At 42.6% G+C, this 72,089-nt stretch overlaps 2 long non-coding RNA genes across 2 annotated transcripts; both read left to right on the plus strand.

Annotated features, from left to right (window-relative positions):
- The first annotated feature begins 16,804 nt into the window (after positions 1-16,804).
- On the plus strand, positions 16,805-20,175 carry LOC121671937. Its single transcript, XR_006018678.1, has 2 exons — positions 16,805-16,976; positions 19,096-20,175. It is a non-coding gene; the product is annotated as an uncharacterized LOC121671937 (long non-coding RNA).
- Positions 20,176-67,709: 47,534 nt separating this feature from the next.
- On the plus strand, positions 67,710-69,029 carry LOC121671789. Its single transcript, XR_006018607.1, has 2 exons — positions 67,710-68,297; positions 68,728-69,029. It is a non-coding gene; the product is annotated as an uncharacterized LOC121671789 (long non-coding RNA).
- The last annotated feature ends 3,060 nt before the right edge of the window (positions 69,030-72,089 follow it).

Below are 72,089 nucleotides of genomic sequence, written 5' to 3' on the forward strand. Positions count from 1 at the left end.
AAAAAACAGTGCTCTAGGGTAGACCTCAGAGCCCCAACTCCTACCAGCCTCTTCCTCCCTTATTCTCAGTAGCAGAAGCTACTGCAAGGTTACTTTGCAATCGAGAAAAGAAGTTTATACAATGCCCCAACTCTGCAGCTTTCAACTGTTCCTCATTTTTTCAGATTAGTGCCTTAATTAAGTCCAAATGTTTTTCATTTTCTCCTTTATGGTCCCTTCTGTGAAACCTGATGCTGGCCATGGACACTGTCCTCTTGTGACCTTTTCTCTTCCTGTTCCTGCTGCTGGCTGGCTTTTAAATTGTGAGCAATTGTAGGAGGGTGATGGTTGCACACTTTTTCATTTCTTCACACACCCAGGGGGCTGCTCACTCTGTTGCTGAAGTCAGAACCAGTCAGGAATCCCCCTTGCTTTTCCCCTTCTCTGTGAGGCAGAAGTGACTGAGAAGAAAACAGATTTTTAGCTGGTGGATAAAGCAGTTCATACCATCCACTTGAGTCACTCTCAGTATAAACTCTTAATACAGTGCAGCAGTAATTTATCACATTGCATTAAATGTATAAACGAGGTTTCTTAAGTCCAGCCATTGATTTCAAGATGATTATTTTTAGGGAGCTATCTTGCAAGTTCAGCCAGCAATTTCACATGCATTTTTTTAGCAAATCACATGGGTGCCTGTGAGGGCAGGAAGAGAGCTTGAAGTGTACAACACTGCGGAAAGAGTTCAGTAGAGTAGAAAAGCAGAAATTTTAACTGACTCGTTTCAAAGTTTACCTGAACAATGAAGTGCAAATTTTGCCAATACAGTATGTCAACAGAGCTGAACTGAAGATAACAGAGGAAAATTAAATTAGCTAAGAATCTGGCCCAAGTGATTAAGCAAAGAGAAACTAAAGAAAACAAAAAAGGCTTCATCCTTTTCTTGTGGCGTGAGTAGCCCCAGTTACTGGAATTACACTGATGTAAAATTGGTTTATGTAGCAGAAAAATCAAATCATATGTCAATTGGAATTGCATGACTGATGGTAAACATAAAAATTAAGCATGAAAACCATGCTCAGAGACAAAACCATTGCAATGGGAAAAAGACAGTAGTAGTATCTGCAACAGCATTCATCTGTAGGAAATAAGAGACAACTTCTAACACATTTTACCTTAGTACAGAGCTATAGCATGTCTTTCTTCTCAAATAAAACTTTGTATCACTAACCTCATTTCTCTGTATGAAGTGTAATAGGATTTGTAGAAATTATGCAGATGTGTCCACAAAAACTGCAAGTACCAGAAGATGAATGATGTACAGAAACAGTAATTGTTTATTTTTTCCGTGCAAGGTTTGTTCATTGTTTCCCTCAGGGAGACAGATGTGCAGACTGTATGTGCTGAGTGAAATGAGTACCCCTTCCTTTTTGACACCTTTAAAATTATTAGAATTAAATCTATACTTTTCTAAGTGAAATGTTTCAATTTAATCAAACTGTGCTGTCATGACCATACTTACATTAAGAGTTTAAGAGCCCTTCTTTGCCCTCAGCTAATCCCTCACATATGAGGTTTTCATGGTTAAATTGTCTCCTGTGTAAGTAATCAAGTACATATGAACTCTGCTGCTAGGGAAATTGAGCACAAGTCAAAATCTCTAAGAATGAATTGCTAAGAACAGTGGAGTTAAGGAAAGGAGGGGATCTGGCTTCAGTCATCAGGTCCTCCTGATTCTCTCTCTTACCTTGTAACTTACTCCAGTGAAAACCTTAAAGATGAACAATATCTGCTTCTGTATCAAGAAAATGCATTCATTTTGTGTGCTCCTGCTGCCACTCTTTCACTCTTCTAATCATTCTCATAATTATATTTTGGAAAGCGAACACCCATCATCTTATAATAATGCTGGTCCATGGAATGAAATGTAATACCTAAAGGACAACATCACTGTATAAATTTCCAAGTGTCTGGAAATTGTGCCCAGCAGGAAATAAAAGGGCAATAATGGAACTTCCAGTTCAAAAGATATTTTTGTAAGATCACTGGAAAATGTTGCGATCAAAAATCAGGGAATGCAAGTGAAAGAGCTCCAGTTTTTAAGGATAGAGTTATACTAGCCAAACAGGACCGCTATGAACTTTGACACTAAAAATTCAGATAAAGAAGGTGGTAAAGAGGCAAGATTTAGGTCTTTATGTAATGAACATACACATAAAGGGACCACGTGAACAAAATGCAATGTTGATTAATAAATGAAGCATAGGCCCATAAAAATTGAATAAATGCCTAGAAAGATAGTCAAGAGATCATGCAGCCCACTGTATTACCCACTAATAGGAACTATTTCTAGATGACTTCTGACAGTTTCCAGTCTTTCCTAAAAACCTCCATTGATGTAAATTGTGATGTCCCTACTCACAAACAATATAAACTAGCTTTCTACTACTTCACCACTGAAAGTTTTACTTAATGATGAAATTAAAATTTTTGCTATTATCTAATCCTATGGTTTTGAACAAAAAAACCCTCTCTTTTTTTATGGGACTTTTTATCTATTTCAGAATAGTTATCATGTTCCATCATAGCTCCTTTCCCCTCTATTTTCTCACTGTGTTGTTTATGCTGTGCAACTATTTCATTTTACTTCCTTTGACCATATTTTGCAAATAGCTTAACCAGTTTGTTCTCTTTTTACAGTGTCTATAGTTTCTCTCATGGGGAATAATATATGCTTAGAAACTTTTTTTTGATGAATTTACAGCAGTCTTTGATGCCTATGTTCACTTGGCTACCTGCTATTTTTAGTTTTTTGAAGCCTCCACACTTCTAGTCCATCATCTTTTTTTGCTCTTCTTCCTCACCTTTCCAAGAATCCTATACCCTGTGACTCCAAGGTTACTCTTACACATCTAATCTTTCACCTTCACATTCTCACATCATTCTTTACTGCTTAGCTTCAAATCTGGAAAATCCTACACTTTTTAAAACAAGAATTGCCAGTAATTCCAGGAACTCGCTGGACATTGGTGTTCTGTTGCATTCTTTCACCAAGGAATACCTGGGTTGTTAAAATCCCTCATTAATATTATATCCTTTCCTTTGCCTGATTCTGCTTTTTGGACACAAACAGCCTCAAGTCTTCCTTGTTTAATATTTTGCAATCCCTGCAATCAAAGCCTTCATATTCTTTTCCCCTTTTACCTTCTCAGAGATAGTAAATTCCTCCACAGTCTGGATCTCACAGCACACCTGTGTACCCTTCAATGCAGGGCAATGTATCTAATCTTTCCTGTCCTTCTGGGCAAGCTAATGCTTCATTTATTAATATTCTAGTCATGCCACCACCTCAGCACAATTCATGAGTATCTGGTGAAGGCAGTATCCATTAATGAGTTAAAAAATCTTAGTACCTTTAAGAAGATGCATTTGTTGGGAAGCCCAAGGACTTAAAAAATTGAAAAATAATTAGGGGAGGTCTTCTGAGGAAAAAACAAACCCTCAGAAGAACAGGACAGAGCAGGGAGAATGCAGCGTAACAACAGTTCATACCACTCACCTTGAGGCAGGAGCTCAAATGAGACTGGATAAGTGCTCTGAGAGATCTGAGAAACCATGAGTGGCTGTGCTTGTTGGACACCACAGCAGGGAACAATACAAGCATTCACTTATATAGAGAGAACCCAAAAAGAAAAATGAAGTAAGTATGTTAAGAAAGGAATACTTTCCACTACCTACAAGGAGAGAAATCTTTGGAGACATGGCTTGTGCCAAATATTTTCCTATGCTTGGTGCATCAGCAGGATTCTGGCAGGTATCCTTAGGAACACAGAGCACATGTTTGTGCACATTCTGCACGTCCTCTGGGAGACACTGTTCCTGCAGATGGCTGTTTCGGTTGTGTTTGGCACCCACAGTATTTCACAGGAAAACACAGGGAAAAAACAATGGTGGTGGTATTAAAGGGTATTGAAGTATTAGGTGATATTTTTACCTGGGGAAGGCAGTAGAAAAGCATGACCAGAAACTCTGAGTATCCAGGGGTTTACCAAAATACCAACAGTAAATAGTTAAGCAGAAATAACACATCTGGGAGAAAAATTAGGATGTGAGTAGGCCACTATAAAGCCATTTCTAACCCATTTTCTTGAATAGGCAAGAATTCTGAAGATGACATTCCCCAGCTGTCCCTGCCAGGCTGGGAAGTGCTGACTGCTCAAGCTGTCCAGCTCCAAAGCAGCAGGGTGCTCCTGGACTGAGGTGTCCTGTGGCTGTTGCCACAGTGCCTCGTGGCAGGCAGCCCATGGTGGCTCATCAGGACCTGTGGCAGCTTGGTTAGCAGATGGATATTTTTAGGCAGTGGCTTTGGCTGGAGCACAGCTCTGCTCTGGCACATGTGAAGCCAGAGACCGGTAACTGAGATATCATGGGTACAAACAGAAATGGTGCCACTGCACTCATGTAGAAAAGGAGGCTTCTGCCTGAAATCAGGGGTGAAAAGTAACCATGTTCTGTAAAAAGCACAGGCTGTTGGGCTGACCATAAGCCGTTGTCCCTAAGGACCTAGTAAACTTCTTACAAGGATTTGAAACTCAGGTTTGCAGCTACGTTTTTGCTTTTGATTTAAAACCAAATGCAAATCTGGGAAAAATTTACAGCTGCAAATATATTTTCTATACCACAAATAGTTAGAGTGCAAAAACTGGAATTAAATTTCCTCTCGGTCAGCCTGATAAAACAAAACAGTGTAGCCTTGGACAAAATGATTATCAGGAACTCAAGTGCGTATTAGGCAAAGTACCACTACTCATTTTTTACACTCTTCTCTAAATAATCACAACTGATCTTTGTTGGTGGCGAGGTACTTGGCTAGTACCTCTAGTCTGGCAGTTATTTGTTCCTCTGAACTACTGTTGAGAGCAGAAAGTAGTGAAATCCATGAGCAGTGGCCCATGTACAGCTTATTTTCTCACCCTGCTAAGATGAAGTTCTTGTTGTTTGGAAGTATTTTATTTAAAGGCACTGAGCAGTGATTCCAAAGGCACCATAAAAAATGTGCTTAAAAGGATACATGAAAGTCAAGCAAGGGACTGAAAAATCTAAGAGAAGGGCCAGGGATGTTTTATATTGGCCTTAAATAAACAGTGCCATTGTGGGAAGTTAAATATGGTACCATCTGCCAAAAATACTACTCAAGCAAAAGAGCCTATGTTGGTAGCAAAGGAAATATCTCCCCCTCTCTCCTCGCCTGGCATGAAGCAGACGTAGGTTTGTTTATGTTGGCTATATAAACTTCATTGCTCCAAGAGAATTATTCTCAATTCCTGAAATAGACTCATTTAAAGATATTAGAATAAAAAAAGGACGATCTCCTGTAGTAACTCTGTTACACTGCAGCTGAGTTTTCTCCATTATCAGACATTGTGCTTCAGCTGATATGGAGATTTGGAGGGGTGACCGATGCAAAACTAGGGCCCAATCAAGTCCTGTTTTTCAAGAGAGTCTCATACTGGCAGAGACCCCAGGAGGGTATCCAATTTGAGTCCCAGAACGTGGTATAAGCAAAACAAAAAGGTTTACAACCAACCTGAGAATATGAGACCTGGGAAGCACAATTTGTCCACTAACTGAGTAAACACGGTAGCTGCATTTTACAGCTCCAAATTCAAGAGGTCATTCCTGCCTGAAAAAGTACCAGTGTGTGCTTAATATCTATTGAATACCACTGTAATCTGAGCCTCAGTGGTTCCAATAGGCAGGTCACAGAGGAAAAATATCTTCAAAACACACAGAAATTTGCATGCAGAAGGACGACGCTCACGTGTCTAGAGAACCGCAAAGGGCAGAAGAGGTACAAAGACTTTGCCTAATGCAACTGCAGCTGAACAATGACTGGGAATCTGCTTCCTACATAAAGCAAAATTGCACAAACCACAACTTCTCCTCCCTGGGAACGCAGAGAGCAGTGGAGCTCACCTCCTGCCTGCAGCCAAGTTAGCCATTTTCTGCAAGGAGAACATTACATTTAATCCAGCAGGGAGGTCCCCATTCAGGTCTCTTCCAAATGCTGCCATTCAGCTTCATGTTTAATGATCCAAGCTGCCCTCATGCCTTTATGAATATAATATGAAAGAGCTGCGAAAAGAACTGCTTGCCTCTGAGATTCACTGCCATCAGATAAAACTATGATATTTATGTGGTGTATTATACTAAAGAAAATTACTCTACTGGGGCATAGCTCAGTGCTGGCAGAAACCGTGAAAGTGACACTAAATTTTGGGAACTGCTGCGAAAGACTGAAGAAATTTGTTATTTCAGTATCATGATAAGCAATATGTGCATTGAAATTATATTCCATAAAAGACTATATACTAACATTCAATCAATAAGACCTTTTCTTTTGTGAGGTTTTTTCCCCCAGGGATTTTATTCAGGTCACGCCTTGGAAATGAACAATGAGAACATAAAATTTAAACTTTTACATTAAGTTGCTCAAGAGCTAAGAAGACTGAGTGCATGTAGAGAAAAATGCAGAGGATCTTCTGTCCTCCACTTAATCATGCTGGTTACATTCTTCTCTTGTTCTGACTTGGAGATACACAGAAAGCAAACAGTATTTATAGCATAAAAAATTACTTCAGTTGCCATCCTTTATGCTTTCAAATGAAAGATGGGAGAATGCCCCAAGCTGAGGTTTTTATTCTTGTAAATATGTATTTTTATGTTTCAAGTATTTGTCTGGCCAGAAGAGTTTAACAAATTGAATTTGACAGTTAATTTCTAATCACCTCCTTTATCATCCATTGCAGTGCAGTAATAAATCCTACTTCACCTCTCCCTTGGACTCTTTTTATTCTAATCACTGTGTTTCCATGGCTGTTGTTTTCATACCTCAACCTCCTTTTCTAGGCTCTAACATGTGCTTCATGATCCGTTATCAGAGTTCCACTGTCTTGCAAAGCCCACAAACACCTAACATTTAGAAATACTACATTAACAAAGGGAAAGGAGTCTGTAATTGGATTTTTCTCAATGTATTTAGTACATTTAGTGATGTATATCCTTTTACCATGTCATCTTCTGGCTTGATTCACACAAGAAAATGGTTAGCAACTAATAAAATAAGTTGATGAAACATTTTCAGGATCAGTGTGTCCAGCAACAACCCCCTGGGCCAAAAAATGACTTGGGAACAAGGGCAGTGAAGTTGTAATGGGAGGGAATGGAAATTCTACTTTGCATAAGGAGGCCAGAAGAGCTTGACATATTTAGTGTAGCAAAACAAAAGCTGATACAGAATGTCATTGCTTTCTATAAATACACTGGGAGGTTAAACATCAAGGAAGGAAAAGATCTTTTGAAGATAAGCACAGAGTTGGCACAAGAACAAATGGGCATAAACTGCCCATGAATGTATTTTAACTGGAAACTGAAAGACAATATGTAGCCAGTTGAGCAGTCAATGCTGGAGAGAGCAGACTTCCAATGCAAGTATGGGGGCACAAGAGGGGTTGTCAGATGGAGTGCGAACAGCTGAGGAAAGGCATTGTGTGATGTGGCCTGGGGCTAGCAGGGGACTGGGCTCCAAGACACAGGGGGTCCCTTCCAGCCCACTGTTCCTTTGTTTTAATTTTTCTCAAAGGTATTTGGAGATTCTGCATGGTGATGTCTCACAGCTGGTAAAGGATATGGCTCAGAGAAGAAAAAGAAATAAGCAACATGTTTTAGCTCGCCAGATGTATGTTATTACTTTATTCCCAATTCACAGGAAATGAACAATCATTTAGTACTGACAGGTACATACTGGAACTTACTATCTTTCTTTTAAACCTTAAAATAATGTACTACAGAAGTTTAGCATTAACCTTAAAGTAGACTTCACATTTTTGCCAAGGTTACTGTGATATCTTGTGAAACCTATGGGGGAAAACAGAAGAAGAAGGAGGCAGCAGGCAGAAATGATATAAATTGCTGCCAGAATGGATGAAATGTTAGCGAGGTTAAAAAAAAACCCCTATCATCCAAAGCTCTTCTGCTCGCAGAGATACCTCAATGAAAGGTCTCTTGGGAGCTGCAGAAGGTTAGGTAGGTCTGGTTTTCATTGGGGTGTAACCCAAATTACCTTCTTAATAGACAATTAGACAAGACAAAAGTAATGGTAAAAGCAGCAAGTGTCTCACTGAATCAAAGGACTACAGTTTGTTAACTGCATTAAGTGGAGTGGGTTACAGCTATATAAGGGTAGGTCATTTCAGGTCTAAGACAAGGTCAGTGTTATTTACCAGGATGATTCAGTTTGGCTTTTTACATAACTTTTTAGTGTTTGCCTCTAAAGAGGTGAAGGTTAGGTATGATAGCAACTAAAGAAAAACTCAGGCCAATACTTTCTAATATTGCTAGAGTGTTCAGCGTGCCTTTCCTTAAAAACAGATAAGGCTGGGCACTCAAAGACAGGCAAGTATCCAGCTCTATCAGCAGACAGTTTGTCTAAAGGAGAAATCTGAATGGCATCTAAAAGCCAGCAGGCTGCTGCTCAGTGTGTCACCATTCCCACTTGCTCCTTTTCCACTGAGCAAGTCAATGCCAGAAGTGACATTGAAAGTCTTGATTATCCCAGCCACCCCTTGAACTGGCAAGTCAGGAAGATTTATAAATAGCAAATGGTAACAGAATCATTCAGGTTGAAAGGGTCTTCTGGATATCACCTTGCCCAACCGCTCTTCAAAGCATGGTTAAAACTTAAAAGACCATAAAAGGAAGGGTCCGGGAGCACTCAGGGGTTCACACACACTCACCCCTCCACACACACTATGGCCCCACTCTGATCCCCTGGCCAACACGGATACTCACCACTTGCTCCACTGGACAAAGGTACTGCAGGCAGGGTCTCTCTCCCTGGACACGATCCCCCTGGCGCTGAGGGACTACCGTGTCCGTCCCCGGGAGCGCCACCCGACAAAAATGGGTCTGCTTCCACCGGGGTGCTGATGTGCCAATGGATCTCGAAAAACGATCCTTTCCGTGGGGTCTCGGACCCTCAGGGAGGCCCCACATTGGGCGCCAGCTGTCACAGTGACCGCCACAGACCACTGCCCAGGCCAGCTCCTGCGGTGTGCGACAGGAGTGGGGAGCAGCTGGAGGCTCTCGGCTTTAAAGCTGCTCCTCAGGAGCTCAGCTCTGCCCAAGGGAGCTGAACCTCCAGGCACAGTGGCTGTCACCAGTCCCAACGAGGGAGAGGATCAAAAGCAGAAAGGAGGCTTGCCACACGGGATAATCCAAGCTTATCGGCAGCAACCCCCAGGAGACAAGCCTCGAGCAACTCCAGGGAACCTCTTATACAGGGAGGTGTTACAATGGGGATGGCTTAACTGGGGACCAATAGAAATCTCTGAGGGAGGGATACGGATGAGGATAGACATTTCCTTGGGCCAATAGCCTCAAGGGGAGGAAGGAAAGGGATCACATGCCCCAATGGGGCGTCGAGGTTTAGGGGATTTCCAAAGGGGGCGGTATCTAGAGGGGTAGGGTCTCGGGGGATTGATGGGGAGGTTTCAGATGATGGACACTGGACCTTCGGGAACAACAGGAGGGGTTTGGGTGATTGATAGGGAAAGAGCTAGAACAAGGGGAGGAGAACAACCATGTAGGGAGCACCGGGGGAGAGGCTTGGGTGTGGGGGAAACCAACTGGGAATAGGAGTGGGGAAGGTAGGGATGAACCATTGGGGTACAGAAAACTTATATAAAAATACAATAAAGGTATCGCATCACCATAGCTGGGCACTCAAAGACAGGCAAGTATCCAGCTCTATCAGCAGACAGTTTGTCTAAAGGAGAAATCTGAATGGCATCTAAAAGCCAGCAGGCTGCTGCTCAGTGTGTCACCATTCCCACTTGCTCCTTTTCCACTGAGCAAGTCAATGCCAGAAGTGACATTGGAAAGTCTTGATTATCCCAGCTACCCCTTGAACTGGCAAGTCAGGAAGATTTATAAATAGCAAATGGTAACAGAATCATTCAGGTTGAAAGGGTCTTCTGGATATCACCTTGCCCAACCGCTCTTCAAAGCATGGTTAACCTGCCCAGCTGAGGTTTGAGTATCTCTAAGAATAGCTATCACAATCTCTTTGGGCAACCTGGCCATTGTTCAGCTATTCTCACTGGGATTTTTTTCTCCCACATGTCCAACTGGAATTTGCCATTCTTAGATTTGTCTTGCCTGTTATCTTTCTGCTATGCAGCTTCAGAAAGAGTCAGTCCCATCTTCTCTGCAACCATTCCCTAGGTAACTGAAAACAACAGTGAGATTTCTCCTGATCCTTTTCATCCCCAGGCTCAGCAAAGCCAGTTCTCTCAACCTCACTTTATTGTCTCTTGCTTCAGCCCCTTGAGCATCTTGCTGGCCTTCTTCTGTACTCTACCATATATCAGTATTTTTCTTGCACCAGGGGATCCCATGCTGGACACATTATTTCATACAAGGTCTCATGATTGTCAAGGGGAGGAGAATAGTCCCTTCCTCTGACCCATTGGCTTTACCCTTCCTGTTACAGCCCAGTATGCAGAGGCACACTACTGACTTGTTTAACCTGTTGTTCACCAAGACTGCCACCTCCTTTCCTGGAGAGCCAGCGCAAGTCCAGCTGTTCTCCTGTGTTGGGTTAATTCAGCCCAGGTGCAGCTTTTGTGCTTTCCTTTGTTGAACTGCAAGAGTTTTCTCAATGCCCATTTCTCCACCCTGTTGATGTCCTCCTGAATGGCAGCTCTGGCCTCCAGAATAGTGACCCCTCTCCCCAGTTTGATATTATCTGCAAATATGTGAGTGCATTATATATCTATATAGATACAGACATATGTGTATCTATAATGCTGAAAGTGCTTTACAGATTATTGTCCAAGAGACTAAGTAATACATTAAACAGCATCAGCCCCACTGTTAAATACAGTAAACTATTAAACTGGTTACCAGTTACTCTGAACCATTGGTTAATTTTCTTTGAGCCTGAAAATTCAGTCAATTTATCACAGATCTTCAAGTCCAGCCATCTAGTCCATATCTCCCCAGTTTGGCTACAAGGATGTTATGAGAAATAATCTCTGAACAATTGCTTAAATCAAGGGAAATGCCGTCCATTGTATTCCCCTCATGTACAGAGCCAGACATCTGATCACAGAAGGCAACCAGGCTAGCACAATTTGCCCTTAAACAATATCATTTGGGTTTTATTCTGAATTTCATATTAAAATTCTGAAATTACCACCTTTTCCCTCCAACATCCTCCCTCCAACAGTGTAACTTCCATTGTATTACCAACATGATTGGGTTTTATTCTTGAAGCAGGATCAGCTACCTAACACTTTAAAATCTCTGTCACCAAGACTCAGAAGCTGTCCTGAAAATCACCCTGATGTTTGCTCATGAATCTTTTCAAACACCTTTAAAAATAAGGCTAAGCAGGGGCCCCTGCCCTTCCTTCATTCATTCATTTTAGGTGAGCCAGAATTAAAAGATACAGGTAGGAAGGCTAACTTCACTTTTCACTTTCCATTTCTATATTTTTTTCCCTGTGTGCACGTGCATTTGTTTCACTAGAATCTGTGAAGTCTATTTTCCTCTTTTCATGTTGTGCTAGGAAGGATAATACATGGACTAGCACCCTTTTTTTGAGCTTATGCACATCTTCATTTTCTTTTCACTTTTTTTTTTCTAATGGATATTCATGTGGTTTTGGCTAAACTGAAGTCTTGCAAGTAACTGTAAGGCTGAACTACCTGCAGGTAATTTTTAGTACCCTCAGAGGAATGCAGTTAACTTCAACTCATCTCCAGTCTGAGTTGGTGCTTTTTGAAGTAGGTCTTCGTGGGGTGAACAGGAAGACTATGGGGGTTTTATTATAGTTGGCTTCCTTTACTGCATTAGCATTTATATTTTCCCAGTAGAAATCCCCAAATTGAAAATATAGAGGTGTCAGCTAGCACCACTTTATTCAAGGTTGTGTCAACATTTCCTATAAATGTTGTTTTTCTAGGGTTTATAACTAGACCGTAAAAATGTGCTCAATGCAGAAACTTGGCATAGAAGAGTTCAGACTGGGAAAGAACTTTCACAATTAAAAATTAAAAAGTCCACTCAGCTGGTTTTAACTAATATCCATGTAATTAAATGGAAATTAGTTGATTTAAAGATACATTTTTACAGCATAATTCAAAGCAAGCTTTTATTTAAAAGAATAAATTCACCAAGGGATTATTTCATTAATGTTATCTTGTTGCACTCAGTAATTTTGAAAAAGTCAAAATTACTAAGGTATTGCACACTAGGAAATAGTGACTACATCTGCAAGTGCTGGTTTGTGTAAGCCTCTTTGCTACACATAAGGAAATATTTTTAATAGGTGGGGCTAATAGTGCATGATATGATATTTGCACAATATTTCCTATTATAAAATCACATTTTGAGACACTGTCAAGTTTTAACTATTTGGGATGATACTTTATATTCCAGGTGTATGCCTAAGGCGGAATTTTTGGAAAAAATTTTATCAAAACAGTTTAGCAGATTCTGGGAACAAGAATTGAGAAAATATTTTGGTTTGTTCATATTACCAAAAAAATTATAACAAACCTTTTTTTCAAAAAGGCCCAGTTTCTCAGAAGTTTGTAGCAGTGACTCAAAATGCAGGAGTGGAGCAAAGTGGCCTTTTCTGTTGGGAAATGCCTGATGCTGTTTTTATAGAAGTCTCTCATTTAGGTCCAGTTAAAAACTTTTGGAATAAAACCTACTTTGCCCATGCTAAGTAGAGACATTTTAATTTAGGAATTAATATCTCCATGCATCCCATCTTTAAGGCACACATGCAAGTTTCTCAGGGCTGCTGGAGTGGATAAAAGAAGATGTTGTTTGTCCACGGAGAGTGACTGCACATGTTCTATCCCCTCACAGCTCCTGCCTGGCACAAAGCTGGTATGTGCATTATCTTTACCCTGGGCTGAATGTACTCCATCCAAAGTCAAAGCAAGTGGATTTCTCCGACTTTGGATGCTCAAAGTAAAAGTCGGGGATGGGAGGAAACATCCCTGCCAGAACTGATGCAGTGTAAACAAGGAATTCTTTGGAGCAGCTGGAAAGAAGGCAAAAAACTTGACTAAAGGAAAACAACAAACAGATGGTGGAACCAAGAAGTATAAACTGATTAGAAGCGGGAATTCACTGACCAAAGAGGGAGGAAATGACAGTGGTGGAGGTCTGGACTCCTCGGGTAAGAAGACTGAGACTGAGAGCCAGGATCTGGGACTGTGGCAGAGGTTGTGAGAGAACTGGGCAAGAAAAAAAATACTCTTTCTTGAGAGTATTTGAGCCTATATCTCATAGGTCAGGCCAGGCCAAAGTTTTAGACACACATCTGAATTTCAGAGGATGAGTTGTGAACTTTGAGTATGGAGCCAAGCACTGCTCCAGACACTAGGAAGTCCTGGATGGTGACTGGTAAATCCAAGAATTCATCCTCTGGATGTTTTTCTCTTTTTCTAATACTTTAAAGATGCTAAAACTACATTACGATGTACTGACAGTGTCAGTTTTTTGCATATGCAGTTGATGTGACTGAAGTAAAGATCTTCAGTCATCACTGGGGAAGAGCTGCTCCCCACAAATGTGGAGAGGACAGCATGGACTTCTGAGTGGAAACAGCAGAGGAGTGCTCACAGGGTAGCCTCTTATAAAGTTCAAGGCAATGTTATGAATAGTCCTACGGTCCTTGTTCCAGATGCAAACCAAAACTTGGTCTCCTAAATGTCTTTCTTCTGAGCAAATAGCAGAACAATGGCAGAGTGAAAGATCTAAGAGAAACCTTCTTCGGTGTTGAGCTCCCTGAGTTGGAAATACTATACATACCAATTAAATACAGCCAGGCTGTTTGAACTGCTGTGTTTTAGTAAGCAAGCAGTATATCACAGCAACACCTGAGGGTGCTGCTTTGATCACAGCCTGTCAGCATTTCCGCTGCGAACTTTGTTTATTAGAGGTAGGCTGCAAAAGATCTCTCTATGCTGAAATTTCAGTGCAAAGCCTGTCCCAGTCATCAGTTAAGAGAATCAGGAGGATAGAAGCTCACATAATGTCATACTCCTGTGTGGGATTTCTTTTTAAATCTGAGGCTTTTCTCCTGGAAACTAAAGTTTCTATATCATCTTCAAAGTGCATTAATCCTTACTGCATACTGAAGAAGAAAATCAAACATCTGAATTATTAAGTGAGGTGCTTGAATGGCTGAAAAACTTCTCATCAAATTTTCATCCATTCATTTTGTACAGTTTTCAGGACACAAACTAAGCATTCCTCATCCTGTCTTCCTGCTGGACTCTGAGGTGGTTAAACCACATCTAAGTGGAATAAAAGACGGGGTGGGGGAGAGAAGAGAAAGGAAGTGTCACATCCTCTGCTGTGAATAGCTAACACGCTCACAGCTATGCTGAACCGAGTGCTCAAATCCTTCATCTGCCTGCTTTGGAGCAGGCGCCTGGGATCGGGTGTCTCTGCCGTGCACTCTGAGCAGCGGGTCTCACTGCCGGGTCTCTCCCAGGCTCCCCTGCTGAAGCCGCTCTGCTTTGTATGAGCTGATTAAATATTCAGAGGATGGGAATGAAAAGGGCTCTGCAGCTTGGGGTGGGGGTGCTCATCCAGGAGGCCGGCTCTCAGTCCCCGTGCCAATGAATATTTAATCGCTTTGTACGAAGTGGAAGAGTTTCAAAAGGAATCCCTGAAAATCTGTAGCTTGGCAGCTCGGGTATTTAAACGAAAAGAGTCTTGGGTCAGAGCCCCTTTTCAGTATTGTGCGGGAGAAGGGATTTAGCAGTAAAACCCTGAGAAATGCTTTGGCCACTACAGTCTTCAGGACACAGCTTCAGGGTCGTTGTGTGGGAGCTGGCTTAGGCAGTCAGCTCAGAAGAAGGAGCGCTGTCCTTCCCACCCCAATTAGCCATGTGTGCCCTGCTGGGCTCCGAGCACTGCGATTCCTCCCAGGCAGCGTGCAAGGACCTCAAGGCACCCGCACTGCACGAGCTGTGGCGGGGGGGCTGAACTTCGCCATTGCAATACAGATACTTCTGAGTCCCTCGGTGGCTTTTGCGCTGGAGCTGTCGCTCAGCAGAGCGTTTTTCACCTTCCCGAGAAGCATCCAGCGATTTCCTTGGACTGCGGTGAGGTTGTGTGCTTGCTGCCGGTGAGGCACTGCCAGCTGAGAGGACAGCGTCTGAGCAGGCCCTCCGGATGAGGTTGGAGTTGTAGTGTTGGACAGTTTGCACTGCTGTTTTCTTGGTCTGTGGCTGCCCTTCGGAAAAGAGGAGATTTTAGAGAGCCCAGCATCTTTTATTGCTATAATATTAATGAGAGAAAAAGAAAAAAGGGGGGGGAGGGGGGTCTGTTTTATGATCACAGCAACCTTCACTACATATTTTTATAACTGCATAGGAACAAGTAACTATGTTATGATAAACTAGAGTCACTTTCTATCTACAACCGTTTATAACTATAGGTATGTGTAAACTTCAAGTAACATATACATACGAGTGTATACATGCATCTCTGTCAATAAAATTCAGTGCTTGCACAGTCTGGAAGTGATCACGCCTGGCTATCAACAAAGCTGTCCTCCCCAGTGCCCTGCTAAACATTGCCATGGCTTATCGTATCAATTCAGCAATCAAAGGACAAGTTCATTGTGGATGAAACCCCGGCCTGGATTCAGAGAAATATTTACAGATGTGCTTAACTTTCCATGAGTGAAATTCCACCCCTGTTTAGTAACACACTTGATTTCAGCAAGATCCAGCTGCTGCTCCAGGGCTGACATCCCCAGCTGTGCTGGTCCTTCTCTGAAGCAGCCTGGGCACATTGGTATTACCTGCAGATTATTGGTTTTTTATGGGAGCTTGATGAAAAGAGGACTAGTTGTTCTTTATCAGTTTTTGTGCTGTGGGAGAGAGAAGCAGCAAGGGCTGAATAAAGGACACCAGAGGGGCTCCCTCCATCGTGCTGCTGGAGCCCACATTGCCCTGCCCTTCCGGCAGCACCAACCCTTCGGGCTGAGCTCCCCGGGAAACTGAGGCAAGTGCTGGCCAGAGCTGCGGGTGGGCTCCTGGGGTTCCCAGGGGGCTGCACGTGCTGAAGGGCCCGGCTCCTCCCGCAGGGCTGATGCTCCGCTCCAGAAACGTGACCTGGGGGAGCACCCTCATCTGCCTTCATCCCTCCTCTGCCGGGTCACACTCTCAGTGTGAGAAACCGCCCCAGCTTTGGAGTGAAACCGGACCCCGCACGCCCGGTGAAGGTGACCAAATGTCGTGGTTTCACCAGCAGCAGTGGCCCCCGCAGGAGAATCGCCCGGTCGCCAAAACGCCCCACTCTGCCAGTCCCCCCGCGCAGATGGCCAACTTGGAAATCCTACCCCAGCGCCGTCGCGTGGGAGATGCCGATCGGCCAAATCTGCTGCTGTCAGCAAAAGACAAAACCTCTCCCAAGCCGTGCGGCTGGCGATAAAAGGGAGCGGGCACAGGAGCAGCCCCGTGGAGGCCCCTCGGGAACAATGGCAACCCTTTCGGGAGCCGGCGAGGCAGGCTGGACAAAGGCTCACGCTGCCCCCAAACTCCAGCTGCTGCCTGAACACAAAACAGGGGGCTGCAAATTTGGTTTCTTTATTCTAAATCCTCTTAGACGGTGCGAATGCGGAGAGCAGGCGAGCACCCTCACGTGTCACACTCCCTCCCTCGGCCGTCAGTGCACGCAGCCTCAAGTGCCAGACGACAATTTATTGTGGGTTTATTTGACTTTGTAGGAACGGGGCGCTTTCCGTGGTGGAAGCGAGCAGGGAAACGGGCAGCGGGGGGAAATGGAGAGTATTGACCGGAGAATTTGTGTCTGCCCTGCTCTGTTTTGCCTGGAAAAGGCTGAACTTTTCGTGTTCTGAAAAGCCAGATGAACAGCACAAGTCATTAGTCACCCAGGTATTTACAGTGTTTTTCCTATTTCCTTTCTCCCATGGCCTCTGTGGTCAGCAGTATAAAATTCCTAGGCACTCCCACCTAAACACAAGTTTCCTGTTTATGCTCTCAGTGGCTTTTATGTTTAGCTGTTAAAACCCGTTGTCTAAAGTACCATAAAACAATATGAACAGAGACTGCAGGTGAGCAAGCAGGGGGAGAAAAAGCAAAGCCACGAGCAGGCTGCGCGGAGGCTGGTCTGGCCGGGGAAGCGGGGCTGGGGGAACAAAGGAACAAAGCTCCCCGGCAGCCAGGCTGCTGCTGCTGCTGCTGCTGCTGCCCCAGCGCCGCCGGACGCGCCCGCGCTGCCGCCGCTCTGCCGCCGCGACCTCGGCCCGAGGGCTGGGCTGGCTGAGCTTCCTCATCTCGAATCAGCTGAAAACACCTGACATGAAAAACTTAGGTGGGTCAGTGGGTAGTAAAAGTCAATCAAGGTTTGTGTTATTAAATAACGTAGAGTTGTTTAATTCATGACACTTCTTTTGAGTATTTTCATTACAGTAGCATTGTAGTCACGCTGCTCCTGTTTGGTCCAGTAGCATTGCCCATGTAAGTTCCTCCTTTAATGTAAGTAATGTCTGCTTCATCCTGAAACCTAGGAGAAAAGTTGTCGGCAAGAGCAACGCTGAGATTCTCTGGAGCTGCAAGAAGGGAGAAGCTCCAGCTGACCATCAAACCTGGAGCCACTGCAAGTTCTTGCTCTGCCTCAGGCTTTCCTACACCTTGGTCAGACTGCACAAACATTTTTAAGTTATGCTGACATCAAGAACATCCAATTTGAGATGCTTTGCTGTGACCACATGAGAACATAATTTCTGAAGACACAAAATGTGGTAGCAGTCACACTATAGATTTAGATAGCTCTTCCCACAGCCTTTAGGTAACATTATATCCATAGCTATATCTATGTCACAAGGTAATATTATACATTGATCAACTAATTTTTATCACCCCCACAAGTATGCCAGCTGTTCAAAATAACATTATCATTGGCTTTATTAACATTGAAATAAAAATGAATAATTATAAGAATACAAAATAGACCTTAATCCACCATAAAGTTTGTAATTAAAACTAACATGATTTCTGTGAAAAACTTTTATACACAACAGTGTGACTTGAGGGCCTTTGTCAGTATTGTCTTTGATTTTTTTGGTTGATTTGGCTTAGCCAGACACTTACAGCTATTTAAACATAGTTTTGTGTATTTAATTATATCATACATTATGTAATTTTTTACTACAGACACCCTTGACATTTAATGTATTTCATCCAGTAATTAGTAAAGAATAATTAAGCTTTTACTACTATAACTGCTTTTCATGATCCTGTGTCTTCCAGAACGAGATAGAGCAGGAGTAGCGAAGTTTATGTTTCAGATACTAAGATTTATTCTCTTTCAGATTATACATCAGTAATTTTACTGTTTCTTTATACAAAGCAAGGACTGGGATGAAACAACATGTTACAGAATCTCTGTGCTCCCTTATAGAGGTTAGCATGAGTGAATAATAGATCCACCATGTTCAAAATCACAACATACACAGGGAGATGATTTTATACATATAATATATATAAATACTTATTTTTATATATGTGAATGCATATATATATAATATATATATTATAGTGCATATAATATATAGAAATACTTGTGATCTATATATTGCATAGGTTTTTGGTTTTTTGTTTAGTGACACTAAAACAGTTCTAAAATGTGTACAAAGACTTCATATGCAATATATGTGGCATCTCCTCGACAGCTCTGTCTGTACTGGCAACTCTCTCATGAGTGATATGTCACTTCACAAGCTTTTTTAAACACTCTATTTTGAATACAGATGGTCTTATTTCCAAAGTATGATCACAGTGGAGCACTGACCCCTGTTCCTTTGTCCATGTTGAAGCTCTGATTTTTTATTATTTTTAGCCTAAATTTCAGGCCCATCAGCAGCCATCCCATGGGAACAGTGTGCTACCTGGAGCACAGCATGGACTGAACATGTGTTTGTACACAGTGGGCTCCCAGAGCATGTTTTAAGTGTGTGTTTCATCTGAAAGGCATTGGGTTCATCTCTTCCAGATCCACTCCACAAATGAAAAGAAAGCACAGGAAGTGGGGACCACTGGGAGACTGGCCCGGGCCCAAACTAAGACACTGGTGTAGATGCACCAGTGTTCAGGTTTGGATCTTACTGGCATGGTTCCTTCAGATCCTCCATTCAAGTACACAGACTTCAGAAGAGTGTGTTCTCGAATCTCATCTTCTGACAATATGTTTTCCACCCTGTTCAAATGAGCCCGTTCCCTGCAGAAGTTCACATACCCTCCTCCTGGTCCTCAGCTGACATCACTCCCTCCCACTGCAGAGATGGGGGGAAAATATGTTTGAAAGCACCTCTCTGGCCTGGCTGTCAACAGAAAGTTAACTTAGTCTGCAAACCAAGCTAATATGTAGCTATGATGAAAGATTACAGTAAGAGAGACAAGAGGGGAAAAAAAAGAAAAAGAGATGGGAAGTCTTTGAAGAAGTCAACAAAAAGGAAACACTTTCATGTAGTCTTAATTCAGCAAATCACTTCAGTTTCATGCTTAACATCCCAGAGAGGCATCAGCACCTGGAGTGTGTGTAGGCAGAAGGTAGACAGAGAAATGACTCACTGGTGCGGGAACACAAGCCAGAGCATCATCTGTGGGAACTTTGGAAGGGAAAAGAAAGTGTCTCATCTGACAGAAGGTTACAAATCTTCATGCTTGTTGCAATGTGTGCATCCGACCAACAGCAACATTTTAAGAGCAGCCAAGGAAGCATGAAGACAAAAAACTGTTTTAAGGAAAGCAATCTGAAACCTGTATTTGATTCTACAGGCAATAAAGCTTTTACCAGTGCTGAGGCAAAACTAGACCTGGCAGAATGTGATCTTTGCCTTGCTGCTAGCTCTCAGGTGAAAGCAAGCAGAGGTTTCCAGCAGAGCACATTTTGTTTCCTCTACAGCTTAGAGGGCCTCTATGTAGCGAGAAAGGACCTTCTTGTGGCCATATTCCATCCATACCAGTGACAATGCACAAGTGTCCTTCACTCCTCAGGCTCTTAGGAAGCACAGCCTTCCCTTTCTCCTGTCACAGAAGTTCTAGTGCCAATAAAAATATAAAATAGGCATAACAAATTTGTTGTTCCTTTGTCAGGTCACTCAACATCTGTGCTCCTGAAAGCCAGAGAGCTTTTGGCAGCCCTGAGGGAGCCAGGCAATCTCTAAGCTGGAAGTGCAGAGGGTTGAGTTGGGCCAGAGGAGGAAGGACTGACTGGGCTTCCTTCTGGAGTGCCCGGTCAGGAGGTGATGATGGGGACGCAGCTCCTCATGGCGGTGCAGCTGCCTGTCATGGCTCTTGCAGGCAGGGCTGTGTCTGCCAAACTGCAGCTCCAGAGCTGAGAATTGTCTCAGGTGACTTGAGGCTGCCCTGACAGTGTCCCACCCGGGCGATGGTGTCCCTGCTGTGGCCATGCTCCCCTCATGGCCACCTGCATTTCTAGACGCATCTCCTACCAGTTACTGCACTGCAAGGGCTTGTGCTGGTCCAAGCAGGCAGGGGAGAGGCAAAGCAGCATCTATTCTCTTGCCTGTATTCCCTGCCAGTGTAGAGGTCACCCCAAGAGAGGTTTTTGTGGGAGGCAGGAAAAAGGCGAGGGGCAACTCTTAAGGAGCAGCCCGGCTAATGCTGCAGCCAAGACAGCCCTTGCAGCCATGGAGAGGAAGCCATTGCCCCCATGCCCAGGCACCTTTATAAAGAGAGCATTCTCCCACTTCCTCCTGGTGCTGCGTGAAAATCCACAACAACTCAAAATGTTCCTTCTCTCTTCTCTGGCTCATCACAGAGCTGCTCCTCACAGCACCACAGCTGGAAATTCAACTTTAAAAGAAAAATGTTGTTTTCTGTACTCCTGACACTCAAAAATGGAATACTGACATGGGTCTGGACACAAATCTGATCTTCCCTGGAAATGCTTGGGCTGGGCCCATTTTTAACTGCAAAAAGTAAAATTATGAAATGCGTGCTCCCTGCCTCATGTAGACACAGTACTCTATCCTCCCTGAATTTCATACATCTCTTATTAGAGAGGAAACCAGAAATTCCACTGTTTTCTCTGATTATGGCTATTAAATTTGCATTTTGGCTCAATTAATATTGTGGGTGGTCCAGCTCATACCTGAAGCTTGACTTGTTCTACTCCTGAACTACAGCTGGGTGGATCTTCTGTAAAGAGACTTGAAGCCAGGTGGACACAGATACAGATCACAGGCCAAGCTGGATTCAAGCTTGCAGAGAGTCACAAGGCTTTCAGCAGACATGGACCAGTTTCTGCTTCCAGGTGGGAGTCAGACTAAACTCCAGCTTCATCTGTTTTTCTGGAAATCCCAAAACAAAGCACAGCTCAGCAGTTTGAGAGAAGTTTGGCTTCATTCTTACTAATTTAATAGTGAACAAATCCATGCAAAGGAAAACTGCACAAAATAGCTTCAAGAACCCCCGAAGCTAGGACTGCTGAGATTAATTTACTGTCCCAGATTACTTCCCTAGTGTAAGTACGCAGTGATTTCTGCCGGTCGACTCCCTTGAAGTCAGTAGGAGTTTTGTAACATGTTCCATTGCTGCAGTCACTTTCCATTATCCATGGGTGGCTTCTCTGCTGGCAGATAAGCTGCATCCTGGGCCTGAGCCAGCTGAGCCAGCTCTGTGCAGCTCGGCCAGGATGGGGCTCTGAGCTCAGCCCCGGCCCTGCACACCTCTGGGTGACCACAGAGCAGGCGCTGGAGCTGGCTGCTTTGATCTGCTGTGAAGGCAGGGAAACTTTCAAAGGATTGGGAAAGGGGAAGGGTGGTGACAGAAAGCAGTAACAGGGCTTCAAACAAATAGTTAAAGTCCTTTGGAAAACAGTTAATGTGGGATGTGCACATTTAGAATTCACTCTTCACTATTGACTGAGTTTTTCTAAGTGGAAGGAAAAGATCTGTCAGTGCTTCTAAACCCAAAGGAACAGGGAAGGTATTGCAGAGTTGAACCTCCCTGTGGGCACCAGCCAGCCTCATCCTGCCCGGGGGAGAACGCTGCCTGCTCTCGTGCCCACAGGCAGGCACTGCCCCCCTCCTCCCCCCATTGCTGGGTGCTGGCAGGCCAGACTCTACTCCTGCATGGTTGCCTAATTTACGCAAATGTAATGACCTCAGGTCTGAGCTTTCTCTTGCATTTCAGGCAGAACTCCCAGAGTAAAGAATTGATCCAACAGGGATGAACCTTGCTCAAATGAGCCATTTCTACTTAGTCTCTTTCTGATGGAGAGAGGAGAGAGAAAATGAAGTGCAAAACCCATCTATTTACCAAGTCCTTGTTGATTCTAAACAGCTCTAATATGTAGTTCTGCCTTTATGGAGGACACCACATACACTATATATACACATTTATTTACACACAGCCACAGGTTGCATGGCAAGTTATCTGTGGAATAGTGTCTTGGAGCTCTACCAAGTCAAGGAGGAATGTAACTACACAGACTGGAGGGGGAATTCAGAGAAGATGTTTTGTTAGCTAGTACAAAGGAAAGAGTGTTAACATATATTTGTGATGCTGTGTGCAAGGAAGGTTAAAAAACAGCAAGCACAGAAAAGAGAGGCACTCAACCTGTGAAAAATGTATAAAATAGTACATTTAATCATCAGTCTTTATTTTCAAGCAACATAACTTACGGTTTTCATGGAGCTCCCCACTCCTAACCTCAAGTCCCTTTGTTTTCGAGATTTTGTGTGGCAAGCGAGCTGTCTGTGGCAGCACAGCGTGGACGTATCTTGCATGACTGGCACAAACAGCCTTACCCCAGACCCCAACAATAACAGTGTAATATCTTCTTCCCTCTGGAATATTATATCACACAAGATTTCCCAAAGCTGGAAAACTGCTGCAAAAGATATCAATTCCTTTTAGTCAGTTTTGAAAAAAGATGAATGCACAAAGTTCCCTGTGCTAGGATACCTTCTTTCATGCTGTATCCACTGAACATGTAGAAGCTCTCAATTGTTCCCCACTGAATTCAGAGCTGAAATGCCAGATCTGCACAGAGGTCCATTTTAGGGCCTATTCTGGCTTTTTCTGTCTCTCAGTGATGGACAGCTGCTGACACTGGCTTGTCCTTAAACCCAACAGTGTGGTAAGAGAGGAAGTCCAGTCCAGTTAACATTTAGCTCAAACCAGGAGAAAGTGCCCCTAGCCATGATCTGGAGATATCTTTGTATCCTCCACGTGCCACTGAAAGGAGCTCTCTCTCCCAGCACTATGCAGTACCATCAGAGCTGTCACTCTAGAGCTGTGTGGGGCCAGAGGAAAGGTTGGGACATGCCCAACACCAGGTAGGCACGAGCCTTATGAGGCTTTCTTTAGTCAGGACTTCAGGTTTCATTCCACAAGGCTACGAGAAACTCCAACAGAAATTCTGAAATTACCTGTGAGGAGCACATTGCTGTTCAAAAATACCCAAGAGAATATAGAGAAGGTGGCTTGGGGGCCTGGGGCGGTTTCACCAGCAGGGTCTGGTGAAAAGTGCTGTTGAGCTTCATTGTTCTACTACTTTCCATGCAGGGATGTGGGGACACAAAATTAGAAGAAAAGGGGTGAGACAAGTGTCCCTAAATCACAACAGTAAACATCATCCTAACAAAAGTACTCCAAATTCAGTGGTCACACAACAGAATGCTATAAACCCTGAGTAACCTCACTTGGCTGAGAGTGCATGACTGATGTCAGATTTTTTGAACAGAAAGACTTAAATCACCTCAAGCTGCAAATTGCATTAAGGATCAGAGAACAGACAGAATCCCTGTCCTCTCCCTCCGAGCAGATTTCTCCTTGATATATGGCTCCCAAAGTATAAATAGCAAGAAGTTGTCCAAGTAAAAATCAGCTCAAGGTGTGTGGGATGAGAGGTAAAAAAGTCCCAGACACAGATACTGCTGGAGATTTGGCAATGTCTCATATCAAGCAGAGTGAAAATTTCAGACATCAGCAGTTTGGTCTAAACCCACTGTTTTGCATGTGAGTTTTACAAACGCAAGCTTGTACAACAGATGTCACAAAGCGTCCCCAGACATATCTAAAACACAACTCACAGGCAGCTCCTGCCTTCCTAAACGTTTTAGGGATTTAATCCATAATCCAAGAGTTTGATCTCAGGCATGTAAATGTTTGAATTAAATGCTTGAGTTGGATCTGGCTCCTCATCCTGTCTTATTTCTGCTTGGGTTTATTGGGAATACAAACCTTCAGAGTGTGGATGTGTCATCTATGTAGTTTCTGCTGACTTTGGCATGTGAACATATCCTGCTCATAAAGACGACGAGGCTGATCCCCGCTGTGGCCAGCTGGATGTATCTCATAAGGGACTACCTCCTGTTGAAGTAAATTGTTTTTATTCCTCAAACAGAAGCCAGGAGATTTCTACAATTAATGGTCCGCAATATTGGAATGCCTGAAATCTCAAAGAAAACAGGTTGTCAGAGCACTACATGTAGGGCCTGGGGAGTGGTAGCCTGCTGAATTAGCCCGCACTAGTTATGGAGGACCCAGAAATTTGTGCTGCAGGTAGATTCATACAAACTGATATGGATAAAATTTGCCCAAACCCACAAAATGTAAATAAAATAACAAAACAAAACAAAACATCTGCTATTTTGTATGCATGGACCTGCTGCAAGGTGCTGAGTCTGCATAGATGCCTCACAGAATGATGAGCACACTGGTAACTGGAGAAATGTTCTTTTGGGTATGGTAAATGATATCTATATCCAAGCAGTCCTGCACAAACCCTGTGTACTCAGAAACAGAAAATGCCGTTCTGAATACATTTATTAGTTTTATTTCTGCATACACTGTTACTGATTTATCCCAGCCATGTGGTTATTTCACATGCTAACAGGGATCAGGCCACTTCAACCAAGGGCATGTGAAGAAGCGGGAAAATACTGAAGCTCCAGCCTGGTTAGGTACTGTTGATTCTCAAAATACTCATATTCACAGAGGGAACCTGTGTGATCATCTCAGGGGCTGCCCTTGTGCTGTAACCCAGCTGTTGAATACTGCCCCAAAACCCATGTTTTGGAGGTGTGTGGGGCAGGAGCGGCTACACATAAAACCTACACATGAAAGGTACTGAAACTGGAGGAAAGTGTTCTGCCATAGTGTGACTTCTGGGAGTCTGGAAAGGGAGCTAGTGTAGCTACTGTAGCACAGATCTACACCAGAGCTCACTGTGTGCTAAAAGCACTATAGCCACCCATCAAACCAACAGAGTAGTCAACATTTTCACTTGTTCTCCTCTTTTAATTTTTTTTCTGGATACAAAATGTACTTGGCCCCCGAGGGTAATGGCCTGGGGAAGAGGCAGATGATTAAGCCCATGTACATGTCAACCCGCTCATCACTCTGCTGCGTGGCGGCCTCATTACCCATTAGAGGAGCTCAAAGAAAGTCTGAAAGAGTGCAAAGGATACAGATGAAATTTCACCTACCACATATTTAAATAATTATTTCTACAGCAACATGATTCACCTTTCATTCTTCGTAAAATCCCCCATGATGTACTCCTATCCACTATCTGTTCCAAAAGCCATTGCATCCTCTTTTTAATGAGTATCAGATGCATCCTTGTAATTTGGACCAGCTTATTTAAGTTTGGCCTTCTGCAACCAACTCTTAGAAATATGTCCTATATTCATTTGAAAAGAAAATGACATTGAAATCAAAACCACAAAACAAACTGGGGCTGGTGGTCTGGTGCTATGTTTGGAACATGTGCTATCGAACCAAAAGCAGCCAAACAGAACCCCAATGGGTTTTGTTTGGTGTTTAGTGGGAAGGTACTTGCCAGAATTACCTATTTCAATGTGTTGCCATACTTTATATAGTCCCACCACTTCCTAATCTGCTAGATCCCACCTCTTCTTTGTCCTCTTCTTTGCTTTCTTTGGAGGGAAGGGGTCAGTCCTATGGATCCTGGGGTCCTGGAAGCACAGAAACATCTGAAAACAAACAAGCCTTTCCCATCTGCCATTTTGCATCTAAATTCCCCTTCTGCATTGAAGACCCACTGTGAATACAGACATATGTTTTTAAAGAGACACAGTTTTGTCTTGCTGATCGCAATGTAATTAGAAAGCTATTTGGCACATACAGGAACTCCTGTACTAATTTGGCACTATCCCATCCTACTACTGGCAGCATTGGTTTTGCTCCCTGTTGGCGACTCTCCTAGATGTCTTACAGCTTCTGGAAACATCAGCCATGCCTATTCAGGGAATAAGTTTGGCAGGATGCTGACACCTTGTGCAGTACATCCAGCAGCAATGTGGCTGTGTGATGTTGGCTCATTATCAGACTCCATCACTGGATCTTCTCATGGGGTATGGCATTATAGAGACAGGTGCATGGTTTGTATTATGAAAGCCAGCATGGCATTGCCCATTAACTCAGCTTCAATTACGAGGTTTTATTTGAGTTATGCTTCAAAGTGGGGTCCTATGTCAATTCCTTATGAGCTTCTTTTGCTGAAGAACTTAAAGGAGAAAGCACGTGTTTCCTCCTTTGGTCTCACTTGCTTGAAGAGAAAAGGATACATCCAGCTCCCGAGTTACGACATTTCAGGTTTCAGAGGTCTCAGATAGTCTTGTCGATGATCCATGGGAATATGTGTCTCACTAATCTAATGCGCTGTCTGCAGCATTCATGTCACTTTCATCAGTAATGAGAAAACATGTATTGCTGGTTCCTATGTGGCAATTCTGGAAGAGAAGAGCTTATCACATTTACAAAAGACTATTTTTGTCAATGAATGTTTTTAGAATGATTACTTGGCCAATGACTACTTTCTTCTTGCTGTTTGGATATTTTAGCTGTCCCACTAAATCAGGACTCCATGCCGTCCAAGTGAACACGCAGGAAAAAACATGAAATGATCCAGCATGGTGAAGCCTTCACCTGATCTACTACAGGACTGAGCCATCCTCCTTAGTGCTATTGAGCTTCATTCTCAGCAGTCCTTTGGAATCCAGCCTCCATTTTCATTTGCTAGGTTATTTGAGCTTCTTTCAGAGGCTTTTCACTGCCTTCTTCAGAGAATTTTAGAGTAGGGAAATGTAAATCTTCTTTCTCTTTCCTACCCTTTCCTCTGTTTCCTCAGTCCCTCCTTGGTGTCAGTGGCTGCTCGTGCCTCCTCATGCCTCTTGGAACACTCCTTGCAGGTCCCATCAGCTCCAGAAGCCATTCTCAGTACTGCTGACACCAGCCACTCACATATCATGATCTATCAAAAAAAAAAAAAAAGTGCAGATTTCATTGTGTTTTTTCTTTTTGCTTTTTTGAAACTTTGGGAGTCAGATTTTCAATTTTGTTTTTGCAGTATGAAGAAACATCACTTCTTTCTTTCAAGGAAAGTTTTTGATTTTGACACAGTATTACCACCAGTGAGAAAGGACACAACAAACAACACTGGGATGAGGTTCATGATAAATGAGGAGGGTTATAGAGCAGAGAATACCTCCTACTGCCCCTCTGACTTCAATCCACTAAGTCAGGCTAGGGAAAACATTTTGGCTCTTAACATCATTTGCAACCACTGTAACTAGTACAGTGCAAACATTACCTTTATAAAAGACTGGTGCTTTCTAATCCTGCAGAATACATTAAAAACTTTCTTCAGTGAATTCTACAGGTTTACTCTACCCTACTTATTCATGGTTCTCTTTGTCAGCTTTAAAAGTGTCATCTTGTAAATTGCAAGCTTCCCCTTTTGCTTGTTTTCTGGGACAGGCAGAACAAGAGCATCTGACTGGCAAAGCTGTTGATCCTCTACGCTCATGAAAATGTGGGAGGAATTAGGTCCTTCCTGCAGATTTGACTGCGTTCGCCAGAAACTAAGCTTTCATTTAAAAACCTAATGAAGTGTTTAGCCCTTCTGGTAGCAAAGATAACCATACTTCAGTTTGCATTTTTCAGGGGTTATCTTGTGTCAAAGCCAGGGAAACTGCAACTCAGCCAGGGTTACAAGCTTCCTCTATTTATCTTAAATGGGAACTAGGTGTAAAACAATGTGTCAGGGATGTTGGTGCACCGCAAACCGGGAGGCAGAGAAAAACTTTGCCGAAGAGAGGCTTTCTGAGGGTTTGTCCAGACTGGATGGGGGGTCCCATCGGGTTCTGCCATCTCCTGCCTCCTCTCCACTCCCCATTGCTCACTGTCACTGCTCTTCTGCAGTTTCATCCCCCAGCCTTTCCTTTCATGGTTCCTTCATGAGTCCTGACAAGCACTGTTTCAGTTTTCTATGTGGGTTTATGCACCCAGGCCATAAGTATGACAATAATTAATAGTATGAGAGGCAAGCTAGGCCATGATCCTGGTTGAAAAATTACAGAGGGGCAAATCCTGGCAGAATTACTTGGAAATATCCTGAAAAGGAGCAGCTGAGACTCCCCTTATGCCAACCCAAATCTTTCCATTCTCCCAACTTTTGATACATTGACAGAAGGGCTGGCTGGCTCCTAGACACAAGTGACCAACTTCATCATCCTCAGCCCTTCTACTCACATGGGAGCCATGAATTATTCACAGGTCCTTTTACCAGGTTCACATTGTACATGTGGCATCTGAAGTCACACACAGTAATGAGGCTGATGAGCCACCCCTCTGAGTGCACATGTGGCTACACCTGCAGCCACATCTGCGCACCAGGGTAGGTACATTCTTATTCTCTTCTTAATGCATCCCCTCTCTGCAGCATCTCAGGCACATTTTTTCCTTCTGCTGCTTAGTATCTTCACTGAGCTGTTCACAATAGTGCTCAGGTCTTTTCCCCAGACATTACGGTTAATTCTGAAGCCATCAGTGTGTCAGAGTAGTTTAAATTATTTCTTTCAAATGCATTACCTTTTAGTTCAAGTTCATCTGCCATCATGTTAGGACAACCACTGGTGGTATTAGAGTTGTCTGGTGTTTCAAACAATCCTTTGCAGCTTTTCCTTTCTGATCAAGCTTTTATCAGCTGCATATTTTGACATTTCACTGTTCATCAAATTCTTAGTGTTATTGGAAAATGCAGTACTTAGCAAATCCACTGAAACTATGATCATAGTCTTAAGACTATGTCTTAAGACATAAAAAATCTATAAAAAACCTAATGGGTACATTCCTTATCTCAAAGCCCATATTCGTCTTCTGCTGTTGTAAAGAGATCCTCATAGAAATTGAAGGAAATCAGTGTAATGTATGTACAACATAGTCACCTGCATATGGACAGATAAAAAATAGTCCTTATAGACATCCTTAGGGTGCTTTGCTCTTAATATTTTCCAGCCTCAGGCTTCAGATATTTATTTCCACTGCCAGCTTGTCTCTTCAGCAGTTGTTAATCCAGGACAAGATTTTACCTCACCTTCTTGTTACCAGACTTCTTTCATATTCTCACAGGCAGAATCCTATCGGAAGCTTTTCAACACTCTAAATAAATTATATCCATCATCTTGCTTTAATGTACTGGGGTTTTTTTAACTCACAGGACTCTGAGTTTAGAAGAAGCGTAATTTACTTTTATGTATGTCATGCCAGTATGTTCTTACCAAATAATAAAGATTCTTGTGCTTTATTAGTCTAATTATTTTCTCATTTTTCTACACACTGAAGTATTTTATTCAAAATTTATCCTTAGCTCCATTTTTAAATGTGCGCTCCATATTGAGCACTTCTGCCTGTGTTGGTGCCTCAGTTTCTGTGTTATATCGGGGAAAATTCTCTAAGCTTCTAATCACAAGCTACCTTCAGATGTTACAGTAACCTCAGCAGCTCTTGGAATTGACTGCAGTGGAGAAAGCAGCATACCTTGAATTGAGAGCTTTCAACATTTTTTTTTCTAAAGATCATTTTCAGATAACTATCTTACTACAAACCTCCTCCACAGTTTTAACAAATCTTGTTATAATAATTCACTGGGTGCTACGCATAAGCTGCTGTGACACAGTCATTTCCATGAATGACTTTATTGGGAATATTATTGCAAACTGAGGAAAACAAAAGCTCTGTGGGAACTTTACCAGCTAGACTACTGTACTTAGCTATGAGGACTATTATTAACGCAGTTACAGAAACATTTACTTGAATAATGAATGAGCTATTACTGCATGCTGTAGGCTGTGAGATTTAAAAAGAAAAGCTGGAAGTGTTTGCACAGAGCAGTGGAGGAAAAACAAGGAAAAAGGAAGAATTTTGTCAAATATTTAATTTTTCTTTTAGGTTAGTTTTGGTAAGGTGTTGATCAACATCTGAGACTAGTGATCTTCTTCCCAAAGACTAAGATGAAAACTTTATGGGCACCTCTCTGGACATTTCTTCAAGGTCTGGTCCTTTCAGAAGGGAAAGGAATTTACAGGTGGGTCTCCCATGGCCCAGACAAAGGACAAGGTGAGTAGAAGATGAAGGAGGATGAAATGACACCTCCCCTTCTGGCTTCTTCCTTTCTTCCTTCTCCCTACCTTCTTGCCAAAAAAAAAAAGGAAAGAAATGAAGTGAAACTATTTGAGTGCCTCAAGCTGAACTCACAAATAATTTCAGGGCTTTCAAAACCACATTTCCGTGTAAATTTACTCTTCCTCCAAGGATTTCACCAGCTTCTCCCTCACTCCTGGTTTTATTTTCTGACTGGTTATGGTGTGCTGAGAGGCAAGCAATAAGTTCATTGTTAACACTGCTCAGCCTTCTGTTTATTGGAAACAACTTTCTTCCTCTGCAGGGCTGCTCATGAACTGTCTAAGATGTTTCAAGCTTCTTGCAATCCCATTTACACCCTGCCTGCCTTTTACTTTTTTGCCATCTCTCCAATTATATACACTTTTTATTCACCTGTTAATACACTTTTAATCACCTGCTTTACTAGAATAGTATTTTGATTTAGCCCAACAGTTACATTTTTCCCAGGTGAAAATTAACCATTTACTGTCATTTGTTAATTTTCACTAGGCTGAATTCACACACACCAGTTTTGCACTGATCATCTGGGAAAAAACTTTTCCAAACTTTAAGTGGCAGATGTAATTTATCCTTTCCCTATCCACATGATAATAAAAATATTTTTTACTTCCTGGTGAATTCACTCAATCCGTTGAAGTCAGACTTCACTAGGAAAAAAACTTCTATTTTCTTTTTTTGATTTTTTAAAATTATTATTATTTCTGCAGCTACTTTTGCTGCAAACATTTCATATTTACAATCATTTAATATTTAATGTATTTTTTAATATGAGGCTGTTTAAATTTCTTTTTGTGGATACATGGGGGAGGGATTTTAATTTTCTGGAAGATACCTGGATGGCTACAACAACCTGCTCAGTCTTTCTGCTTGGCCATCTGGCAGAGGGATCTTCAGGGACCCAGCCTCAGACTGTGTGTTCATACTCTGACAAACAGGGTGCCTGCTCTTCTCACAGTGGGGATCACCCTGCCAAGTCCAAGGGCCAGCTTGAGCTGCATATTTACACTCTCAGAGCTCACTCCTGTGATGAGGCTGAGCTGAGCATTCACCAGCACGAATCAGATGAGATGTGCCATAGAGAGCTGAGGAGCTGCGTTGCACATTGCTGGGAATCACCTCATTGCTTTGAAACCTCTGGCTTTAATAGGCATTTTTATTGGCTTTGCCTCCTGTCTCAATTCATCTTGCCACTCATGAAAGAATCCAGAGTTTGTACATGACACAAAAGTCATTTGAGTAAGACTAGATTAATTTCTATATTGCAGTTATTCCAAGAAACAACATAGCTAGTAAGTCTGAGAGTAAAGCATATTAGGACTGCTTTCATATTTTAATGAAAAGTATATTCCACTGAGTATTAACACCAAACAACATTACCTAGAGATATGTTAATAATAGTTTCGTCGCTTACTGGAAGATTAAGATTTCACAATCCTCACAGAAGCACAGCGTTCTATGTAAATTCCTCTTAAACCTTGGCAACAGTACTACAGAACTGATAATTTATTTATTTTAAAAATGTCAGCAGGGTATGACCACTGAGATGAAACATCTCATTTTCAAGAACATCTTCAGGGATGATGGCAAATTACAGCAACGCACTTGGCATTAAAGAATACAGTGTATGATCAAATATGACAAGTAGAGGACTGTTGGGGTTTTTTTATAACCAGAACAATAAATTTGCCTAAAAGGTAGATGAATTGTGATAGAATGTAATATTCTGTACTATGATGTTCTAGTTCAATGGCTCTGAATAACTAAAGAATTTGGTTTGATTTTTATTTCAGAAATTTAAACCCTCTCATCTTCACAGCTCTCAGTCTGTGTCAGTTATCAAACATGTCCTGGTATTGCACTGGACAGAGAAATAATTATCTAATAAACAGCAAAACAGTTTTATACAACTGGATTTTGCCCTCCCAGGGAAACTGTCATAGAATTTCTTGCTGCTATTTTATATAAGATACTGTTGTGGGGTTTATATTTTCTTTCTTATGTAAAGTTCTTTTTTTTTTTTCAATCATTTTATCATTCATTCACCTTTGGAATTTTTCTTTGAGTCTCAGGCTTTCCACTGTGTTACAAAATTATCCTGTGATCAAAACACCAGTGGCACACATGAAGTTTCATTCGCTGAAATAAAACCACACATGGCTTAATAAAAAAAATCCACTTTCCATCAGAGCAACAATGGTCTGGAAATTGCCCTATCAGTAAATATGCATCCAAAGATCACAGAAGATACAGAAACATTTTAAGGACTCAGTGTAAGATATTCCTGTTTAAGTATATCATGCTGTACTTTTTTATCCCTTTGGCAATACTGTTTCTGTAGACAGATGCCTTTAAAAAAAAAGAAAAAAAAATTCTTAGTGCTGCACAGCTCCCAGATACAGACACTATCACATTTTAAAGGCTTTAGGGTCAGACACTCACCTGGTAAAGGTCAGGATGGCCCTGCTGACAACAGTGCCAGCTCGTATCTGGTGGAATTTCAGCTTTCATGACTTCAGTGAAGTCTCTGCAGTGTACAGTGGGTTACAAATTAAAATGTTTGTCATTTTGTTGATTACACAAATGTTTCCAAAGAGCCTGATGTTGAAACAGAGTGTCTTTCTCTACAGAACAGATGTTTCCCTGTGTTTAGACACTGCAGTGACCACTTCATGGGAAAAAGCTTTTACTTTCTAAAGTCTCGCTTGCCTGAGAGTCTCTGAGCCTCTTGCTTGGGGCCTGGACATAGCCTGCCCTGCTTCCAGCAGATGCATTTTCCCTGAGCTCACACAGGGGTAGCCCCTCTGTGGGTGTGTGGGACCAGGGCACACGAGCTGGGACCAGCAGCACAGGACTGGGGCTCACGGACCAGCCCTACCTGTGCACCACAGCACCTGAGAGCACACACAAAGCTGTGCTTACTCCCAGTGACTCAGCCAGCCATTCTTCAGAAGCCCGAGTGCTCAGTTGTCACTCCTTCAGTGGGAAAATATTTTTCATTTCTGAGGTGACCAGGGCTGCCCTGAGGGAATGGCAGGCGCTGGCCGCAGAGTGCCCGGTGCCACCGGGTCCCAGTTCGGTCCCATCGCAGCAGCTCAGCCGCCTCCTGCCGCCTTTGTTTGCAACCCAGGCAGACCAAAACCCCTGAGCTGTAGTCATCCCAGACCTCAGTTGTGGCATAAATTATTCAAATGCTGGAACAGAAATCCAGGAAAAGATAGGATTCACCACTCTACTGGGATACTTTGTGCTGTTTTACTGGGGGAAACATTTCTTCAATGTTCCCCAGGACTCCCTTCAGTAGGGGAGTTATTTAGTAGTAAAAACTGCTTCTTTACCACCTCCACTCCCTATCCCAATGATGTCATGAAGATTTTTGCCTTTTCTTTTATACCCCTGTTATACCTTTTTACAAGTTCTGTATTCCTGGTGCTTTTTGCCTACATTCCTTTTCCCCTTCTAACCGTGTATGCCTCTTGATTTTAAGACCAGGAAAAGGCATCACCAAAGCAGGAACAATGATTACTTGAGAATGTATTTATAATCCCTCCAGTGTTCTGCCCCTGCCACGGGCCTTGGGACATTCAGAGCAGCAGTAAGAAAGTCTCAGATTATTTTTACATCATTACAAATGCCACCAGTCCATTATTTTCCTCGTCATCCTGTGCTACACTGGCCATGAAGTTGCACCTTGGCCACTGCTGAGCTTCGGCCTGCAGTCTCTGGAGTGCTAGTTTAGCATGATCTCCTGCATTTCTCTGTCGGGAAGTTGGAGATGATCATCTGCAACAGTCCTCACAGGCAGTGAGTGTTAAAAACCTGTTTCATGAGTATTTTGTGTCTCGTGCCCACCCCATGAACCTTGTGCCCAGTTCTCCTTTCTGTCATGTCCAAACATAGAGCACCAATGGCTGACAAACTCTTTGGCTGGAGCTTCTACCTTCATTTCAAAGCAGAGGACTGACTGGGATACTGTGTGGGCACCCGGGAGCATGACAGGATCACGGTATGGGCTGTTTCCTCCAGCAGCCACCTGCAGCAATTGCCTCCTTCTCCAGCCATAGCCCACAGTCCTCCAGCTGCAGCTTGAAACCTCAGGAGAGAAATTTGGGTGTTTCAGCAGAGCTGAAGCACACACCACCATCTGCTACAGTTGCATCCTATGTCCTCCAGAAGTCCAGTGAGCTGGAGTTTAAGGCTGAGTCCCGAACATGCAGGTGAAGAAAATACACTCAGGACAAGCGTCAAAAATTGGATCAGAAATCTATATCCCAAACAGGATAAAATGCAAGAAGACAGATTTCTACTCCAGACTAGGCTAGACAGAGAGACATAAGAAAGAGAATAAATCTGTACAAAAATTGGAAAGAGGAGCAATGTGCAAAGAGAGAGAAGCAGAGGTATTCTTAGTACTGCCAAAGGAAAACTGAGATTGATCTTGCAAAGCTTGAACAAAAGAGCAAGAGCTCTTCAACAGTGTAAAACACAGGGGAATAGAAGAGAGACACTATGGATCCAGACTTTGCCTCAGTTTCCCACAGGGGTGATGAGCTTAATCATGAGAGGAAAAGACAGATGATGGCAAAAAGAGCTGGAAATCATGGTGGAAACAAAATGGAGTTGAATGCACTTGGTTCAGAGAAATTGTATGACCTCATCCCTGCGTTCTGAAAAATACTGGCACAAAAAATGGCAAGACGGGTGCTTCAGAAGGAAAACAAAGTACTCAGATTAATTCTAGACTCATTAGTCTGTCTCAGCAGTATTCATGGTTTAAAAAATATTCTGAAGAAAATCATAATTAAAGAAAAGTGGTACAACACTACAGGAGTGATTTTAAGGTAGCTCCTGACAGATTGCCTTTGATAAAACATTAAATTTATATAATAAAGAAAATATTCTATACAAAGTCTCTGGGCTTTAGTAGGATCTTTTACTATAGGTCATATGGAAATCCTTTCTTTACGTTGGAAAAGCTGGGGTCAGTTGGGAAAGTGAAAGGTGAGTAAGAAGCTGGCTTAGAGATAGGAGTGTGAAGGAAAAGGAGGCAATGAGTAATCCTGCAAGAAATATGGGGCTGGAGGGAGGTTACTAGGAGAGACTCCAAAGTCTTAATATTTTGATAATGACCTTGTCAAAGCCATTAGAGCTCTGCAGATGAATTAGCTGTGACCTAATGTTAAGGAACATCATGAATACAGAGGAATAGCAGAATACCATACAAAAGAAGAATTACATGGCCCTTGAGGCTAGAGTAAAGGGAAGAGATGAAAACCTACACACCAAAAATGAGCTCATGCTCTTGGTAACAAAAGATCTTCATACAGACCCAGTCCTAGCTTCCAACTATGGAATTTGCTCAGTCATGCCAGCATAACACAAGAGTTATCTAAGTCTCATTGACTGGAGTGGTAAGGAGTCTCCAGAACATCTTTAAATTGTGGAACAAAATTGTATGGGCAAAGCAAGAAGAAGTGACATTGTACACTCTGCTCCAGAGTGAATGGGTGCCCCATAATAAAATCCTCCTGTGAATGACAACCTCACACACAGGTATGTGTGGGACAGCCACTGGAGCTCCCTGTGCTGGCCACTGGCTCCTGACCCCCCAGGAAGGGCAGCCTGTCACATTCTCTGGCTGGGCACCAGGCAGCCTGGGAGCACAGGAGACTCGAGGGTGTCCAGACTCCAAGGTCTGTCTTACAACAAGTTTCTTGACAGTCCTGCTCAGGAAAGGGGGTTTGGAGCAGGTTCAGAAACAACAGATGGTCAACCTCCAGAGACTGGTTTTGGAGGAGAGCACTCCCGAATCCCTCAGTAAGAAATAGCAGGAGCTATTTTTTTCCCCTAAAATGGACATGGCAACCTTCATTTCATTGCTTGGCACCTTTTCTTGGTCAGTTTTCATATGCCATGGAGGGCAAGGGCACGGATGACTTTTTGCAGAACAGTTTCTTTTGAGGCCCTGAGCCTCAAGGAGCCAAAACCAAAAAGCAGAAGCTGACTCTAAATTTGTTCCCTTTCCATATTGCTCTGCCACGACAGAGGCAAGTGATTGAATTCAGATCTAAGCATACATGCTTGCAAATTCACAAATGCATTTCCCTGAGCTAGAGGTACTTTGCATAAACTGATTGGAGGCAGTTTGGATTAACTTGGCTATAGATCCAGCACAGACCCAGAATTAGGGCGTTCTCACACAAGAGAGGAAAAGGAGCCTTCTTTTAGCTTGCTGAATAGCTACTGAATAGTATTTTCAATAATCTTTACAGAGCATCTGTAATGATTAAATCTGTCTTTATTAGCAGTGGATGAAGATCCCTGGAGGTTTGAAATTGTAAATATTCTAAATATCGAGTTCTAACAAGGTGTGTAGATGGCCAGTTCTGCATGTGAATAAACTATTAAGGTATTTATAAAAAGCCAGAAAGTAACCTACCCAAAAACCTCTCAGGTCAGAAAAATAAATTTAGTGGCTATTTTTCAGCTTTGAAGGAAAGGGCGTCATAGGTCTATCCAATTTCCATGTGTTAAGACCTCAAAATTACAGTCAAATATGACTTTGCAGTCATTACTGCTGCAATACCAGGACTTGTCTATAAAAAATGCACAGAAAGAGTTTGTCTGAAAAAGAGGAATTCTGATGACATGGTATCAGCAAGGAGCTTGGTAAAGATCCCAAACACATCTATAATACATGGGCTGAAATCATGGTTTAAATTTATTGTTCAATTACAGCTTCAGGCTCTTGGAGTTCACTGCTGCCAAGAAATATATATGACATTAAATTATGGAATATTTTCTTAAATATTTTAATACGTTTGAGTACTTGTAACATTTTATTTAAGCATATTATTCAGAGAACAGAAAACATTGCTCTTTCCTAATTAAAGGTGTGAGTCAGCAAGACCAATAAAATGCTTACTCCAGTGTTGGAGAAAACTCTGAAGAGAGAGAAAAATCCTATTAGAAAGTCCCCTATTATCCTGGTGGTGCCTGCCTGAGTGACATCTCAATGTATTTTTGCTGAGTTAAGCCTTACGAGGCCCATCCACTTAAGGCACAAGATTCGTTTCACCATTAATTTATTTGATTTGTCAAGAGATTAATAGGCATGTGAGATGTTTGTTAAAATTTCAGAGCACCTTGTGAGGCTCTATCAGATAGAGGAAGGCTATTACTAGCAGGAGTGTAGGTGCTATTTGAAGGGTGGAGGGTCATGAAATGTAAGGCAGGACTGGTCACCTTAGGTGGGAAGGGCCACGCAGACACTGGGCAGCGCCTTCCCACTGCTTTGGCCAGTGATCCCCACAGCAAAACTATCAAAAAAGAGCCAGATAAGAGATGGTATCCTAATTTCCAAAGAATGTTCTGTCAGCGTTTGTGTTTTACTTCTTGTCACACCTGCAAGGCACTCAGCCTTGTAGCTCTGTAGAAGTATGAGGCTTAGCAGACTAAAGGTTTGGTCTCTCACTTACAGGGCTGGACCCACACCTGAAGAGCTCAGCAGCTGGAAGCTTGGCCAGCTACCTCTGGATGAGGCAGGTCTGCTCCTTGGTGCACTCATGATCAGTCATCCAAAGCACCAAAATTCAGTTTTCTTTTACCTTTTCCTTTCTTAGGAAACCACAGCAGACAAAGAAGGCATCCGGCCCTCACCACTGCCTGGGTTTAGGCTTTCAACAGGCTCTGTAGCTAAATGTGAGAGGTAGGAAGAGCCCTTGGTCCTGTAACTCAGATGGAGCTCTGTGGAGCAGAAAAGGCAGTGCAGAGGATTACAAAAAGATTTTCACCTTTACTCCAGCTCTTTTAACTGCTGAATGGATCAATCATTAAAGCAGCTTGCATGGCTTTTCGAATGGTTTCGAATGATTTGCAAGAATCCAATTTTCTCCACTGCATTCAAGAACCATTAAAGAGGCTGTCTCTGATCTAAGAACTGTTAAGCAGGAATGCAGTATTTAAACTGGGATTACCCTCTCAGCTGCAAATTTTTAATAAAATTTCTGAAAGGCAGCATTACTGTCATTAGTAATGAAGTAGATACAATTATTGCTAAGTGAACATTTGATACATATTAATAGCATCTCATTCAAACATGCAGGAAAATTGCATTAGTTCCAGAATGTATCCTGCAGGGAACAATCTCTCACTGCCATGAGGCAAGATTCCCATGTTGTTCAAACCCATCCAGTTAAAAGAATAATTCTGATAACTACTGATAGGTTTGAGAGAAAAATATTTCAACAACCTTCCACAAACCAAGGCTCTGATCCCTTGTGAGTGAGGGGTAAATCCACAGTGGAGTATGGCCACTTTAATGCTCTTCTATTCCACGGCCTCCCTAATACTCCCTGTCTCGCTAAGTTTGTCAGCTGGGAACACTTCGAAACAGGAGATGAGGGTCAGAACCCCTTCAGGCAATGACAGCATGTGAAATCAAATTTCTCATTCCTGGAAGGTCCTCCCACCACTAAAAACCTGGTAAAACCAGGTGTTAAGGGCCAGCATGACCACCTGGTTCTCTAGCACTGCACAGGTGGGCACTGAGCCTCTGGACAAGGCTCCCACCTCTGGGCCATGCCTAGGCAGAGACTGGAGACAAGAAGCTCCAAGCCAGCTCTAATGGCACCTGTGCTCTTTCCTATTGCCTTGGTTTAGGTATCTCCCTCAGAAGCCAAGACCTCACCCTTCCGTGTTCTCACTAGGTTGCGAACAGGCTGGATGTAACTCCTTCTGCATCCTGTTCCTAGTCCCAACCACCTTATTTTAAAGTATTGACTAATTTGGATCAACTAAAATGGCTTTTTTTGGACAGCACCGTAATGCATCATTGAGCCCCATAGCCTTTCACATCCACCAGTGTTTAATCTGTGTTGCAAGAACTGAACTCAGCTCCTCTACCTACTTTCACAGATAATTTAAACCAGAGCTGTGCTCTTTACCTGCAGTTACATGTCCCTCTTAATGCAGTGAGCGTCTGGTTGGTGCTCAAGATCATCAGCCTTCGTGGACGAGCATGTATCTCATCTTGGCTTCGAGTAATACTCTCTCCACTGTGAGGGTCACATACAGAGATGGTGATACTCTTCTCCATTGCCATCCTTCCAGGAGACTTTCTGAAGCCAAGCACTGCTACTGTGCAGATCTCCTGGAAACAGCTGTCTGCTGAAGTCTGCTGTATCTGCAAATATTTAATGAAATCCTTATAGAAGCTGTGGCTGAAATTAAAGCTGAGAGAAGAGTCTGGTAGGACTTGAAAAGCCCAATTCAGCGAGAGTCATGAGAGTCTCTTGCAGCAAAGCTCTCTGAAGTGGTACAGTCATTGCTCTGGATGAACACATGTTTGCCTTGTCCCTGTAGGAGTCGAGCACATTCCCCACCAACACACAGTCTCGTTGTTCTAAAGAGGGATTTTCTGAACATCAGCAGCTTGTCCAAATGCTAATCCTGAAATTATTGAAGTGATTCTCTAAAGGCTATTATTTTTCCAATACTTACTAGAGTGTTATTCTGAACACTGTTTTTCTTTTCATCTATCCACAAAACCTGCAAGAGATTTTCCTATTTAAGGTGTGAGTCTGCGCCTTTGAATTTAGCAGGAATGTTAGTACTGAAATAATATAAATTCAATTTTTTTTTTTTTTAACATGGTACATAAAATAGGACTTTTCCAAAAGCCAGAACTTATAAACATCATGTATTTTCCCCTTTTTAAGGGGAGTGGCATAACAGTGTTGCCAGAAAAGAAATATTCGCTGTTCTCTTTCCATTTCTCTCCTGTACACACACATTTATAGTGAATGTCAAGAAAATTATGGCATAAATTACCATAACTGGGAGTTTACAAATTGCCCAAAACTATAAAAATGTGGGACTGAAACCAGTCAGAAAGAGCTTCTGACTTGCTGAGCACTGACCATGAGCACTACAGTGGAAGAAGATGGACATGGAGCTTACAGTAAGAAACTGGCAGCCTCTCTAGGGAACTCTCACTCTGTGACTGAAAACATCCCACATAACACATATCCCCAGTGCCATTTGGGCTGAGACTTAGATCTCCTCCTCCTGGTACCAGAGCTGGATTTCTGCACATTGACAGTGTTAGTGCTACCAGCCATCACACTTAGCCCTTCCCCTTCTAGACAATTCCATTGGTATAATGCCTTATTTTCTATCTGAAGATCAGTTTTATCTCACAGTTAAAGCCTCCAGTGTGATGCAGAGGTCTGATAATCCAAGATTTACCTGGAATGTGTGACTGCAGGCAGAGGAGCCAATGGTAAATGTTGTGGGTAAGCAGGAAGATCCAGACATCAAGGCCTCCAGTTGTAAGCATGACAGCATTGCAGCCTTTATGCCATAGTTCCCACCACATCCTGTCTTCTCTTTGCACCATGTCTTGCTTCCATTACATCTTTGTTTCATCTTCAAACATCGACATTGCATGGGTGTGGAGTGGTTTTAAACTGCTCCTGTACTTCCTTCATTTTCACTCGGTGAATACCAACACATTTCTCCATAATGTATTTTCTTAAGAGTTTTATTTAAGACCAATATTTATGTTACAGACATCAGATTTGAGTTTTGCAGAACCAACATCAGCAGAGTGTGTCGGAATAAGGTGGGGAATATCTTGGCATACCTGTATTCCTTTTCCCATACATGCAGGAAAGGGGTGGGTTCAAGACACCCTGACTCTAATTTACAAGCTGCTTTTGGAGTTTCTGTTTCACATGTAAGGCAATGATTCCCTTAATCCTGAATATTTTCCTGTAGTCTTCCAAATGCTGATGATTGTTTGGAAATTAGAGCAGCAGCATCAAATTTTTATGGGAAAATTTTGTTCAGGATTTACTTAATTCTTCAGGAATATATGTGTTACTGTGGTTCCTTTCCCATAGAACTCACAAGGAGGATGTTGCTTAACATCCCAAATGTTAAAAAAATAACAGTATCTTCTAGAAGTGAATCTGCAGAGAGTAAAGTGACCCATGATGATTCATAATTTTCTGGGAATAATCAACCCAAGATGGTGTCATCAGAATGGGCAAATACCATAAGTGCAGCAGTTTTGCTAGCGTCCATCTGAGGTTAAATAACTTGCTTGAACCTCATCCAGACAATTCTGTCATGGCTGTGAGGTCACTGTGGCAAACGATAGATGATAATGCATGAGTTCAAGGACATAGCTGAGCTTTATATGCTTTGTTCCTGGGTCAAAAATACTTCTGTCCTTTATTGATCCTGTTATTATCCCAACATGATATTGGGAAATAGCCAATACAATGTGTTTCTCAGAAGAAATGAGAATAGAGTGAGGAGCTTTCATGCTCTTTCTTAACTGAGAGGTTCAAACACCTCTGCAGATTTTCATTTGAATTTACTGATTTTTTCCTTTGAGTTTTTGCAGGTGGAAATTTTCCTGGGAAAAAACAGGCTCCTAAAGAGGAGTAACCGCATTGTTGCAACAGCTGAAACCTTGGAACAATCCACAAACATTTTCACAGGCTGAAGGAGTAGCCAGGCAATAGGCATTTTCAAATTGTTGCTATCTACCTTAAATCATCCAGAACAGCCCTGTGTATTCCCAGTTTTTGGCCCGAGGTGTAGGTTTCTTGGGCCTCCTGGAATAACTCCAAATCCTGACTGAGATGATCGTGCCAAGGCCTTAAGTGCTGCAGCCCTGCTTCTATCGCTGTGCAGAGCCAGGGAAGAAAAGCGATCTGGGTCCTGCCAAGCAGACCACAAACGAGTCACTGAGCCCATTGTTGCTTTGTTTCCCTTAAAATAGGGGCTCTCTTCTTTTCCTGACCATGTTTTTTACCCGTATGTGATGCAGATTTGTTCCCAAATGTGAAAGGAGACCCGGGAGGGCTGCGAAACTGCGGGGGCCAGAGGCTTGTCTGGTGAAAGGAAAATCTCATGCTTCCTTTCCCAGCCCTGGTGGAGCTGGCGGCCATCTCCAGTAACAGGTAGATCACCATCCTTCTGGGAGCACACCCCACATACACAGTGTCCCAGGTTAGGCCAGTCCTAGGGTTCCAGCTTGTTAGTCACCCCAGTGACAGTAGCAGAAAAGGCTCCCTTGGCATGCACATCCCTCCTGACCCATGCCTCGTCCTGCTTTGCACCACTCCTTGCAGTGCCTTGATGGCATGGGCTCTGCTGGGCTGGAGGCAGCCAAAGAGAAGGAAAGCATTAGGGGCAGTAAATAAGTGCACGTTAGAAGTTAACGCCATCAGTCAAAAGCCAGAGATGGAATATTATCAATCTTTGAAACTTATTATGCAGAAGCAAGCTGCTGAGTGCATAAATATTTTATTGATCTTAAACTATTGAACAGTTATTGGAGCTGGGATTTAATCTCTTTCAGCCTGACTTGACAAAATAACAAAAAAGGGGATCATAGTGAGAAAACAGGCTAAAAACTGGTATGATGAAACCTTGGAGTCTATCCAGAGAGTTCATTCTTCTCCCATACTGGTAATTGTTGTAATTCACTGACTTTAATGAAGTTACTTCTTATTCACACACAAAATAAGCAGGAAGAGAATATAGTGCAAAGCTCTTTATTAATCTTTGTAAGGTTTGCAGTATTTGAACCTCATCATCTGTGTTGTAAGGTCATCTTCTACATGGTAAATATTCCTAGGGCCCTTCAACTGCAGATGTAAACTTCATTTTGTCATAAAACTAAAGGGATAGACTTTATATATGAGGGCCTCCACACATGCCCTAAAGTTCTTTCCATAAATACATAGGAAAATTCCCACCGTTTTCCTGAAGGAGTGCTTTGTGCTGTGATTATGACCCTTTACATCACCATAATTGCTTTATTTGCTGTGTAAAATTTAAGAAAGTTGGGAAATACCCCAGTATGGCTTTCCAAATGATAAGAGTGAGCTTCTCTCAGCTGCATAGAAAACCTCATGCATTTTCTCACCTGCACAAACAAGGATGAACCCACTAAACTGCAAACTGGGCTTTGCAAACCCTTTCTTTTTGACTGTTTCCTGCAAACCCTTTGCTTTTGTCTGTTTCCTGCATAGCATGGAAAGGACTTTGATGATGGATTCTGGACAATTAAAATTTGCTGCCTGCCTCAGGAGCAGCTGCTGCAGCTCCTCCACCTCCCACAGGTGGCCCACGCCGGCTGCCTGCAGTGGAGGGTTCCTGCAGGAGGGCTCACCATGACGGGATCAGGGCCCTGTGCTCTGCAGGTTTGTGGCAGGTGGAAAGTGGAGCTGCCTCAAATGGAAACACAGCATCCACTGCTTTCCATCAAGTGGGTATGGTTTGCTCTGCCTGGAGAATGTCCCTGGAAAAGTCTCTCCTCCTTTCTGGAAAGGGCTGAACAAGCCCTGCCAGGCCCAGCGGTCAGGAGCTCTGACTCTTCTCTGCCATGACTGAACCCTCCACATGCTCATAGCACAGAAAATGGCCTGCCCTTAAGCACAGCCTGACAAATGTCTTCGCTTCCTTTTACATTTTTGGGGGTTTTTTTGTTTGGTTTTGGTTGGGGGTTTTTCCCAAATCTCTATGTGCGTAAGACAGGAAGGTCTCCTTTCCTGGAGTCACTTTATGAATTGGATCTATAAATTAGTTGGCCTGTTTTGACCCTGGGGTAGAAAGGCAAACTTCTCTATTAATCTATTAAAAAAGGGTCTCATTCAGATAAAAGGGAGGCTGGTTTCTACCTCCTGTTTCTACTGAATATTGCCACAGATTTTCTAATGCAAAACACTGGAGCAGATTTTTGCGGTAAAGGTTAAAAATAATGGTTTTTTAGGAAAAGTGTCCCTTTCTGTTACTTTTAAGTCTTGTCAGCCTTGGTCATACTGACGAGAGGTGCCCATGGAGCACTTGTACCAGCACTGACTGGAGAAACATTGGGCATGATTAGACTGTGTCTGTATGACAGCAGTGTAGCTTAGACCCCATTAAATTAAATTAGACTTCCCATTAAATTAAATTAGTCTCCTCTTTACTTCTTGGGCTCACCTGACACAAAGAAAATGAATTGCTGTGATTTACATGCTGCTTTGGCTTGTACCATCTTTCAGCCGCTCAATATGTAAGATGCATATATTTAAATCTATGTAAAATAAAGTGAATGAAGGTGGATTGAAGGAAACACAGAAGTATGAAAGATTTGGTGACTTCTGTGCGAATTTGTCCTACCAGTCTCAGTCCTGGCAAAGAGGGAAGCCATAGTGGGTACAGCAGGATTTCTCCACCCCTGCCATCCCCTACAGGGATCCCTACATCCCCCTATTGCCACTTCTGGGTTTCTTCGGTTTCCCTGAAGGATGTGGAATGTTTTTATGGATTCTACCTCCCTTCTTCATCCTCCCTTACTCCTACCCTTAAGGCAAGCATGGAATAACATTCCTTTTGTTATCTCCAAAGAAAAACTTGTGACATTTCCTTCACTCATTAGCAATTTTTGGTGATTTTTTCCCTGCTGTGTATCCGTGAAGCTGGGTAAAGAAAGAGACGACTTCATTTTGACTTTCTGCCTGCTCAATATAACTCTCCTTCTTTTATGCAACAGCACAGCATATTATTAAGAAATATTTACTGCATTTAATCAACAGTTTCCAAGAGCAGCTGGTATAGCAACATTCTGTTAAACTTTAGGCTGTGTTTTATTTTTAAAGTTACTTCTTCACAATGTAAATTCTGACTCTGGAAATTTCCTTCCGATGTTCAATCAACCCCTGGGAAACGTACTTGCAGCAGCTGTTCTTTTGAAGCTGGCACACCAGATCAAGCTCTGTGTTAGATGAAGAGTGTTTCTCATATCTCCTTTCAGAACAGTCAACATTTAAAGGCTCAGATAGACATCTTCCAGCTTCAGTAGTGCTGGTGAGAGTACAGTCAGCCTGTGCCTTCAGCTTGTATACTGTCAGACTTCCAGGACTTTACAGAGCTTTAGGGGTTCAATACTCTATCAGACACTGTTTGTGAGTTTGACTTCACCCACCCAGGCAAGATAATTGCCTGAATTTTGCATTTTCTCTGATTTTTCCTCACATCCTTTCTTTCTTCTCTTTATTTTTTGCTCACAGACACCTGCTTGCTAACGTCTACATATTAGAGGGGAACATCTTTTTTCCTCCATTTCTGCCATGTATGTATTCAGGAGCTGTTCAACATGATGCTGAAGTTCTCAAAAGCCTTCAAACTTGGGCTACAAGAAATCCTACACTGCTGAAATTTAACTTTATCTGAGAATCCTGCCAAATTAAGCTGAATTAAGCTCGGAAGCAATGGTGTTGGAGGGAGCTCAATCTTCTTCAGAACAAGTCCCTGCCTGTGTAGGGCACTTCTGGAAAGGGGCTACATTTCTGCTCCAGGGAGCTGAAGGTACTGGTTGCATCACAGGATCCTTTCTATTATTAATCCTCTAAATCACTGAGTTTTCATAAGAAAATATTGAAATGCAAAAGATACATCAATATGCTAGCACAAGTTAGACAGTACTTTGTTTCCTTGCGTTGTGCTACACTCTTTCATTGTAAAATAACAGTTTGATTTTATACAACACAAGATTGATTTACCTATTCTGCAAGTAATGCAGAATTTTTTCCACATAAAGGTGACATTCAGTAATATAAATTTCTTACTGTTACATATACTGTCATTATCCGCTCAGTGTGTCTTTATTAGTATGGGCCAACATTTTTGGTCCTAAATGTAGTGATATGAGTAAAAACAGTTTCTGTTTTAGAGGTGCAGAGTGTAAAATGCCTCTCCTGGGATTCACCTGGAGTGGAGTTGTCCAGCAGAACAAGAACTCAGGAAATTTTAAGACTCTCCAGACTCCCAGCTGAGGGAGTTTCAAGACAGGTGGGTGTAATAGACCACAGATGCCATGAGATGTCAGCTGTTGTCTCAGGCGGTTTGGCTGGGGAGCTGCAAGGTCTGCACTGCCTTGCTCATGCACGGTCCTGCAGATAACCAACAGCCCTGGCCCCTGCATGCACAGAGCAGCACCAGAGCCCCTCTGTGCCCTGCCTACAGAGGAAGATAACAGCCATGGCTGGTGAGAGATGTCAGAGACAGCAGAGGATGTGCCACAGGGATGATAAAAGTGGGGGTCATGACAGCCAGACACCAAAGCCTTTGGGTGCATAGCAGGAGCTGTGAGGACACTCCCAGCTGTCCTATGTGGTGGGGTGTGATCCCTACACCCTCCCTGTCCTCAGCCCTGGGTTCAGCTCAGCAGGAATTATGCCATGTAACATCTGCTCTTATTGCGAGATCAAAGAGGTAGTGAAAAAAGTAAAATAGGTGCACAGCCCAAAACACATTATAGCCAGGTTAAAATGGCCAGTGAAAGGTTTTGTATTTGACTACATATGTTCATAGAAGTTTGACTAATAACGTGATTCAGGCCAAGAGATTGATAGGAGGGGAGAAGATTGCAGAGCATAAAATGAGGAATCATGCACAGGTGGACAATGCAAATGATAAGATCTCAGAGACTGCAGTTAGTGAGAGAAAAATAGAAGATCTCAGAATTAAAACATAAATTGGAACACTGACATCTGGGAAATAAAGACCCACATGAATATTAGGTGGAAAATATGGAACATTTTGTCCCATGTCTTAAGAAACAATGTACATGTCTGATGAGTGGAGTCCTTTTGTATACCTCTACACATACTTTAAGGCTCAGCAACTCAAAAAGTACCTAAGAAGTCTTCCCTCAGATTTTTTTTCCCTAACAAGACTTCAAAATATAATCCAGTATATTTTTCACTCACTGCTTTTGTATCATGATGTCATACACAGTTTAAGAAACTGAACCAAAGAAAGAAAGAAATTTAGTAATACATACTAATCCTGTGCTGTTTAGGACCTTGGCAAAAATGCTATGGAATACGTGCTTTTCAAGACTCCTACCTTGGGCAAAGCAAGCCCATGCACATAGCTCGTGGTGAAGACTCTAAAAAGCTTCACTGTCACGGCAGCATGTGTTTTAAATGGTCTCTAGTCCCCAGTAATCTATTTTCTGGTTTCCTTCCAGGCCTCTTCATTGCTATCTCCACATGCTGCAGAAATCGAGTACTTGTGTACGTGGGAGGTGTGGTGCAGCACGGATTTATCACGCCAAAACAGAGCACTCCTTATTGGAGGCACACTGCTAATACCTCTGAAAGGCTACAGGGCCTGTTGGAAGGAGCTTAAATCATCTGCAGGTATTTATTTCAGCTCAAAGTTATGCATGCAAAATAGCCATAAAAAGGGTGGCTCGATGAATCTTTCCTGCCCTGAACTTGCACTGCACCTTCTAGCTGACCTGCACTGGCTCAGACACATGGCACATGAGCTCCCCCATCCCTGTCCTCCTCCCTCTTCCTCTTCTCAGGGGCGAAAGAATGACAATGGGAAACTCTCAGCTGCAAACCTGCTGTCAGTATCCTTTGAGATCTGCAATCCTCTGGCAGGGGCCCGGTGGCCCTGCAGCACCTGGCTGGCCCCTGCCCACTCCTTGGCTCAGACTTCCCATGCAGGGACAGCAACCCCAGTGCTGGGATCCCTCTGGCAGCCCCAGCTGGGGCCCTGAGCAGCAGCATTGCGAGTGCCTTGGGATGTTTAGCTGAGCTTGAGGGGTTTGCTGTTCTCACCTTGTGCTGCTGCCCAAAACAGTTGTTACATCTCAGCTCAGATGCTTCGTTTCAGAGGCAAATGCCATGATTCCTGTATACATTTGCTTTCTCAGCTTGTCAAGCACTTAAGTGCCTTTCGTCTTGAAGTATCCTAAATGATAATGTGCACTTATATAGCTTAAGCTCCTCTAATGAATGAGGTTCTTCATAAACACTTGGTAATTAGGTCTCATAACAGCCCGAGGAGCTGGGAACAACTCTTTGCAGTGGTACAGAGGGATGAGCTGAGGCAGAGAGGAGACAGGTAGGGTTCAGGCTGCCAGCTCGACTCACAAAGCTCAGTGGCCATGAGGTGCTGGGAGCTGTGTCTGCACTGAGAACAGTTGCCCTTATGTCCACAAGGAAAGAGCACAGAAATCAGACTTTTTCCCAGAAATTACTCTCCATATGAATGAGGAGAGTGAAAACTGAAAGGTTTCTGCTTCCTTAGTGCCTGCCCACTACCTCTGCCCAGAGCTCGTGGTGACCTAGCCCACCCCCTTGCCCTACTGTTGATGCTGTGGGTGGTGGGACAGGGACCCTGTCACCGCTGCTGGGGCAAAGACACTGAACTTGATCATCCCAACCTCCTGGGAAGTTCATGCCCATTTCGGCCAGGGAGTGACAAGAGGTTTCTAGGCAAGTGTCAATTGGCTTCAGACGTCTTCTTGAAGGAAACAACAAAGAGAAATGTTGATATAGTCAAGTAAGCATTTTCCATCTGAAAACATTCCAGCCAAAGGAAAAAAGAAAAGCACTAAACAGGTCTGCCCACAGACTTCTCTTGCTCTGTCTCTTTTTTTCACCTTTCTCAGCACTGCTGTCATCTGTCACTGGCAGCTCTACTGTGGGAATTTCCTTTCTCTCTGACTTTTTTGTAGCACTTTCAGCACTGAGACAATCAGGAATTGTGCGTATCACAATTCTAGTTTTCAGCTAAAGGAAAGGACCTCTGCTGCAAAGTCTTTCATTGTGTCTTCCACGGTGTCTCTTCCAAAGATATAATGAAATCTGCTTGCTTGATCCAAAGAAATTGGCACTGCTCAGACACATGCAGCTGCTACTTTCCTCTAGTGGGTTCTTGTACAACTTCCAGATACTGAACTACCCTTTGTGTGTGATCTTCCTATCTCTCTGCTTCTGCCACTTGTTTTTCACTAACCCATAGGATTCAGGTATCCTGCTGAGGTTTCATACAGTAATGTTGCCTTCGTCCCATGATGTCCATGAAGAAATAAACCTACCCATTTCTCATTTTTCTGAAGTTACCCACTCCAGCAGTACAGCGTGAGTGTGTTTTGCCTTGCCAATGCAGTAAAACTAAGACAGCAACGAAGCATTGTCGGGAAAAAATCTGTCCCTGTGCTTTTCCCAACTCTGTTGTGGGTTTGCTGGTGCTGCCAAGGTGTGTTATGGTGGCATGTCCTGCCTGCTCTCCTGCCCTGTGGAGGTGGTCTCCCCTTGCTGTTTGATTGTTCCTTGCTGCATCTTTCAATTCAGTTTGTGGTTTTGTTCTCCTGCCAGCTCCCCCCTTCATCTACTTCCCTCTGTGCTGAGGGTTTTCCTGCCCTCTCAGCCCTGCTCGCCACTGTTCAGCTCAGCAAGCCCTGGGCCTTCCTCAGTCCCCTGCAGGAAGGGACACCAGCCCTGTCCCCTCGGCACACACTCAATGGCAAAGTCGCGCTAATGCTTTCCTTTGCTTCCTTTCTCTCCCCGCCCTCTTTCTCGAGGCGAGATCTGTCTTTCCTTATACCAGAGAGTGTGAGCAGAGAGAAACCAGACTCAGGGCAAAACTCCCATTAACTTCAGTGGGGGCAGGATTTCACCTCAAGTGTTTCATGTTCTGGGCACTGGACAACAACATGAAAGGACTCCACACTTGTAAAACCTGAGACGCTGCAGCCATTCAAGCCAAGCAAATGCAGATGCAGTTCCTGGTGCCCCCTCCAAGCCCCTCTCCAGAGTCACACTTGCTCCTCCAAGACCTGTGAAGGTCGTTAATCTCTCCTCTTAGCTGTTTATTGTTGCCATGTTGGCAGCTATTGCTGAGCGAGGAGTTACCCCTGCACAGCCGGAGCTGGGTCCTGGCTGTTACTGCTGCTGTCCAGCAGTACCTGGAGCCTTGTTGTCTTCCCGGTGTGCTCCCCTTCAGTCCAGCCTTCCCCATCTTGTCTGTGTTATTGCTACTGATGAGGTTTTTCAAGCCTCTTTGGCTGTTTCAGTTATGCAGCTTCCTCTGACATCCTCGGATACCATTTTCCCCAGCACTCCTGTGTCAAATCAGTGAATTCCTGAAATCCTGCTATGTCTGCCTTGCTCTCCAGCTGCCTTCTGGTGATCTGTGTTCAGTTTTACCTCCACTGCTGCCCTGAGTACCAGCAAGCACCCACCAGCACCCATGTCTCACTGCAGATCAGAGCATTGCCTTGTGCCTCATGCCTGGTCTGCCACTCAGGCACTGCCCACTGTCCTACAGTCGCTTTACCCTCAGCTCCCCTTATTGCTGCAAGCCACTGATCTGTCCCAGCACTGTGACCCCTGTGGCTGCTGACAGCCTGTCAGATTTTGCTACTCATTGGTCTCTTGCTGAGCTGGTGTTTTGTCCCTGGGAGGATTGCTGCAAGAGCACAGTATTTCCAAGTAGACATCTCTTCTTGTCTGTGCAGTTTTTGCTTCTGGCTCTTTACTGTCATTCCTGCCTTTCACTTGTTTTGTAGGTACCCAGGGGAAGAGGTCTTGTGCTCAGATTCCCCTGGTACTGAATTATTTGAATTTTGCTGCACTGCATTACTACTGTCTGAGAAATGTACCTTGCATTTCAAGATCTCAGTTCTTGCTTGAATGCCTTCCACACAGCCCAATTTTTAGAAAGAAAAGTAACAATTTAACATGGCCATGTAGATAGTGCCTTTAAAATGGAACAAATGAGTTCTGACTCTGTTTTGGGCCTGGTATTTTCCTGACCTGATCACTCAATGGTCACACTATTTGATGTACACCAGCTGAGCATCCTATTCTGGCAGGCAGAGGTACTCACTGGCTTGCCTGAGTGTTCATCTCCTGGTGCCAGTCTGCTGAGACTACTGCTCTGTCTATTGCTGTGGTCACAAATGGTCTCTTACCAAGTGGCAACAGGGAGTTTCCTTGGCACTATTCCTTCTACAAATGACCACAGGCTGCCTTACTCTCTACAGTACATTGAACTCTTCAGTACTTTGTTAGATGCCTTGACATGAAACATGGTTTAATCATGTGTTCAATACTATTTATTTTCCTCAGAAAAATGCAGCCTGAGAGTTGTTCTGAGGACAATATCTTGTTTTCCACTGTAGTACTAAAAAAAAAAAAAACCAGGTCATGTAATTGATGTAATTGCTTAGTGTTATTAGCATATCTCATCAGGACCTCTCTGGGATACTAACAATGCTCAAAACCTCTGTTGAATTAATGGACCTAAAGAAAATAGAGGAGAGAAACTCTTCTCTTGGTCTTGCTCTACCCAACAGTATGCTGGGACTCTGTTACCAAATTCCCAGGGCTGCTGAAATTTGCTCTGCCTTGTTCACAGTCATCCTTCTGTGGCAGCAGGCTGGAGCTCTGGTTGCCCCATAGAGACTGAGGCCCCCAAGGTCTCCCCATGCCTGCCCCTGGGCTTTCCAAAAGGCAGACAGCTGCCTGTCTGTACAAATGGTCAGATTTCTTCTTTTGGTTTGGGCTTTTCAATCAGTGTCCTTCAGAAACCAACAGACATCAGATGCAGAGGATTAGCATGGGGCTAATTTTGCCCTAATGTTCTCCTCCTGACCTTTGTGCTGAGGTTGCAGAATGCAGACACACATTCCTACTGACTTCCTCTGTCACACAGCTCTGTCTGCAATACCCCCAGGATGCTGGTGCTGCAGCACCACTCTGGCTGGCCAGATGCCCAGGGGCATTTCTGCCAAGCTTTACTTGCCAGGAGCTGTGTGGGCACTTGTGGGAGGCTGAATGGCTCATCCATCTCAGTGAGCCCATTGCTGCACCGCAAGAGGTGCACGCTCTTCCTACATTATTAGGTATAATCATATTATTTAGTCATTCTTTCCAATATTCAGTTTACCTGCCTTCAGACAGTGGCAGATGCTGTGGTTACCTGACAGTTTTCTCCCTGCCACAGGCAGACCCAGACTCCTTCTGGCATTGGAGGATGAATGATGCCTGCTTCTGCAGACCTGCCTGTCCTTTATCACTGTCTTGCAAAAACGAATGGTCTGCAGCTTGGCACTCATGGGTGCACTCTGTGGAGCAGTGCAGGGAGACCATCTCTAGCTTCAGCCACATCGGGGGCTCTCAGAGGCTGTGATCCACAGGGCCTTCCTCCCGGGAGGATCATTTAGGTACTGCCCAGAATTCACTCATCCTCTCTTCTCCAGAAGAAGCAGTGGGTGATCCTGGTGACCACAGCTCTGCCTTTAGCTGTCTCAACAGCCACCTTGATTGCCTTACTAACCACAGAATGGGTTTGTGACCCAGCTCTTGGTGGCTTTTCTCCACCTAATCCAGCTGTTCTGCAGTGCTCCATTCACCTTGTTGCACCCACAACTAGAATAGGTTTTTTTTCCAGACAGTTCAGAAGAGGACAGACAGCTTTCCCTGGTGTCCCATATCTGTTCTGCCCTTGTGTCCATTTTTTTGCCAGGACAGTTTTGTGGCTCTCACTATTTTGAGGCATTTAAATATGGTTTAGAACAATTCCTTTCGCTCATCATTCCTGCAGGCTGGAAGCACATATCTCACAAATAACTGTCATTAACCAGGAAATATTTAATGTCTCTGAATTCATAGATGATGTCAGATTTCTCATCTGTGTAGTATAAATCTCAATTTTCCTCTTGAGCAGTTTCATCTGCCTGGAACAGGCCATTTGTCTGACACTCTTATCCACTGGTTCTGTGGTTTGGATATTATTACTTGCTGAAATCTCACTCACTCCTTGTTAGTTCCTGTGTGTGTTGAGAGCAACAGCAAGTAAGTAAAAAAGCTTTACCTTTATTTTCATCTTTCCGTGGCTATGGCCATGGCTCTGTGCAAACATTCAGGTTTTGCCCCCCTTGCGCCCTACTCAAAGTATCTCTACTGACTCTTTACCTTCTGTAGCTACTCTTGGAGTCTATTTGTTAATCCTACAACCTACTAGCAGCACATCTCGAGTGCTGGGGCCAAAGCTGGGAAAATAAAGGCAATGATACAGAAAGTTGTTACAACTGTGGCAAACACTGAGCCATGGGCACAGAGATTGCCCTTTTACTGCCTTCTCCAAAATACTCTGCCTTGCAGGCTGTTTTCCTCCCCCAGCGTCCAAGCAGGTTCAATGCCTAGCTCAAGACCTCCCACCAGCATGACCTCCTACCTTGAAATCACTCATTTTATTAAAACATTCCTCCAAGGTAGACTGGGTTTGTCTCACAAACAGGCAACGACAAATTCCAGAAGTTACTCGGGGGGGAAATAAAAAAATTAAAATGCATTTATAAAAGAACCTTTTCTTGGATGAAAGCAAGTGATAAGAGGGATGTGAAGAATGTTTTACTCCTATATAATAGGACAAGAGAAAGCTTTAGATGTTCAGATTAAACGGCAGATTAGAAAGTCAGACATTCCTGATTTCTAATATAAAGTCAGGATAACAACATTTGCTTGGGTGGAGGGTGGGGGATGTCAGAGGGTGGAAAGGGAGGTAGGAAGGGAATGCTGGGACATCAAGGAATTTGGACTTTGTAAATATTTCATAGAGTAAAAGCTACTTCCATTAGGCTCTTCTGTTTACTTCTTCTAGGCAACACAGGTGCTTGCAGATCCCACTCCAAATGTATTGCACGTCTTGTATTAGGGCAGAACCTGCTGTTATCTTGAACTAACAGAGTTCTGTCTGTCTACTATAATGAGGAGAAACCACAACTTCTTAGAAGCATATTTTGGAAAAGTAAATAAACAAGGAAGAAAGAAATTGTGACCTCTAAGGGAGTTCTAAAGTCTCAGTGGACAAGAAGGCAGAATACCAAGTTTCTTTAATTTCTGTATTATGTATTTTTCTAAATAGCAAGGAAAAAAATGCAAATTTAAAATAAAAACTGTCAATAACATAAAGAAAGAAATGTGCTTGAGACTGGAGGATTTGTGTCAACAGCTGGACTTGGGGCTTGAAAACTAGGTGGCTGAGGTCATTCCACTTTATAAACCCAGCTTATGAACAGTATACATAGCCTATGAACAAGTGCAAAACCTGGAGTCACATAAACAGTGTATTTCATTCCTGAACATTGAAATAACAAAAAGGGCAGAACCAAAGGGTTTCTCTCAGCATATGCGCTTTAAATATATGTGGAGGGCCTATGTGACACAGAAATATCAACATTGGAAATACAGAAAATGAGACTGAGCAATATTTACATTACCTTTTTTTTTTACAGGGGTGAAGGGGTAAATTTGTTCATTGATAGGCTGATTTGGTCAAGGATATGGGCTCCATCACCTTTTCAAGGCTCTCTGAACAAATAAAATTAAAAAAATGTTTTCATAGAAACAAATTCTTAGTGTAATCTGAAGCCATTTCTCCTAGTAAACATACTACTTGTTAAAGCAAGTAAGAACACCCTTGCTTTATGGTCAAAACAGAAATTAAAAATTTAAATGGACTGTTCCTTCAAATCTTTGGCACCCCCCTCTCCCATGCACCTTCTTGTCCCAGCCAGGAGGTCAGAGCTACCCAGTAGTGCACAGGGATTAACTGTGACAGTTATTAGCAAACCTGCTCTGCTCTCCACATGGAAATAGAGCACTTTTTCTGCAGCCATATATTGGCTTCACGCTTTTTGGTTGAAATTAGCAATCACAGAAAGCTTAAGGGCAGCTCTACACGCACAAAGTTCTTCACTGTCTCAAAATCCGAAGCCCATGTCTCTCAAATCCAGTGACATTTCTGAGACAGCCAGGTGTGAACACACCAGTGCAATGCTCTGCAACAGCTGAAGGGACAAGCAGCCTGCAAGAGCTCTTAGGAGAGAAACAGCAGGAGGACCAGAAGTCAGTGTGCCACTGCCACAGCCCTTGGAGCTCCTGCTTCTTGAGTGCTGCAAGACACACTGGGGCCTGGTGATCTCATTTCAGAGAGTGTGCGGCAGAACTGCAAAGAATAAAGCATGTACGATGTGGATCAGAGGTCTGGAAAAGCATTGGTAGAGGGAACCTGCTGTGGCTAGGATTTTCAATTTCAGAAGTGAAATTATTCCTCTTTTATATGGCTGTAATGGAAATCTGTGAAATTATGAATGGTTTGTGGGAAAAAATAGAGAAAATTAGATGCTATTTGTCACAACAGAATTAGGGACTGCCAACGTTATCCAACAGTAAGTTTAAAACAAACAAACATCAGCCCTTTTTCATACTGTTCTTAATTACTCTATGAAATCTGTTGTCACAGGATGGGGTTGAAATAATAGCTGAGTGAAAAAATAAATTGATTTGTTATTTGAAATTGAACACTACCATAGCTGATACGTATATCTATGTGTGATGAGCCCAGTGCTTCAAATTGAACTACTTACTGCAAAATTCCTTAAAACACTGTTATAAAATGGGAGGGTGCTAGGAATCTCATTCTGTAGTTGCCCCTTTCTCCATGGAGCTCTAACATGGCCTAAAACACACTAGGGACAGGACTGGGGGCTGAAGGGGCTGGGTCTGATCCAATTTCCTAGTTTCTGTATTATTAAGAGAGTTATGGGCAGGTGGCCAGGCAGTGTGCAACCATGTGAACATCTTCATGAATGTAGAGATACAGTCATTGATAGCCTGGAGTTGTGACGAAGGAGTGTAGAGGAAGATCACACCAGCAGACCTGATTCCTGGGGACTTAGACACTTATCCTTCATGGGGGATTTGCATGCAAACTCAGCTTAATTTACTAGTCTGAAGATGAGTGAACAGTGATGATGGTGTCCTGTTGGGAGATACTTATGACCTTCACCTAGCTGATGACACAAACAAAGAACATGCCAATGATTTGCATGAATCATAGCACAAAATGCTTAGGTTTGTTCCACCAAAATTTCCCACAAGGCAATATTGATCTGAGGTTACGTTTAAAATAAAAATCTGACCACTCTAGACTTAAAAGGTCTTTGTCAACCTTGCAAATAATAATTAGAAGCTCTTTTCCCTTCTCTGCCCCGTGTTTGTTTAGTTGCATAAAATAACTTCGAAACAGTGTTGTCTTTCTGTCAGGTCAGATCACAGCTCAAATAGCAGCAGTTCTGCGACAAATAAACCTCTCAGGAATCACAGACCAGAAAGCAAATGAGAGATCATAAATAGGTGATGGATGAAAGTATGTTACCAAATTGTGATCACTTTCAGTCCTGGTAGTGGCACCCAATGGACAGCCAATGTGATTTCATGCTAGTCTGGGCCTGCAGGTGATACAGAGAGGGCCAGCCTCTGCAAGGTAAGTTAATCTAATTTACATACACCACTGCTAACTAGGGCCAAAGATAAAGTAGAAGAATGGAATGACACAGAGAGCTTTTAAGGAAAGAGAAGACCTTTCACATGTTGAGGACTAGTAGCAGTCAAAGTCTTCTCTAAGCTGATGGCTGTGCTCATTTCATGTCATAAACAAATTGGCCCAGCAGAGCCCAGATGGATTTGCTTTGGGTGTCTGGACAAAACCAAGGACTTTTGATGTCACAAAAGCCACAGGGCTTTATTTGATGACACTAGTTCTTTGGGCCAGAGCTGATATCCTGATTGTGGTACAGGGAGGAAAAAGCTGAACCCTCACTGCAGTTTCTTTGTGTATGGGCAGAAAAACCTGTCCTTCAGCATGTTCATTTCAGCTTAGTTGTACATGGCCCATAAGTCCAGGAAGAGGAAAACCTTGGGCAGAAAAAGAAATATTGTTCTGTGCATTTTCTTCAGCATGTTAATCTGTTTCGCAATCTTATACATTTGTAGAAAAAATTCTGCCATTTTTTAATGTGATTTGTCACTTGAGACCTATATTTTCATTCTTTGAATTTTGCCAGTCATTTCAGGAGTTTCAACATGGAGAAAAACATCTTATCTCCATAACATCACAACAAAGGAGTTATGTCTTCCAATTTCAGACTCAGTCTAACAATTTATCAGAGCAAATCTTACATAAGATTTCTGAGTGATTTATTTTTGCTGTCATGAAAATATTTTCTTTTTTACAGGTTCAATATTTCTGCTAATGTTGTATTTCACACATTATCTGCATGGTGGATGCTTCCACTTTTTCCATCATGGGTGGAAATTGGTGACAATAGGAACTTTAGCTCTTTGTGCTTTTTCAAAAAAGGGTACTTGTACAGAAAAAAATGTCCTGCATTTCCAGTGTAACAGTGAACATACTTGCTTAATGTGCATTTCTACTGTGCTCACAAAATATATGTGCCTTCCCTGGCCAGAAAAAACCCTAATGGAAGAAATTCTTCAGGAGGAAGGAGGTATATTACTGTAACTGTTGAGTTCTGTAAATGTGCAACGTACAGTTTTGGCTAAATTTTTAAAAATTTGAATCACATTTTAATTTTCCCTTTTTTTCTCCCAAAATTCTTGTTATGACAGCTTGCATATTTTCATATCAAGATTTATTTCCTACCCATTCCTTAGTACTCCCCAGAGACAGCAAAACAGTTTGACTACCATTAAACATGTCTTTTACACCGGAGCCCAAATACTTGATTGACTTGGTTGTTCCAGTGACTTAATCAACTAATCCTTGAGATTCTATTTCTGTGATAGAAATTGTCCGTGAGTTTCAAGGATCAGTTTCATTGCTGGAGACTGGAAATAATCTCCTTCCAAATCACATAAATAGTTGAACAATTCAGGAAAAATATGCCCTGAATGTACATCCAATGCAAACTTTGGCTTAAACAAGTCAGAACATCATGTCTGTTTTTCTTTAAATTCATTTTTGTAGAATACTAAGCGTCTACTTGAGTTATATTTCAAGATTATGAAATTATTAAAATTATGCTTTTGTGCATATATGCTCAAAGCCACATTTATGATTTTTTTCACCAAGTGTAGTCTTATATTGCTTAGATTAAAGATAATGTTGCAACTGCTCATTTTTAAACAGATGCAATCAATATCACAATCTTCCAACATCTGCAGTGCAGAAACAGAGAGAACCTGGAGGGTTGAGGCTTTCCAAAAGGAAATATCATGAGATGAAAGTGAATTAATATTTGGAAACTACACCTCATATATTTGTCTTAAAGATGGATTCTAGATGAAGTCTCATCAGCCTTCCTATTTCTATTAAAATAAAGCATGTTCTTTAATGGTTAATAACAGCATCACTCAGAATCTATGTATTAGTATAGGTTCTATGTTTTAAATGGCTTTTATAATTGCTGGTTGGTGAGCATATATCAAACCTGGCAAACTTGAGTGCTCACTCAGCTCCTTGGTTTCACTGGAAAGAGAGCCAAAACGTGTTCTTGAAACTGAAGGAGAAAACCTGAGGTGTGGCACAGAGCAAGAGCAGAGAGTAGATGTGCTCCATAAAAAGGTCCTTTGCCTGCTTTTCTAGTAGTATTCATATTTAACACACTAATGTTTTTGGAAGTGGTAATTTTATGGCAAATCCAAGGATGTAAAGACCCAAGTTACGTTACAGCACTAACAGCAGAAAAAAACCTTGTCATAATGCCAGGAATTCTCTTGGAAACTTTGGATGAGGACTTTGGGGAGGTAACTGCTGCTGAGGAGAAGGAGGAGGTTTGTGGCTGTGCGGTGAAGGCGCTGCTTCCCCACTGCCCACAAACCTGGCCTGGGGGATTGTAACATCAGACATTCTGAGCAAACCTAAGGGGAGGGCACAGCAAACTCAGCATCTGAACACGAGATTCAGTGACTTTAACAGCACCACTATTTATGTGACCTTTTCCTATGTGATGGCTAGGAAATCAAAGGCTGGCCCAGTGGAAGGCAGCCTGACTCTCTGTGGAGCCTGACTCCCTGTGCAGCCCTGGACTGCATTGAGTGGTGTGGGATGAGATGCCTGGGCTCCTGCTCTGTGCAAGAAGTGAAGAGGAGAGAAGAGTCAGGTCCTGAGAATGAAGGTACAAGTGAAACAGACATTGCTCTTCACCATCACACCAGGTCTGGGGCTTGGTTATTACCATGAAGAGCTGTCTGGGAGCTTGGCTGAGCTCTGCTGGCACTGGGAGCAGTGGCAGCACTACCTGGAGAAGTGCAGCGCACAACACTTCTGAAACTTCACCTTTGGAATTAAACTCACTGCATCATAAAGATTCACAAAATATTTCAGGCTTTGACATAGTTTGACATAGGATTTTATGGTGGCCTTAAAAGGGTGAGGCTGAAGTGATGTGTCAGGCAGGTAGGTACTTCTCCAGATCTGCTGTGCAGCCTACTCTGTTGCTAAAAATCTAAACAATTATAATTTAGATACAGCCGAACAGATACTGGATTGTTCTCACTTTTTGTAAAATAAATTCACTGCCAGACTGAGACATTGTATGCCAAGTTTCAGACTGGAGCGTGTTTTATGGCTGAGTTATAAACCCCTGGAAGAAGAGGTTTGCAATGTAAATGCTGATACAGCCAGAGCTGTAACAGAGTGAATGGTATTGCAATGATATCTCATTTACCTCTAGCAAGGAGCATATAAGAAAAAATAATAATGTGTTCCTGCTGCTACAGATAATTTAATCAGTAAAACTTATCTCTGATTTTATTTGGTAGGCTAAAACTACAAAGGTTGTGCATTGATTAAGCAAGAGTAACAATAGTCTGTATATTCCTCTGCGCCACAAGATTTACATATGTACATGCGATAAAACATTTATTTTAAATTTGTTAAAAACAATTTTACAGAAAAGGAAAATTAAGAAAGAACAGAGAAGCATAACAAAAGGTAAGCAAAACTACAGCAGCTTATTGCAAATGACTGCAGCCATCACAAAAGGCATGTACACGTGCCTGTTGCATGATTGAGTGCCCAAATAGTACCCAGTGCTGCCTTTTTTACAAATATGAATAATTTACAGCAGAAACCCCAGAAATACTCTGCTGTAGCATGACATCTGCTTAACTGAGCAGGAAAGACTTGCATTAAGCTAGCAAGTTAAAAATGGGAGGACAGTCATTCACAGGTCGTCTGAAGAGAGCAGTCTAGAAATTTTGGCCGCTGACTGCCAGTCTCTGCCGCTACCCACAAATGCAGCACATCTGTTGGGGAGGTACATGGTGCAGAATTTGCTTGATCAAGTTGTCTCTGGGTTGGTCCTGTGTAAGAACCAGTGCCTACACCTTGGCATTTGGTACTATGACCTCTCTGATGTCCATTACTGGATCTGGTTTGGCAAGTTGCACTGCAGAATAAACCTTCTCATTCTGAGAAGTGGTTTTTTAGGCACCGCTGTCATTTCTGGATGAAATATGTTCAGCCTTCTGAAGCAGACAAGCAAGTCTACCCATGAAGTGTACAACATTTTCTCCTGTCCTTTATAAAACTGAAATGACTGAAATAATATTTCAGAAGATTTTGCTCTCCTTGCTCCAGTGTGCTTTGGCAGTCCCCACGCAGTGAATAGTTTCTCCAACTTCAGTGGAATGCCTCTTGGATGAAGATAGGGCTCACAGTGAATTTAGCTGGCCTGCTGCTGCTGCAGGAATTCAGGAACACGCTCTTACACATTATACAGGAAAAATTACACAAATGTCCAGCGACAAGTATATACTGCTGACATTGTATCCAAGAAAAACTATTGTATACCTGAAAGAATGTGTCTTTTTGGCACTAACTGAAATAAGAACAGTCAAGAATTTGTGGTCTGGGCTCTTTTTAAGTCTTTACATGATGAGACCAAGCAACAGTTTCTGAGCATTTTTGCAACACTTCCCTGTATTGGTCCTCTTCCCTGTCCCCTTGCCAGCAGTTCTGCACAGCTTGCTGCGTGTCCCCTTGAGCTCTGAGATTACTGATAAATCCTACATTTTTCTGCTTAGGCACAGGAATCAAATTGAAAAACTCAAACTGATTTTCTTCTTTGTAATTTGTTTATTTCTCCACCTACAAAGTAGAGGCAGTCTTTGCTCTGTAATTTAATGTCCGCCTCTTTTTCCACCAGGTTGGTTTGGTATTTCCTTTGCAAACCTCAATTGTTGGCATTAAAAACTTGGCCATTTCAACTCTACTGAACTAAAACTTGGCAAGCAGATTGTCAGCTAGCATTTAATTTATTCTACTAAAATATCTTGCTTTTTATGAGTAATCTATGACCAGTCTTTATCCCTGCTATCCTCACAACATTTCTAGGTCTCCTGAAAGTGAATCGCTGGAAGCAACTGGCTTGAAAATACTGCTGACTCCCCTCACAAACACATGAACCAGAGACTGCAGAGCCCAAATTCTGTACCAAAGTGCAGTTATTGTTCTGTCTGTCTGCCTGCAGGCAGTCTTTCTTAATGCTTCTCCATATCAGGCCAAAGTCTCTCGGCAGAAAATGAAAGGTAGACAGTCCTTATCAAAGTCAGAAGGACAGAGAAGCAAGAAGACACAGAGTAAATCTCTCCTGGTGCAAGATCTGGGCTGTCTCACCTCAGTGCTCTGGCAAGGTGTTTCCTGTTAGAAAAGGAGGCATAGCATTAAGGAGTTTCTTCTTCCAGTAATATACAGGAGACACTACTAACTAATCATGTTTAAAAATGATGGGGTCAGGGTGTAGAGAGGTCCAGACAAAGCACCATAGAAGAAAAGTTCACCCTAACCCAGAGCAGCAGCTTGCAGCCAGAAGAAGGAATAAGACAAAGTGGCTGTGTTGTAGGGCAGGTGAGTTAGGAAGTGGGAAAAGCCCTTTACCACCACCTGTAAAGATAAAAGTGTAAAGTGTACCCAAGTGCAATTCAATGCTGATAGTCAGGAGTGAAGAAAGGTAGCTCTGAAAGCTCCCTCTGAGCAAAAGAAGGAATAGGTTTCACAGAATCAGTGAATATTCTGAGCTAGGATGTACCCACAAAGTTCATTGAGTCCAACTTAAGTGAATGCCCTGTTCAGGGATCGAATGCATGACCTTGGCATTACCAGCACCCTGCTCTTACCAATTGAGTTAATCTTAGTGACAAGAGACAGTCCTGGCTTTTCCTGACCACCAGGACATCCCTCATGTGTGGTGTCTCCAAGTGTGGGTTGACAGTCACTCAGCCGTCTTCCTGGGTGGGTACATCAGGGTGGCATCCCAGCAGCATGGGGAGCTCACTTTATGTGGACAAGCCCTCTGGTAGTCAGCCCTGCTGCCATGGCCAAATGTAGCACATTTGTCCAGAGCCAGCTGGTAATTAAAACCTGATGCCAGGGGGGAAAAACATATTTAAAGCCAGGAAAAACAAAATAAGTGCTTATTTTTCAAAAAAATGTGGGTAAAATATGGTGGGGCTGCTCAAAGGAGTATAGCTAAGGATGATAATGCTTCGATTTCTTCCTCAGAAAGCCATGGAATGGCAAGTGCAAGTCCCATGCTCCCCATCTCTGACCCCATCACCTCACCAAGGCTATGGAGTTGGTGGGAGCTGTATTCACATTGGAAGAGCAGGGGGGACAGGGGAAAGACTTCCTGACCATGATCTTGACACAAGATTCCTGGGAAATGTAGCAGACACTACCTGATTCCTGGCAAATCATACATACAGGTAATAGCAGTTTTTAAAGGAAGGCCTCTTCTATAACTGCCCATTGTGGAGGGGAAGGAGGTACTCAGAGCACTGTGGTTTAACTGCTGAGTAGCAGCTCCATTTTTGGTCTGCTAGCAATGAAAGGCTGCCTGGGTTCATGGGGCACCTTAAGTTCTCGCTAATTGACATGGGAAAAACTGTTCAAAGCCTACTATGCCAGGATGGATGATATTATTTTTCTGAACCCACTTGCAGGGTATTCTCTTGGGATAGGTGGCATACCATCTGACTCATCTGCTAGTAGGGTGTGCTGCTAAGTGACCACAAGTTAAATAAACTTGAATTCCTCAGTCGTGACTGAGGGATAATGAGGAAAGCTCCCTTCAGCTCTGCAAGCAGCTTCTGCAGGTGTTGGACATCTGGAACTCCCTCAGCTCCCAAAATCTATTAACATGGAGAAGAGAACGAACCGAGTAGATTATTGTGGGTTTGGATGAAAGAAGAAATTGGAGACCTTTCTGATGAACAAACACTGCTCCTAAGTGTTTGCTGCAATCACTGTTCCCATGCTAAATGGCTTCTCTCTAGAAGTTACCACAAAGTCTTTGCCTTTCATGAAAACCATATAAGCCGAACAAGTTACCTGGTCAGGACAGTCCATATAAAACACTCAAATAAATTCTCAGGCATGTGAGTCATTTATTTCTTCATATGTCAGAAAAACAGAATACATGTATAAAGCCACATAATTCTGTAAAGATAACTTTTGCTGAAATTCAACAAAGCATGTTATTTTTAGCAGTTGCGGATGGTAAGTGGACATTTTACAGAGAAACCTACAAAAGCTAGTTGTGCTTTCTGGTAGTAATTACCTCCCACAAATATGACTCACTTCTGCAGTTTAAATGCAATGGTTTAATGTCCCAAAATCAACAGTTTTATAAATAAATCTCTGAATCACAGACTGAATGCCTGAAGTGTTTAAATTTTTCTTACTGGCCTGGGAAGTAGTTTGCATTTAAGGTTTTTCTTTATAACAAATTCCCAGTGAGCAACATTGACACCGAAAGGGACTGAATACAGACAAAGTAAGTAGGCTTCAGTGATATAGGCTGCTCCAGAGGTCTGGAGCAGAATAGTATAAACTAAGTTTTCTCAGTCTTTAGTATTTCTGCTAACAAGAAGTGGGATTGCCAAGATAGATGTGAATAAGACCCACAGGAAGGAATCAAATTTTCCTGTTTCACAGCATCCTCTTCTATGCAAAGTGTACCAGGAGCTGGGGTTGCCTTGTTCCATGCAGAACTGGGGGGACTGTTTTAGGTCTCCTGGGGGTGCAGATCATCTCCATAAGAAATAAGAAATGACCATAAAAGAAGAGGCCTCTTCTCAAAAAGCCAGCAAGGCTAAAAAAGAAAATAATTTCACTTTCTAAGATAATAGGATTTTATGTTGTGAAAACTACAGTTAATATGATAGTTAATAAATATAATAGTTAATAATTATAGTTAACTTGTAGTTATTTTTTTTTTTGAAATGACATGAGGTTTTTCGCCTCAGTGCACTCAGGTTTGCTTCCTGCCTGACGTTTAGCACAGAAGTGCTCCTGCAGGAGGACGATCGCTGCCGTTGCGGTGCATCCGCGGTCCCAGCGGGAATGTGCTACACGGTCGAAGGAGCAGAGCTGCATCAGGCATCCTCCGTCCCGCCTGCTGCTGCTGCTCAACATCAGCTTTCAGCTCTTTCTGGGTTCGCTTCCTGCTCTGCAGCTGTTCCCGCGGCCGGCCCGTCTGCCTGGAATTGGCAGGACACGGGGAAACACATCGGCTCTGCGGCCGCCAAGGGCCGGCTGTGCCAGGGCGCGGGCGGTGCCGAGCCTGCCCCCGGGCCGGCTCCTGCCGCTCCTCCTGCCCCGCCGGGGACCCAGCGCTCCCGGCCGAGCGGCGGGGACGGACCCTGCGCATCCCCGACGCGGAGCCGCTCCGGCTGCCGCGGGGAGTTCTCCGCCGGGACCGCGCAGCCAGGCGGGCAGCCGCGCTCCGCCGGCAAAAGGGGGCAAAAGGAAGAAAAAGAACACCAATCTCACCTGTGGAGTTTTACCCAAATGAAAATTAGCTCTCTCAGGAAAAAAAAAAAGAAAAAATAAAGCAGCATGAATTTTTGTTGTGTCCTTTTGTGGATTCTTCTAATTTCACTGCACGTTAAACTCAGATTTTCCCCAGTTAGACAGGGAAAAAAAACCAGCTCAACAAAAAATACCCAAACCCGTCCCTCCGCTAGCTGACATTGCCATACCAGCATGGCTTGCTTGACTAGAGGTGACCTAAATAATACTAATCTGATCAGATAGAAAAGCAGAAATACTTATACGTGTACACATGTTAAAAGTCAGTTAACCCGGAAAACAAAACCACACAGACGACAAGAAACGCAGATACACAGTTGAAATGTATAAACCATCTATCTTTATTTAATTACAATCTGTCAGTTAAAATCACTACTGAATGTGGGATTTCTGCTGAGAAGTTATGTATCATAAGTGACAGCATAGAACATGAAGTCCTTTTTATTTATATTTAATTAGAGAAAAAAATTACAGAGAAAAAGGAAAAGGCAAGAGAACAGAAAGCTAAAGAAATGGGAGCTGAATAAAAGAGAGAGAGAGAGAAGCAGGAACATTTTAGATGGATCATCCACTCGCAATTAATCAAAGATTTCTAAAAAGTTCAAGCCCAGACTCTGCAGCCTTATCTTGGCTACGAAATCTCAATGTGATCTACAAAACAGCCCACTTACAAGTAACTGCATTCACCTCTTGGCTGACTCATCCTCAGACATTTGCCTTTCTCCTTTATTTATGTTTCAGCTGCTGTAAAATCTCTAATGCTTCTTCAAGCCCACCTTTGTGGAACACATGGATCACTGCAGTTTCTACTCCATGGCCACTCACAGACCTGCTGTACCAGCCCCAAAAGCAGCAAAATCTCCACCTGTGAGTTTTTAGAATTTTATTGGTAACAGGACAGTGAATATATTTTCTCTCTCATCTTACCTCCAGCAACTGGAGAGTGATAACCTTGTCAGGCTCAGTTATATCCATTTACATTTATTTTATCTAGAAATAGATGTTCCTTTGATATTATGCAAGCAAAGATTAGAACAAAGCACATCATTACAAATATTGTGGGGCATTTTTGATGACTGTGCACAATACATTTTAATCAATTGTATAAACTTCCTACAGTCATTCCCTGTGATCTGCAGACTCTGTGAGTGCTGCCAGCCACTACAACACTTGCTTTCCACAAGCTGCCTGCCCTGGTGCAGTTAGCAGGCACACACTGCCTATGACTTCCAGTATTAATTCAATTTCAAAAAGTGCAAGGCCTCCTGATTCTTCCACTGAGAGTTTACATTATTATTTTGCATAAAATACCAGTGCCTTGAAAAAAAAATCAATAGATAAGGTGGCACCATCAACATTTTTTTTTTCCCAGAAAAAGTCAGGAAGGGGGAGTGAGGTACTAGAAATAAGCAGAAACTTAAAAGTAGAAGGTGTGAGATCAAGAATTTTAACTAACAAGAACAAAATGGAAACAACAGAGAAGCGAGATAAGCATGAACTTGCTGGCTGATCACAGGATTAGTGCAGCCGAGACAGGATTGTCCTGATAAATTACAAACATGATTATAGGATGCAAAACATGATCATAGGATACAGAAAAGCATTGGCAGCACATAGGAAGAATTCAGGCCCTTGTCCAAGGCATTGGACACCTCTCCTGACATCTTTTGTATAACTGGGATGCTCACATTCAGAAAAGCCAAAGTCAAATTGGGATAGGTGCAGAGTAAGGCTATGAGGTTAAGCAGTTTATTTTATGAGTAAACTACCTTATGAGACTACAAAAACCCGTGGCCAAATAAAGCCAGAGAGGAGACATGATTGCTGTCTTTAAATCTCTCCTATTCATGTTATTGATGCTAAGCAAAAAAAAGGGGCACGGATCTAGAAATACCATAGCAATGAAACATATTTGCAGAACTGAATAGGTTTGAAAACCCATGACGACTTTTCTAAACAACACTTGAGAGCTATGCAGGCACACCAGCCTTCCCTAGGCTCAGCCAGAGATCTCAGACTGGCCCAGTTAGCATAGAGATGGAGTGAGTCTTAAGAAGAGTTGGCAGATTACTGGTATCTGCTGTGCTTGAACTACCTACCTTGAACTACCCTGCCTATTCCTACCCCTTGGTCAGCTTCACAAAGAGTCTGAAGCCATGCAGACACTTATATACCCTGCAAAGGCTCCCCATTTACTGCTGAGTCCCTCTCCCAGAGGGAAGCAGGTTTCTCTTTAACAGCTTGGGAAAAGACTATTTATCCTACCTTTCATCATCAGTCTACAAGGTGGAAGTAAAGGTTGCCTAAAATATAAACACCCCAAGGCTTAGCCCCTCAGGGAACAGGGCTCAGATAGAGCCTCCCCTGTTGCTCTTGCCAAGGATAGCTGCTCTGCCATCCCTTCTGAGAACAAGTGAGCCGCTAAAGGTCACGTTTCTCTTGAGGTACAGGGAGTTCCTGTGCAGGTTGTGCCCTAGGCATAACCACGGCACAGCCTCCTCTGTCCTCGCCCGCTCTCTTCTCCCTGCAGTGAGGCCAGGCCTAGTTGGGTTCCTATTTTTGCCCTCGCTACAGAACGCCTGAAAAGGAAGAAAATTTTCTTCACAGTGAAAAGTTTTGAAAAAGAAGAAATGCACCCTGAGCTGACTGAGCTCAGTGGCTCTTGTAGTGCACTCCCTATATGTGTTCAGACACTTGCTGTAGATGCTCCAAGTCTTTCCCCAGTATAGTTTCCTCGCCAATGCTTTGTGTAGATATTTGTCCTCTGCTTGAGATCACAACTGTGAAATGCTTCAAGTGGCAAGTGTGCTGTCCCATCTCTGGCTGCAGTGACAGAGGGGACAGCTACATAAGCGATGGAGGCAGGAGGCTGGCACATCATCCTGAGAGTGCAGTTTGAAGTAGTGAAGAAAATGGAGTCTGATTAATACATCAGCAGTGCAAAAAATGGACAGTGATTATCCTTTGTTTTTCCATTTGTGACTTCGCAGTGTGGATTGATCACAGTGCTCTGAACTCAGCAAATTTTCTCCCTGCAAGCAGTGGAAAACATTGATGCTTTATTTACAAAGAATTTCTGGAAAGCCTGTTGCACACACATATCAACAACTACTTGCTTGGATGGTTTCAATTTAATAGGGTTTTGGAAAGCACATGGAGAATATTTCTGTTGTAGCGCATTTGACTTAGAAGTGAGCCATGCGTGAAGGAGCGAGTTCGGAGGAGTTACAATGTGTCCAGGTAAAGTGGGCTGGTGTTGGGATGTGTATTTGTGCCTTTTTGCAATCTCTGGCTGGATTGTACTTCGCTGAAGAATTCAGCCTGTATGTCGACAAGGCTCTGTGTAGAACCTACATTTGCTAAAATGTTTTGCTCAAGGCCTTGAGTTTTATAACGTTTTTTTATGATGTTTGCTCTTTGGAGCAATACCTACAATATGTTCATTCTCTTTTTACTCCAAGCTCCAGCAATCACCCTGAAATGGAATTACATAACATAGCACATCTGGCCTGGAAAAGGGCAGTTCAAATATTCTATATTTGGGTTGTGATCATTATTTTAATGTAGGTCTAGTGAGGGGATTTGAAGATAGATAATGACTCTAAAATTTGAAAAATTTTACCTTGTCTTTTTATGGTATTTGTTTTAACTGACCTTTCTTTATTTCCAGATTGTGGGAAAAGCCCTTCAGAGTTGACATACAGGAGAAATATGGAGTACAAACAAGGTGTGTCTAGAGTCTGCAGGGACCCAATACACCCTGCACTAACAGTTAAATCAGTGGGAGTTGCATCCCTCAAACACCACAGCATTTTGGCTACATTTGAATTTCTGATTATTCACTCCCTTACAAATAGTTTCTAACTTCACAGTGCGCAGTAGCAAGTCTGAACACACAAAAATCAGGTCACTGTTATTCAGACATCTTTTATTTCAAAATACCTCAGTACCTGATGCAATTCACTTTAAATAGTACATCCTCAAATCATTGTTTTAGAAGCTTCCTTAAAATTTGTTAAGGGGCTTTTCTGCTTCCCTGTTGAAATTTACAGTGGTCTGTTCAGCAAGGAAGAAACTAATCATGGTCCCAAATCTAAAAAGTCTCTACACAGACAGCCAAAATTAAGTAAAATATACACGTTAAGTCTTTGCAGGAACTGGATTCAGAAAACCATAAAAGAGAAGTTATAAAATCTGACTACGCCATCCAAAGCACAGAGCAAACAGAAAAAGTCAGACCATTTAGTAACTTATCTCAGTTTAATCGAGTTGCAAGCACATGAAGTACTCATTTCTCAGCCAGAACTGTGATTTTCAGATGGGAGGCAAACCTTCAGGATTATTCCAAACAGGTCTCACATGTTATTTGAAAGTACATATCCATTATTTATAGCTGAAGTATTTCTCTTGTTTCACTTACAATGAAACTCACATTTGAACATTTTATTGGCTTAAAAAGCATTATTCAGCCTGGTTAAAGACCTTACTTTCACAATGCAAACTGAAAAATACAGCACACTCATGACAGAGCAGGCAAATAAATATGAAGGACAAATGCATGGATGCTAATGTGAAAGACAACAGATCTTACCCATGTTGGGAAACAAGGGGGAACTGAAAGAGAAAAGACTGGGAAGTAAGAAGAAGAGGAAAGGAGACAAGAATAAGCACTAACAACCTGAGTCAACACTAACAAGAAAAGACTCCCTGAAGGGAAGAGGTCCCTTTCTCATGACTTTTCTGTTTATTGATTCAAATGGAAGTAGATAGATACCACATTGTGGACCTGTTTTCTAATTAACAAACAAACTAAAAGCTATAATTAAAACATCTGATTTAAAGAATGCATGAAAAGCAACCTTACTGTTTTGACTATAATCTGTTTAGTCTGCATTGAGCTTTTTAGGAGCTCAGTATCAGAGGTTATAGAACAGATGGAAAAAAAGTAACACCTGCACATTTTTTTCCCATAAGCTAAATAATAGGGCATGGAGTAAGTAGATACCATATAAGTGGTAGACAAAACCTTGATTTAGGTTCTAGAAGTTGTAAACACCCTACACATTGCAATTTTTAGTTACTGAAAATCAGTATTATATCTTTAGTCTGAAAAATAAAAAAACCCAAACAAAATCTTCCCAGAAAATTTTAGGATGCAGCAATGTGTCAGACTTGCTCATCAAAAAGTCACAGTTCACATTGCTTTTTCTTACATATCTTTTATAGGAAGGATGCTTTCAGCACACTGTAAATCAGTTGCATATCCAATGTCATTAGCCTTAACAATAGTCTTCCCAAGGTTTTGAAGCTCTGCAGTGTCCCTGGTCACGCTCACAGCTTGCAGCAATCACGACTAGGTTGCAGACATACTCCCACCAGATTTTCTGGATCCAATGAAGCCACAAGAACATATGTGTTTGCACTGATCCCACGCTTAAGCTCACCACAGGAAAAGCTGCTCAGACTTGCTCTAAGCCTGCAGTTAAATGGAAGAAGACAGACAACTTCCAGGGACTGACTCAATATCCACCAGCTTCTCATGGAGAGTTGGCAAAGACAGCATTAGCCTGTCTGTCAGGCCCCTGGGTGTTCCGTGTCCAGCACATCCAGCTCTAAGGGCTGTTTCCAAACTAGGAGCAATATGTCTTATTTAAAACCTGCTGGTTTGTGAACTTATCTCCAAATACTCCCATGGGAAAACAGTGAAGTATCAAAACTCAATATCTAAAATTATTGACATACTGAGTTACCTGTGAAGGAAAACAAACACATCTCTCTAATAATGGAAACAGAAGATCGGTACTGCTTCTGTGAACACTAATAAGGCTGTTTATTTATCAGTAGTAATTCAAGTTTTACAACTTTTTATTTTTTAGATCTTATTGATGACAGCAAAAAAATAATAGGGGGAGGATAGAAGGACAATGAAGTACAGAAGAGATTTTCACTTTGGTAGAGCACTGAGGAAGTACCAGAGCCTCTGACTGTTACATCAATAACATCCCTATTTGTTAGCAGTGAGATGGATGCTAAAAAGAGACTAAACAGAGAATAGAACTAAGATAGAGTGCTGTATGTAAAATAATCTTCACTGACCTCAAAATTATGTCATCTTTACACGTCTTCCACATTTTTTTTATTATGGTTAAAAATGTCAGTATCCAAAGAGTAGCTGATAATGCGTTCCAGAGAAATATCTAGGAAGCAGCCAGTGAGTCAGGCAGTCATGCTTTTGGTTTTACAGTGACACTACAGACAAAATTGATTTATAAGAGGGAGTATAAAAACTACACTTCAAAGTTTTGTAAGTATCAGGGAATTTTACTGGTAAAACAGGTAAGAAAAATAACTACGCATTTCACCAGCTAAGCCCCACTAAAGTTAAAATTGCTGGGAGGTTAAATATGTACATGTTTCTGCTGCCTTCCAACATTTTTACTGGTAGATCAATCAAGTGTTTCTCAGTGATCTAATTCTGTCCGTGCTTTGGAGCATGGTCAAGTAAATGGATTTTTTTTTCTTTTTTTTTTTTTTGGTCATCCATGTGCTAAATTTGAACAAATATCTACAACTTCTGAGACTTTCCACAGAAAGCAGAAAAGACATCCCAACAAGATGGGGAGCCAAATTTTAAGCAAGCTTAAAATACAGGGCTTCTCTATACGGTCAAAATAAAATATTTTTGCTTAATTGCTTGATAGATACTGATGAAAAATTTTGCTGAACTTCTGACTCGAAAAAGTCAGACTGCAGGACTTCGCCAGCAAAGGAAAGTCCTGCCTAATCAGGTAAAATTTCAACCAACCAACAGCTGAAATTATAGCTAACTAAAATCTGCCTCTTATAATGGAAATGACAGACATCAGTAATTCTGGTCACCACCAGCTCTGTCTACAACTGAATAATTTTATATTCACCCATAGAAATGAATGGAGTTTAGGGGGAAAAAAAACTTTTACCTATTAAATTCAAAATACAGGCTTCACTACTGCTCTGCTTTGGGCCAGCCAAGCAGCAACAGAATTCCCACCC

Source organism: Corvus kubaryi, unplaced genomic scaffold (assembly GCF_017639235.1).
Source record: "Corvus kubaryi isolate FWS band 111438036 unplaced genomic scaffold, C.kubaryi_AGA036_p1.0 37398, whole genome shotgun sequence".
Classification (NCBI taxonomy): Eukaryota; Metazoa; Chordata; class Aves; order Passeriformes; family Corvidae; genus Corvus; species Corvus kubaryi.